The sequence below is a fragment of the Phalacrocorax aristotelis genome, chromosome 6 (assembly GCF_949628215.1).
Source record: "Phalacrocorax aristotelis chromosome 6, bGulAri2.1, whole genome shotgun sequence".
NCBI lineage: Eukaryota > Metazoa > Chordata > Aves > Suliformes > Phalacrocoracidae > Phalacrocorax > Phalacrocorax aristotelis.
Genome location: NC_134281.1, coordinates 54,367,584 through 54,439,672, shown reverse-complemented (window position 1 = coordinate 54,439,672; position 72,089 = coordinate 54,367,584). Strand labels below are relative to the sequence as shown.

Below are 72,089 nucleotides of genomic sequence, written 5' to 3'. Positions count from 1 at the left end.
TTATGCAATTAATTTTTCTTAAGGTGTTGAAAGCTTGTATGTCATTTCCCAGCAGACCTAACTATGATGACACACAAAGCTTGGTGCTTTGTCTCAAGATTCATGTCATGAAATGAGGGGCTATTATGGTTAATTGTGTAGGGGAATAGGCAGGGATCGGCGACCGGAAGATCACGGGATGTGACGGAAAGATAGACTCCTCCCCATAGGAGTGGCAGGAACAGGAAGCGCAAGAGCTATATAAGCGTGTGGACGCAGCTAAATAAACGGACATTTTGTACCCATCATATTGATGTCTGTGCATCACTGTCCCCAGGGTGGGTAGAGCCCTGTGTCCCGGAGATATGCGGCCCAAGATAAGTTCTCCCGTAGAAGCGTACAGTTACAAATTGTAATGTACTTTTGAAGTAAAGTAGCTCTTTTGTTTATGATGTAACATATTCTCCCTACTCAAATGCAAAAATTACTAAAATGATTTAAATTACCAATTTAGTTTGTACTCAACCAGCTACTATCACATACCAAAACAAGAATTGACGTGTGATTTTTTTTGTTATAGTGTCAAACAAATGAAAAAGATTTTGTTAATAGATAGACTGTATACACTGCGCATCTTTCTCTCACCCCCCTCCCACCCCAAATTCTTCATCTCAGCTAAGGGCATTGGTGTCTGTTGCTAGCTGTATATCTCCATGCCTCAGCACAGTGTTAGACAGCAAGACCCTAGCTGAGCACGACAGCGCACTCTGCCCAGTAAGATGAGACACGGGGAATATTAACCCTATTAGCTCAAATGGCGTGCTGTGCCATTGCAGGTGTGCAGTTTTAGTATTCACTAGCATGAATACTAGTGAAGAGAAATTGAACGCTACAGATGAGACAAACATCTTCGGCCCTTTTTCAGTGATGGTCTGTGCATCAGATCCTTAGATCCTTCCTGGTTTTTGCAGGTAGAAACCCAGAAGTTAATCAAAAGCCTTGATGCAGCAGGGCAAGTGTTACCAGGAGTTCTGAAACAGTCCTCTTCCTCCCAGTGGCCCGTGAAGGAAGGAGATGAATACAAAGAATAAATGCCATCCCAAATGCTGTTCTCTGTGTTGTTCCTTAGAGGTAACAGAAATCTATAAAAATTTGGAAATTTATTAAAAAGCAGTAAAAACTTATTTTTCTGCCTTCAAGGAAGTAAATATTTCTCTGAAACATGCAGGTGATTGATTTTCTGACTAAGAAATCCCCATTATGCAGAGGAATTCTGTAATCATTATGTTAGCAGTTTGCTCCTAAAGACTGTTATAGTAATTACATGGCTGCAGGTGACTCCTCACCTTTTATTTTCTATGAATGCCCAAAACCAATTTTGAAAAGGATCCCTTTCAGAGATACTTTAGTCCTTTGCTTGTCAATTTTAATTTGTAATGTTGTGTGTTAACATGCTCTTGTTAACTGCTTTTGTAGGACAGCAATCCAGACTCTAAAGGGGCAGTTTTGCAGAATTTATCACTCTTTTTGCTCTTCCTTGCTCTATTTTAGTCTGCATTAGAAAAAAACTGTCTTTTATTTACCAGTGCAGCTGAACATAGGCACTGGCAAATGTAGTTTCCACTATGAGCAATATAACATATCCACTCACTATCCTCTCTAGAACATCAGAACTCCCTGCAAATTTTACTTGCGTTGCTAAACTGAGCAAGGGTCTTCTATTACATAAAATACTTTATTAAGAACTAAAATACTTAGGCAATAAATAGGTTTTAGCAGCTTTTCTGGATAGACCTCAATGGCTATTGGTGCAGGTCCTGTTTTTTCATAATCATCCTCCTCTCAACTATGGTTAAAAAAAAAACAAAAAACAAGCAAAGAAATGAATGGCTGTTTCACCTACTATAATCTGCTCCAGCTCTCTGCTGCTTTTAGACACTGGCACATACAGGCACTCCAACTTCTGAACTGTGTACTGCCCAGGGTAAGGGACTGTATTTCTTTTTTTCTTCTGCTTCCCAATACTGCCCTGCAACTTCCCCTTCTTCCTCCCAGTGATCCAGCCAAATTAAATTCCTAATGTCAGTGAGCCCTCTTGAGCTGTGAAGAATTAGTTTTCTCCCATTCTTTCCATTCATCTCTGAAATATTATGTACTGGGATACAAGAAGTTCCATTATGCAGCATATACTGATGGGATTCTGCAATAAATCCATGCTAAGTGAGACCTGTTATACAATTCACTAATCTCCTATATTCACCTGTGCTACATCTTGCATCTCATCTCAGATCTATCAATAGAGAGAAGATGCATTTTTAATAATGTGTTATAGAGTTTACTTCTCCGTGTTGGTCCAGAAGGTGTGCAAATTATAGACTGCTTATATATAGTCTGCAGTTTAAACTGTCGTAGAAGTTCTGGACACAAGTTACAGAAAATCACAAAGGCAGAGAAGACAGTATTAATAAATTTGCTGCGAGGTGTGTAAGTGCAACAAGATCACAGGGCTGAGCAGTCTATCAAGACCACTGAATTCTGTCCCTTGCCTTTCACACCAGAGTTTTAATTTAAAATATATAGTCAAAAGATTTACTGCTAACTTCTTTTATGTTACCCTTATATTTTTTTATAGGATGCTGCATTAGACATTACAGTTTTCTCAATTCCATCCTTCCAAAACCAACAAGGCACAAAGTATCTGCAGTCATTGATTTGCCTGGTGTGTTTTGTGAAAGTTTGTGTCTGCAAAGAAATGACAAGAAAATGAAAGAAACTGGTGAAAAGACAAAAGAAAAGCAACAGCCCCGCCCCCCCCCCCCCCAAAAAAAAAAACAAACAAACAAACCAAACACAAATCCAACTCCCACCATCAACCCAGTTTTCTTTTAGTTTGGCCTTAAATAAATAAACAAAAGAGCTTGAGAGCATTGTTGCTCTAAAAACTGAGGGAGAAAGAAGCATTGCATGAATTTCTTCAGGGAAGGGGAGCAGAGAAGAAATTTCTTCTCCTGACAGAGTCCTGAACTTCAACCTAATGCTTAGATCGAGAAGGGGCAGTAATTTGAAATGCTTATCTTTAGTCAATATCACCCTGAACGATTAAAGCAATTTACCTCATATATTTAGACAACATCAGCCACTGCTGAAATACAGACTTTTTGGACGGTGTGTTTCACGCAGTGCTGCATTTTGTGGACCAGGTGCATTAAGCTTCTGGGACGTTCCTCCCAGTTTTCCTCTGACCACTTTGTTGAAAGGAGTCTGAGCTATGAGTTTTGAGTGCCAGATCCTGATTTCAAACCTTCCTGTGTTCAGAAGTATTGAGAACTGTGGATTTTAGTTTGGCCCATTTCTTATCATAATTAAATATATTAAACGATATTGGCCCTGCTGCTGGTCCCTAGGGTATCCCACTATTAATCTTTCCTATACTGAGAATGGGCTATTTATTCCTACTCCTTGCTTCCTGCCTATTAACCAGCTTTTAATCACTGACGAGAATTTACCTCTTACCCTGTGGTTACTAAATTTCCTTAATAGTCTCTTGTGAGGAACTTTATCAAAAGCCTTTCAAAAGTCATAAGTATATCGTATTCATTGCTGCTGCTTTATCCACTGTTTGGTTTACCATTTCAAATAATCATAGTGGGTTTGAGAAGCATAATTCATCCTAGTCAAAGACAGGATTTCTTTTTTTATCATATTATTCTATATAATACAGACTTCTTTAAAATTATTGCTTTCATTTTTTTATGGTGCTGCAGTTTGTTCGTAAAGTAATAGGAAATGTGCTATACCGTCTTCAGTGATATGACTTTATTTTTCCAGTGCTCAAGAAAGCTTTTCTGCCCACATTTCTTTTCAAGTGCCCACTCTCCCATAATTAATCCCAAAATAAAATTTGTTTCTCTTTCTGTTTATACACTGGCTTCAGCAAGGGGATTGAACACAGAGTTTGTATGTTGCAACAGAAGCTCTGTTTCGAGAAATTACTGTTCATCTCAGCTATTAATTCTCAAAATTACTTAAGATCAGGATTTCAAGTAATTTAGGCAGAGCGCTGTGCGTCCCAATTTTATGTGTGTCAAATCAGCTATCTGTCCATGCCAATGGCCAAATAACCAACAGGAAGGAAGATGGATGCCGCTTAAAAAAGAGGGTCATTGGATTATCTTTTCAGTACTGAAAAGCCCAGCATAACATGGGAAATTTAGCAATCAGTCTCGAAAATCTTCATTCTTCTCATTGAGTAAAACCCAACTCTTCTTAGTCTCATGTTCAGCATGTGAAAGCCTATCCAATCTTGGCATGTGCCCCAGAGTCCTTGAGTAAACTGATCTTTGTAGAAAACACTACTCTGTGTGTATTTGAGATACAGCGCGGCCCTGATACTGAGCAGTGGCTGTATTTAAAAATATAGATTGTACCTCTTCTCATAATGCTTTTATGGCATTGGGCAATAATTACAAAATTAATTAATTAAACAAACCCCTAACTACTGTTACATATTACCCTAAAATACCAAAGAGCAAAACTGCCATATAACACTTCTCTTGTATTTTCTGGTAGGTGATTTGTACCTGGAAGGATAATTAGCATGGCATTGGAAATACACCAAACACGATTAGATGGTGGTACCACCTTTAACAAAAGCGTTTCCAGAGAGCCTGTCACAACAGGGCATCGATCCCTGATTATGGTACTTAGGTACTGCCATAGTATGAATAAATGATGATAGAATAAAACTTTCCGCTGCTGACTGCAGTACTTCGTACGCTCTTTCAGCTTTCTTGGCAGCCCCTCTCCCCCCACCCTCCCCTTACCACTTCCCCGGTGCTTTTCTCTTCCTTCAGTCAATACCAATGGTTCAAGTGACAACTAAAATTTCTGTCTCTCAGTACTTTTCTAGACTACAGGTTGGAACAAGTGAACCATTAGCCACTTCATGAAATCCCCCTTTGTGCGACCAGGCTGAGAGCAGTTGCACCTTTATGCATATTTTATGCACATTTATGGGCTGCATTTCACAGTGCTGTATTTAGTTCCATTACAGTTTTCCATCATATTGCTTTTTTATTATGACATTAATTATGTATTGTTTTTACTTTATCTTAGAGCATTTTTTTATATTATTTTCTTAGTTGTGTTTTATAATGCGTATAAAGTTAATTTGTAACAGTAAGGCTAATGTTATCCTGGCACTTTATATCAGCCAAGTTGTTGTTTTCTGAGCGCCTTTGTTTGGGTGCATCTTAAATTCCCTTTTAAAAAAATCAACATTAAAAAGTCTGAGACGCTAAATAATTCATAACCAAAGGGAATTTTTATAAAAATACAAGAGCTTTTTTAGAAGGACGAGCTGCCGCTGTCACCGTTCCAGGTCATATGAAGCAGCCGTGTTGAAAGCGGGCTACAGTCAACCCGAGAGATGTGGTGAAACAGTAGATAATGGAAGTGACTTAATGAAAATAGCAGATAGACTTAGACTCATCATGATATAAAGGCTTTTCTCACCACAGATAGTTTTCATTCCCCACACGTGATGATGTGCAGTGAGCCTCCGAGCTGGCAACAACTACATGAATGAGTCAGTTCTCACTTGTGGGTTTTCCCAGAGTTAATTCAGGGCAGTGAGAGGAGAATCCTGTTGCCTTTGGGTATAAGTCCATAACAGAAAAAACTGGTTTTTTCAGAAGTGCTGATAGAATGATTACGTATGCCAAATAATAGTTAATACAGGTAAAAGTGAAACATTATCATCATGAGTTGTTGGGATACGTTGTGATTTCTTGTGAAAATAATCAATTTGTTGAGCTTGTGTAGGAGATGAACTTATACCCAGTATTTTCTTTATACTACCTTAATAAAAAAAGAAAAAAACTGATTTTTGTGAGGTATAAATACCACACTGATGGGGCTCTGATGAGGCTTCTTTGCCTACCATCACCCCAGATTTTGGAATTTCAATTGTGGATATCAATCTGCAGGTATCACCAAATAATGACTGTAGTGTCATGGAGGTAATTTCAGCGATGCTGTCTGTGTTCTACTTAAGCTAGCGAGGTCCAGCAGAAGCCAGAAGAAAGCTGGAAGTGTAGCACCCTTTGCAGCCAGAACTAATCATACCAGGAGACACTTACAGTGAATCATTTCTAGGCCATGTTAGAAATATGGGCTACAAAGTGTACTGGTGAGAGTATCGCAACCGTCTGGATGATTTTATTCAGAAATACAAAGTGATTTAACTGTGAGGCCAATGGCGCTTTTGAGGACACAGTGGATATGGATGGCAAATTTGGTCTTGAGTTCTGAGCTCAGATCTGCCACGCTCAGGAGTGCAGATGCAGCCGGTGAAGATGAAGACTAACCCTGCAACAGAGTTCATCTGCAACTGTAAGGTTGCCTCTGCTCAAGGAGTACAGCTCAGCCCCGGGAGTGGGAAGTTACTGCAGAGGCAGCAGTACCTAGTCTGGTGCCACATAGTTTGAAAAACAGTGAGGGCAGCCCAAGTTTTACAAACCCAGAGTATATCTCCCTGTAACTGAGGTTCAATGAAATAGCATATGCAGTCCTGCTTTCTATTTCACATGGAGACCGGATTCATTGTTTATTAAATTTCCTGTCTGGTCACATACCAATTGTTTTTACTGTTTGGTGGGAGAATTTACTCAAATCAGTCTTTATTTAGATTTATAAGATACTAAAAAATTGGCCAAATCTGTATTAAGGATGGGTAAGAAATTCTGTAATATTGATAAACCAGAAGAAAAAAATGTTGATTCACAAAAGTGTTGATTACGTCTTTCCGCCTTATATGTAGAACTTCCAGATCTTTGAACTTGTTACTTTACAAATTATTTTAAAAAATGTAATGACTAGGTTAACAAAGCTGAGTGAGGTTTTATACTTAATTGGTAAACACCTGCAGATCTCAGAAATTGTGGCTGCTGAGAGCTTTTGAAAATCAGACCATGTTACGTTTCGTATTGAGCTTTTCCAGATATTTTCTTCTGTTTTCGGAGGACAGAATAAATCTTGTGAGTCAGAATAGTTTGAGAACAGTAATTTTGAAGTGATTTGTCCATTTGAAACAAAGATTGAAAAAGGGAGATAGAGGGAAAAGGTTGTTTTGTCCTTTGTTGCTGTTTTTCTGTTTTTTAAGAGCACAAGGATTCTTTTGCCTCTTTCATACTGCTTTTCTAGCTGCAGGCACAGCTGGAGTTCTAGCTTCCTTTCCTACCTGAACACTGGCTCCTCTTTTCTATCTAATTTAGAGTGGGAAGGAAAGGAAAAATATCTAAATGTAAACAGAGAAGACAAATATTTAAAGATAATAGGTAAAGCGATACTTTCTCCCTCATTAGATTTGCCATTTGCATCCTTTACTTAATTATAAGGGTCATGTTGCACATCTATTCTGTTGTTCCTGCTTCAGTGATATTATCCATTCCTGGCATTTCTATGGCAAAAAAAAAAGTCATAAATGTTTCCGACAGAAAAATTCTGGCAATTTGTTCGCAGTTACACTTCCTTCTGTTGTACATAGATGCTGAGCTACTTGAACCCAAATTAAGGCCCATGCAGAGGCTGCACGAGTTCTTTCTCCTTCCACACTCTCTTGTCCTGCTTCCTTGTTTGTGTTTGCCCAGTCAGGGCCGCGGTGCGGGTGCAGGGGTGATGAAGGCAAAGGGAGGGGTGTGTAGTCATGGCTGGGAGCCCAGCTGTGCTTGATACGACGTCAACATGTGGAGTGCTGGGATCAGCTCATCGCTGACTCCCTTTGCTCACTGTCCCTGTGTGGTGGCGAGAGGTTGTGCCTCTCCTCTGGGGAGAAGGGGGCTGAGAGGAGGCAAAGCCAGGTTAGTGCCCTGGTGGAAGGGGGTCTTGGCTGGCTTGGAGGGAGCCTCTGAGGAAGCCCAGGGGCAGGCGAGAGCTGGAGCGTGGGCACCCTTCCCCGGCTGCCTCGCCTGGGTGACTTGGTGATGCTGCAGTCGGTGAAAGACTGAGGTTTCTTCCTCTCTGTGTCCTGCTTTTGCCTTTGGTTTGGTACTTTTGTGTGCAGGGCTTGGCAGCTCTGGTGTACAAATCAGACGCGTTAGCAGCTCTCGGTGAACAGCACAACACCACCCTGTATGCCCTTACAGAGCGGCAACAGCTCCGATCAGTACTCATATCCACGCTGGAGGCGGAGCAGCAATCGTGAGTTGTTCCATGGAGTTACTGAAAGTAATGGATGTAGGTACTAAAACAATAACGTATGAAGCTGAAAGCAGTACATTAAGCAAAAATCACTTTTTAAAGAAGGATCATATAAAACAGCGTTAAGTTCATTTATAATTAGGCAATTATTGAGAATTCATGTACTTTTAAAATAATTACATTCAAAATAGTAGTTTGTAATACATTATTTTAATTACACTTGTGAATTTAGATATATCATTCGAATGAAAATAAATATAGAACTTAACAATTGTGAAATAAACCTAGGTTATATATTTGTGCCCTGTGAATATAATAGAAAACAAGGAAAAATAATTTCATATTAAAATCTGGGTAACTGCGGGGTATTTACTAAAACTAATATTATCTTAGTTAACTTTCAAATATAAAAAATGGCTGCGTAAATAACTCTGTATGAAATCTGAAGTATAATTTATAATGAATTTGTACTAATGATATCTAATGTGCCTAGTTAAAATGAAAGCTTTATTGAGAATAAATGTTACTCATTTACTTCAAAGGGAGTTACCAAACATATTTGATTTGAAGGTAATTTAAAAAATAGAAAAATATTGGCTAATAAATGCATGATTTACAAATTTCCCTTATGAAAATGAGGCGCATAGGGTATAAAATTTTATGTAATTGTGTAATACTAAAAAAAATCTCCACTTGAGAATATTTTTGTTGCAAAACAACTAAAAAAGAAAGTTCTGGAAAGCTCGCTCTATGAAGAATTCTTAAATAATAAGAACTGCTACTTAAATCAACAGATGAATAATTTTAGTGAAACGTTAAGTTTGCTGTTACCCTGGTACTATGAGGTATACCCTTCTGGAAATGTTCAAGAATTAGTATTTTAAGTTGAGATTTGTATGGCCAAAACACACATGGGTCCTGATTCTGTACAATCTTGTCAAATAATTTAAGCAAAAGCAGGCTTGTGCCACATACGTATTTTATTCCTAATTTTTATATATAGAACATTGATATTAGCATTAGATCTGTTTGGGTTCATTAAGAGAAAAATGCAGCAGAAAGAACCACATCTTATAAAACACTCATTGTTTTTAATGAATGTATAATTAGTTCTACTGTAATAAAGTGAAAATCTATCCTGTAGATAGATTTTCCTCAGATTTTCCTTACAGGCGTGAAACTCCTAATTTAGTATGGCATCTTCTAAAATATTTTCCCCCCTATATCTTTTCACATTTTACAGAGCAACCATTCAATCATCCTTATGGCTTGCAATATAAGGATTTGTTCCATCGTTAAGGGACTTGTGGAGACCTTTGCTCATATTACTTGTTCCATGGGGAATGTTGGCTTTTTTTGTTTCATTTAAAGTGAAGCAATGCTTAGTGCATCGTTCCTCTTTAGCATTCACAAAATGAGAGGTCTTGCAGTCTCACACAGCCCCACATTGTCATGTCTTGGTTAATTTACTTTGAAGAATCTTTAGCCCCCCCAAAAAAATAAAGAAGAAATTTATTATTTCATACTTACCTAAACCAGTATATTATATATGTTTAATAGCAAACCTTCAGTACATTTACTTTTAAAAAAACAAATATTATAACCTGGCTTCCTGGGATATTCAAGGAATTGCAGAGTCACATCTGTGAAGTGTACTGATGTTTTCAGCTTTTGCAGACGGTGAAAGGACATTGTGGGGTTTCTCTGATTGTGGGCTTTTTTTGTAGGAAATTGTCAAGACTGATAAGAATCATAGCACATCAACTGCTTCTGCAGGGGCACCTAGAGAAACTCGTATAAACAACTTCACTGCGCTGAAATTAAAATTTGAAACATTTTTTATAATCTGTTCTGTAACTTATATCGTAGGACAGTTCCTTGATTTGATTGCATTTTGCATCATTGAAAACTGATTCCAGTGGGCTGGATCCATTCTCCAGTGAGCTAAAGCCATTAGTGATGCACAAAGAATGAGAAGGAGCTCTTCCAAAGGAGGAACTTTGCTGCTAAAAGAACAGATATATCACTATAAATACTAGCAAAGTTGAGGCAGCTCTAGTGCCTCATCCAGTTCACTAACACATATTAGGTATAACGTGATAAAAAATCTTTTACAAGGAAGTACTTTTGTTTATCAAAGTTATAGGCTTTGAGAAGAGAGGTGCCTCAGTTTCTGCCCCATGCATTGAGACCAGCAATACGGTGCAGCTGGCCTGGATCATACCAAGGAGGGATAATGTTTCCTGTTTTCCTGATGGCCACATTTCTACCTTCCTTTACATATTTTTGTACCTTGGCACATGGACCCTTGAGCTGCTTGGTCCCAGTGTAGTCGTACTTGCTCCTTCATAAAAGCTTTGGCAAAGGCTGAAGAAGGTTCTTCTTCCTATGGCAGTATTGCTGTGTCTCAGTCTGACCGACAAGAGCATTTCCTTTCTCTCAGTGACAGCCCTTGTCCCACACCTGCTGCTACCAATGATTTCGGTTGCAGCAGTTTAGTGGCACCTCGAGGTAGCCAAATGCTCAAATACCAGGTTGGTCAGTGACAGAGATGCCGTCTGCTTTGTTCATGCAGCACTCATGTGACACACCAATGAGCTCGGAGAAAGGGAAAGTAAGGGAACATATGAGCATTTTGTTGGATGAGTTCTGCTTGGGGGGTCAGGACCATTTGCCCAGACAAAACTCTCCAGTTCCTTCCTATACAAATGCTGATTCGAAAGGAGATCACTGTTCAGGGGAAAAACCTCTGATTTATCTACATATCAGCAAAACTGACTTTTCAGTAATGGTGCTCTAATGTTGTGGCTTTAACAGCAGTCCACTCCTAACCAAATTAAAAGGGGTGTTTTCTCACCTTCCACATCTTCTGAAAAGCGAAAACTTCCCTGCTGTTTGCGAGTCTGTTTTCCTCTCCTCTAGAAGAAAAAGCTATGAGACTGTGGGACAAGGGTTCATAAAAATCTTAGCATTTGCCAAAATCTTCTGAACACGCCTAGAAGGCAGACTTTGGGATTCTGTAGGGAAGTTTCACTGGGAAGTCCAGAATACTGGCACCCAGTGTTTTGATTCCATTCCTGTTGCCTCTGAAAAATAAAATTCAAAATGCCAGGAGAGTACTGAGAATATGGATACTGGTTCTGTAGGCTATGGGGCTGTCAGAGGCTGTCCTCTGTTTTTTTTTCTTCTTCAGATTTTGGATAGTTTTTTCCTCATTTTATTCTTCTTCACTTATTACTGTGCTCCAAGCTAAAGGGGAAGCACGATTAGTACCTGCGCTGTGTTGTATACTGTCAGCTTAGGATGGCTGCAGACCTTTTCATCTAATCAGCACTCATGTGTCAACTAATGCAAGCGTAACACTAAACATGTTCTGATCATCCCCCCGAGAAATGACATTTCATCTCAAGATGTACATTGTGAGAAATCCAAAATGTTTTTCTCATTGGACTGAACACTGGGTGAATATCAAGAAAACCAGCGAGATTCAAAAGGTCAGATTAGACACTTCTGAGGTGAACAGATGTGACTGTAGAAGGTTACAGCTAGGTACTTCATGTGCACTTTTTTTTATTTGCATTGGGAATTGCATTTCTGAAACAGTCTCATAGGTGCTGTTATGCAAATTCAAGTGTAAATCACCAGGAGACCAAAAACCAAGCAAGTCTAAACCCTCAGCAATACATTTACTGCACATTAGACAAGTCAAAGCGAAGCCCAAAGACATACCCTTTTGTGGAGTAAAGCCTTAATTAGATTACAAATCTAGAATGCTATGACCTGATAAGTAATCTTGAGATTTTTTCGAATGACATTTTTTTCAGTTAATAGCAAATTACCTGAGGAAAAACACTGTTAGATGGCATGTTCTACTGCATGAAATGTAGGACTTTAACGAATACATAGTGTTCTCATAGCCATTGATCGCAGGTGTCAGTGTACTGCCAAGCCATACGCAGGCCTCTATATATATTGGGATGAACAGAACTGTATTACGGTAAACAAAGTGCAAGGCAAAATAATGTATTTCTATTGTAGGATTAGAAAAGGATTAGTGTAATTTGATACAGATATTGTGTGATGAGGTGAGAATGTTGTCTAAGTGAAAAATCCTGAAAGAAGGATTACATCCTCATCCCAACTGTTCAGAATGTCTCAGATACGCTATATTTTCACTAACGCTGAAGCTATAAAAAGTTCTGGGTATCCATGTTGACAGTACTGATAACAAATGACACATAAACTTTGCAAGTGTCCTTTGGATTAATGGATGCCAATGCCTCAGTGTATTAATTCCTAACCTGTTACATTCTGCTGGAATTCACAAGTCAAAAAATTGTGGCACTTCTCACTGCTGTGCTCTGCAGTTAACAAGTACCTTGACTAGACAGAATCGATCAGAGATCCCAATAAGAAAAAAGTTTTTAGATTGTGTTAGTTTAATTTCATAGTTCCTGCATTGGAAAAAAACTCAGTATGATAGTTTGTAGAGATAAAATGCAGAGAACAAAAATTCATGTAAGTAGAAAACTAAATATAGCAAATGGTCCCATATTTATATCTCAGTAGTCAGAATACAAATAAACATCCTTGGTGAAAACACATCAGTGCTTCCAATTAAGGTAATATAATTGCATGCTTTGAAGTGGAACAATGGAAAATTCTGACAATCCATTGTATTAATCTGAGGCACAGACTTCAGAGACGTATAAAAATAACATTTAATCTGTATAAAGCATCTGCTACTATATACTTTTTGTAACATTTGTGTACTTTGTGTAAACACACACATTAGATCAATAAATAGATACCTAACTGATAAATATACATTATATGAAATCTGGTCCAATCTTTCAATGTTTTCCACAGCTCATAGCTTTAACAGAGTATAAAGTTTTTACACATTAAATTTAAGTACATTTTTAGTAGGCACAGGTGCTGTAATGAAAACATGTGAGGCTAAGGCCCTTTACCAAAGAAGGAATCATCGCCCTCCTGGCCATAAGTGGCAGAATTTTTACAAACTGAAAAGTCAGTCTTTATGTACATTTAGTCCTTGTAAATCCTTCCTGGACTCCCAGCAAGGGTGAAAATTGTCCTAGTGGGTGTTCTGACATTGACATTTTTTCACTGGGAGAATAATGTGACCAGCAGCTTGTTGCAGACATGTACAGGTATACGACATATTTGCTTATATATAGGCTTTTCTGCCTGATGTACACTGCAAAAGCCTTTTAAGATACTCGTGCAATATTGCAACTCTCTTTTGAGGTCCTAAAGTGTTGCAATCCCTAGTTTAGAAATAGTTTCTCAAAAAGAGAGACAGAAAGCATATTATATTTTTATATTACCAAAATGCATGGGGTCTAGCCATGGATCAGAACCTTGCATGTGCTAGATTTTGTAAATCTGTAGATTGTGGGAATACCCTAAAGTTATCCATGGACCCTGTGGCAGAGGGGAAAAAAAATAAAACAAACTAAAAACCAAAACCCAACCCACAAAACCCAAAACAAACAAACAAATCATTGTTAACCTTTTGCTACGATCCCTCTTAGCAACACCAGCTGGCTACGCCTTGGTAGTAAATGCAGCAGCGACCAGTTTGAGTCACATTTGAATGGGGGGGCCTTGTGTGTGAATCTATACAGGCTGATTCCATATATAGGCAGAGGTGGGAAATCTCACATTCTCACTTTGATCAATCTGGCCATACCCTAGAAAGGTGGTGAGGGAGCACAATGGCTCTGTGATATGGCAAAGCCTAGAAAGCCTGGAATAAGTTACTGATGGGAATATTAAGTCATGCATAAGGTGAATAAATAAGATGCACGCATCTTTGTTCAACTGATATTTCTCATTAGCAGTTGTAGTTATTGGTAAATAAATATTATCGGTGTTTCATCAGTTATATCAATGGTTGAACAACATAAATAAATTACTGGTGCCTTTTCTCATGGTATCACATAGTCTTCTTTTTTTTTTTCTTATTTGGAAATCTGTGGGGGAACATTCTTCAGTCAGAATCACCAGAATGGGTGTTCACATTTCAGTCTGGGACTTGTTTGCCTTGATTAAAAAATTTAGATATTATAAGTTAAACATCTTCAACTAAATCCAGCTGTTTTGTCATAAATATTTATTTATGGGCAGAGGTTTACATTAGTTGCTTTTAAAAGATATGAGCTACAGTTACCTCTGCAGGTGCATTCCTGCAAGAAAGTGTTCTGTACTGCTAGTACTGATTTTCTTGCTGTTTCTTTCCATGGGGAGGGAAGGTGGCTTCCTAACAAAAATGACCAATTGTTGCTTGCTCTGCCTCTTTAACAGCCTGACCATCGAAGCAGTTTGTCTAAAATACTACTTGGTCACCCGTGGGGAAATTGGGCCAGGGTGCAACTCCAGGCACGCAGATTTCACATCAGGAAGGCAGAGGGAGATAAAGTGGGTTCATCCCCAAAAGGGGTGATTTAAATCAATGAAACTGCTTCTAAAAGGGCATAACACTGGTTCTTTATGCTAGTGCAGAGCAAAGGGGAAAGGGCATGTAAAATACTACCTCTCCAATTTAGAAACGTTGTAGACTTTCTTAGCACTTAATGGCAGGTTAGAAAAAGGGCAGGGCAGAGAATCAGAGCAATGGGTTCACACTGACACCAGGTGCCTGTGATTGTCTGTTTGCTGCTCCCTGTACCTGGGATTTGAGAGCGTGGCCATCCACCAAAGCTCACTGCATAGCTGGCCTTCCCCTGAGGGTGCCGAGAAGAGAGGCACAGTGTGCTTGCTGTTCTGGCCGTGCCGACCCCACACTTTTCCTGTGGGGTTTTTTTTTCCACAGAGAGCATTGGTACTGTTGGCTTCCTGGCTAAGAGCCTGGAGCAAGTTTCAAAGCTGAGTCTAGAAAGTCTTTGGGTAGTTTCCACGCTCCTTCCCCAAAAGTTGCTCAGAGGCAAAGTATTTGAGTAAACCAAGGGTTTTGTGAATGGCTATAAATGAAACGAGAGTAAGTTAAGCTGGGATGTAAAGAGTGAGGGGTAGCAACATCAGTGACTGCGGTCGCTGGCTGGAGGACTGCAGAACCTGCTGTTGCACTTGCTGCTATCCCTGCCTCTGCTTTCGTGTAGCACAGTTGCAATGTACTGCCACAATTATAAGAGTTGTCCTGTTGTCCCTGCTTTTCATTCTGGCTTTATTAATGTAAGGGGATTCTTACTGAAGCTAGGGTGAGTTTTGTTGCTGATGTGTATGTGAGCTGTATTTTAAAGCATAAAATTTCTTGCAGCACCTGAACTGTCCTGGCCTAAAGCTACAAAGCAAAGACATTGCAATGAAACACTTGTAGGAGGAACTGCTCTGCATCTCCCTCTTTTTTGTACAAATGTCTGTTGTCAGCTAGATGGCTGGCATAAATTTGCTCTGTTTTTTTTTGCACATGGTCTAATGCCACTGTAGCTGAGGGAAGATGCAGTCGCAGTTTGCCTGTAATTTGAGCAATATGTTCTCCCAGCCTGATGGAATCACAGAATAATTCAGGTTGGAAAGGACCTCATGAGGTCTCTAGTCCATCTGCCAGCTCAAAGCAGGGCCAGCTGGAGGTCAGACAAGACTGCTCAGGGCTTTGTTCAGGTGGTCCTTGGAAACCTCCAAGGAAGAAGACTGCACAACCTCCCGGGTCCCTGCTCCACTGCTCGGATGGCCTCGTGGTGCCCCCAGTAAGCAACACACCTACCTGCACAGTGAGTGGCAGATAGGTGCCTCTTTCCCTGCAGCAGGAGGTCTCCAACAGCTGTCGCCTGCCGCGTCCTGTTGGTGATGCTGCCCCGAACAGAGGTTTCTTCCCCTAGTCTGCTGTCAGGGAACTGACCCTATTTTGCAATTGCAGATCTGCAGGTGGAGAAGGGGCCTGTTGCCAGAAGTTGCAAGCCTTCAGCCTTCCCTGTCTTGGGAGCGAAAACTGTTGCTTTTCTGTTCTTGTGGCTTCTTTGTATTTTTAAGGAACTTTTCGTCTTTGTGAAAAGGACACAATTGAATAACCTAGTAATGAATTCCTAGGGTAATAGTATCTATACTTTCCCCCATTGGTACTGTACGTCAATCCTGATGTTCAAAAATTGTACCTTGTGGGTTAAGGCAGTAGTTCAGAGTCTTTGGCCCTAGGATAGCACCATCATGACAGATGCTTATCGTATAGCGTGTGTGTGTCAGACTTTCAGAATGTGTTTAAACACAGGCTCCTACATGACATAGAGAATGCCTGGGGGTGATAGTGATTGTTCACTACTCAGTATTACAATATGGGGATGGTTTTTCAGTAGCTGCTAGCTGGAGGAAAAGAGAATACAGAATTTTAAAGAGAAAGTGCTTATAAAGAATTTATTCCTTACAATATTTTGTCAGTGCAACACCGCCATACCAAAATATTCTGAACTTAAGAAAATGAGAAACAGGGATCTTTTCTTCTTCTTTTCTCCTCTGTTCACTTCTCAGATGCTTAGTAACAGCCTTGAGAATTAGAAACTAAGTACTGGAGCCTAAGTGTAGTTACGCTTTAAGTCTGGAGTGTTACCCCTTAAAGTTAATAGAATTACTTCACATACACTTCATTTTAAGTGAAATGATAGTCTTGTTTCTATCAGAAGCAATTATATGGTAATAAGCCTGTAGTTCAGAAATTAGAATGGGCTTGTGAATATGTAGCAAAATATTGGGAATATGGTAAAGTAGATCATTAGTGACAAAGTAATAATTTTCTGTGCAAAAGTCTACTAAGAAACATCTTTTATGATCAGGCAAAAGGAATAAATGTGAGCATGAAGGTGTCTTCTTCAGCAGCTATCTCCTATGAACACAAGGCAATGATGTGAACACAGGAAAGAAATTATTTCAAAGTACCTTTGCAGTAGCACTTGATAAAAGCTTGCAACTACAAGTATTAATTTGCAGTTTATGGAGACTATTTAAAATGTGTGACGAAAGAAGTGTTTGGAATAATAGCCAGCGCCAGCCATGTTACTGTATAAAAGACTATATGCTGCATTGCTGTTGAATTTAGGTCATCAGGCATCTTAGCGTTGTTATAGAAGCAAAAATACTCTGTGTTCAAAGGTCTGTATTTACACATTTCTCTTACTTTTTGAACCATGTTTGTTTTTATACATTTCACACAGTTTTTGAGCCAAGAAACTTAATAGATTTTTATAATCTTTGTTAAATAACAGACTTCAATTAACTTTAGTTGAATTTACCTGAAAACTTCATTGAATTCTGCTGGCTAAGCTGCTGTCCTTCAGACGAAAGGACACCTCTATTTTTGACTGTCGGTTGATCCATTAGTGAGAGTGAACAAAGTCCTGGTTCTCAGCTCAGCCGCATGTCAAGCTTTTTTCTCTTTTTTTTTCCTTTCACAAATCAGACATCTTACTAGGAAAATGATCTGTTAAAAATACTTTGGGAAATCAATGCATAATGAAAATGGCCTGTGTTTGAAGGGGAGTATGGAAGAAAGCATTGTTTGTTAGAGAGGAGTTACTAGATATTAATTAAAAACAAAATGATGGAGCTTCCAAAAATAAATATTTAAGTACTTAAGTACTTGACATTTTGTTTCTTGTCTCCTCCTGAGGTATTTTTGTACCACTTCCTTTCCTTCTTGAATAATATAATCTTTGTTTCCTTTACAAAATGCTTCCATTGTTTGCCACTGTACTTGATTTTCGGAATGGAAACATGACCTAAGACGAGTATTGTTGTCTGTCAAGATAAAACACAATGCATTCCTGTGCTATCTTTCCCTTGTTCTCTCCCAATTTCTAGGCAGTTATTTGTTGTCCTTTTCAGCCCTGTAAATAGTGAGGCACTGGAAGAAGAACAAAAAAGAATTTTTTTTAGCTGCAGGGAATAAATACCTTGAATATGGTCACAAGTGGGATCAAAGGTGGCAAGACTTTCACCATCCACAATTAAAAAGAAAGAAAGGAAAACAGAAATACACCAAATGAACAGGCTGGACCAGAAAATAGGAAAAATTCCAACTATTTCTCTCTCTGGTATTAAGGTCAAGCAGATAACTCGTGTTTTAATACTCCATTTTCTCTTAGTCAGAACTTGCTCTACCTACTACAATTAGGCACCGGTTAAATTAATCCTTCATTTTATTAACTCATCCTTACCATAAACTGCTAAGCTTGGCTCCCAGTGAACTTTTCTGTGAACCCTGCCAAAGTTCAGGGCCTGAAGTCAGAGATATCTCTTATTCCTTTCCACGGATGATTCCTACACGTTGCAGAGTGTACTTAGGGGAAGTCTGTCAGCAGTAATCTCATATTACCTCCTCTAGATTTTTTTTCATTTCCTCACTGTCTTTACTTTTCTTTGTGGTCAGTCCACATGTGTCTGTAGCGGTATTTGTCAGGACCTGCTAAGTGGGTGGCAGGGCCAGTTGCATCCTGATAAACGTGCAGGGACCACACAGAGGTCAGCCAGAGGCGCGTTTTGCAGTGCAAGCAGCACAGGGCCAGCTTGCTGTGCAGACAGAGGATTAACTATGTGAAAATATAATTCAGACAAGACCCTTGACAAATTTTATGAAAATGATCTGCAATGAGGAATTTGAGGAGACACTCGGTGCTGCAGTCAGCACTAAATCCCTTGTATTTTACAACCCAATAATCAACCTGCTGCTGTGATTATCAGAGTGGAAGAGGATGAGTGGTGAGAGTAAGTGGCTGTTGGTATGGTGCCCAGACCTACCAGGGCCCTGAAGCAGCTCCGGCAGGAAGCTATCCCCATTTGACATCCTTGCAGTCTAAGCAGACAATGAAGATTTGGGGAAGAAGAGATGCATGTAGAAGGTCTTAATTCAGTTTCTTTTGTCCTGTGTTTGTTCTGATCAGAATCCTTTCTTTGCTCTTTTCTCTACTGTTCTAAAGCCAATGAAAGATAATAACGCCAGGAGACATAGTAGAACATTGTCACCTGAGAAGAATGTCATCTAACAGTCTGCAGCTTTACCAGCATTGATTTATTCTCCCAGACACAATTGTCACCGACTACTAGGGCTGCCAACAGCTTCAGTAAAATCTCTTTAAGAAAATGTCTTGGTTTTTGCTTTTCTTTTCACATCCTTTCTTTTCTTTAGAAAAAGTCCCATTTCTCTCCAGCAGGAAACAAAGTTTTCTGGCAGATTAAAAGGTCTGCATCTGTAAAGCCAGCAACGATAACAAACATGGGTGGAAATAGCACTGAACTGGCTTTTTCAATTTTAGTTAATGAATTTTTTTCCAGTTTCTTTTCAGGTTGTGGGAGCTCTTTGGCGTTTTTAATAAACCAGATACTCCTGGGGAGGCATGAAATCCTATGGGTGGGAATTCATCCATTAAGAAGTGCCTACATAATTACTACACCAAGACCAGGCATGAAATCTGAGACCTGCCTAGACTTCCTTATGCTTTTGGCTGTATCCTGCCTGAATTGCTGTGGTCTCACGAGCCCTTATCTACTCCAGACCTGCAGAGACGAGAGCAAGCAGTGCCCTGGAGAGCTGGCCATTACATAGCAATGGCATGAACAGTTTCCAAGCCAAACAGGATATTAAATAACACAGATATTAGGTAAGTTCAGTCAGTTCACCTGGACTGCAAAAAGAGAGATGTTTGGAAATGTTCCTTGTCCTATAACTGTGTGACACCCTCCAAAGAGGTACAGCTGAGGCTAACCTGCTTTTAAGCTCTTAAGTGACTGTCTCCCTAGGATGAGACAGAAGTCAGCAACCCAAGTTACTAAGCCAAGAACCTACTCTATCCTCAACCCTGTCTTCATTTCTTATTTGTCTTCTAGTGAGCCCATCTCAGCTGGACTGGAAAAGCCAGTTTGGAGGGGTCGCTCTTGTTGACACATGTTGCTTTCGTCTTTGTCTGTTGAGCTTTTTGCTCCATGATATCACCGATCACAAATTATTGAATAAGAGCACCCAGAAAATGACAATTCATATGGGTAAAGGTAAAGATGATTACTGTAGGCAACTTTCAAGGTTATAAAGGTTAGATGTGTTCCTTCATTGGCACAGAAGTAGGGGAGTGGAGGGAAGGGAAGAAATAAATATGTTCAAAGGACAGGCTACTCTGCACACAACGTGGGGTTCCAGCATTTCCTTTCCAGGTATCTTATGCAGCCTTTCAGCAGCAGGAGAGTGGTTTGTTTGTAATGAAATTCGGCTTCTCAGATTCTAGGAAAAGTTGAACCCTTGCTTATCAGTGACTTTGAAAAGATTTAGGGATCACTGATCAATTGCCATGCTTTCTTATATGTGACAGGGAGGATATCTGATTAATGACCTATGACACAAGCTTCACCTGGCCGAAGGAAGCTGCATACCAGCTGAACGCTAAGGTGACAAATTAGCAAAACATTTTGTACAGCTTTTATTGAAAAAGCATATGTGGTCTGGAGGTCAGCTTAGCAAGTGCAAATACATGGTTATTTTTAATTACACACAAACTTTTCTTATCCTGTGGAATAGAACAGAGGATTGAGAGGGAGTTTTGCCATCAAGTTTGGAGTGTGGACACACTTGTTCTTGTTTCTTTTATAGGTCTGGAGATTTTCCCAATGTTAATCTTTTTAGACATCAACTCTTCAGCTTTTTTTTTTTTATGTCTTTTTTTTTTTTTTTTTAAATGAATGTGCTACAACAAACTCCTTGTTTATAAGCCTGAATCCAGTCTTTTGTTTAGTGAGGATAGATTAGACACACATCTGAATGACCTATTATGCATTGTAAGGGCTGTGTTTAATTGGAAAAAAAAATTAACAGCTGCTTAATTTATGGATATGCACAACAGGACAAACAATTTCAACATGGCAAGCAGAACACTCATCATTCATAGAGCTGGCATCATTTCCTCATGCATCGCAGCTGCAGTAAGAATCTCTTTCTTTTGGAGTTAATTTAGTGCTTTTGCAAGGTGACGGATGGTAACCCTGGAGACTGCAGCCCTGTGCTCGGTGCAGGGACAGCCGCAGCGCAGCAGCACAGCGCGGCAGCAGCAGGCCCACCTCTGCTCCAGCGCCAGCGCCGGCTCGCTCACTGCCCCACGGGGGAAACCCATCAAAGGAGCGACAACGAGGGTGCCAGTTTCCCATGGCCTCTCTTCTCAGGTTTTTCAGCAGTGGTGTCAGTTTGGAGATAGATACCTGTCTGCCAGGAACTGGGCTCTTCTCAGAAAGATGATAGTGAACACTCAGTAGATAGTAATGAAGCTTTTGCCACTACACTGGCACCTCCTGTTTTGTGCGGAATTTGCTCGTTAGGGGAATAATGTCCCTTTTAACCCATAGATTTGATATGTGCAGGAGTAAAAACAACTAAATGACTGGAAACATGACTACATGGTCAGGTAGTCCATGCTGTTAGTTCTATACAGGCATTGTGGTGCACTCATTAATCTTTTGCAAGTGCCTTTCAGTAAGTTAGTAGGAAATATCTGTTTAATTTTTCTTATTTCCTTATTGCATTTTCTTTTTTATTCTCAAAATATTCTCTCTAGGGGCAAGAAAGCATGTGTAGTGGAGGCTATGAGTTTGGCAGTATTATTGCTGGTGTCCATTGTTCTCTTTCTTTTTTTCTTTTCCTTCCTTTCCTCTTTTTTTTTTAAAAAATAGCAATATGATTTGGTAAAGATTGTAAGATCACAGAAATGCATATTGAATTAATTTCTGTCTTCCATCGTTGGGGATGTTCTGTCTTCTAGGTAGACAAGTTGTAACTTTCTTTCCGAGCATTGTTACTGAAAGGGTGAAGCTCTGTTTTAAGGTTCTGCATCCCAGAATTTTATTTAGTCTTCTAAAAATCTTGGGCACAGGCTATTGTTTATCTTAAAAGTAGTAACTGAGATTTTCCCTTGAGTCAATAAGAAGTCACTGTAAGAGAGGATAGATTTGCTAAGGGCATCTCATGTATTACAGCATTTTGTACTAATTGGAGTTTCCTAAGGTGTGATGGCTTCATGCCCAGGCACTACATGGCTGTAATCCAGCTGAGAGGTGACACATGTAAATAACCAAAAGCTGGGCTTCATCTGCCAAGATGGGATGGAGCCTTGCAGCAATCAGTGATAATAGAAACTGTGACTTATGGACAGCACTATGTAACTTAGGTGCATCAAGGAATCCAAATACCCTCAAGCTATGTATTGAACTGGCTAATTTGGGGCCAACAATTTCAATCAAAGAAGAGTAAGTATTCCTTCAAATTCTTCCTAATGCCTTCTTCTGCCCATCAGCACTTTGTCTTTTTTAGATTCAAATGCAGCCAGGTGTTTCTATAAATGAGCTGATCTAATCTAAGCACTTTGTATACTGGAGATGTGGTAAAACATAGGAAAAGCTGAATATCATAATTGTTTTATTGGCATGTAAGTCTAGATAATCTGACAAATTCACCTCGGTGATTGCTAGTAATATATAAAAGGACTGGAGAGAATTGATTCTTGTGGGATGTCATAAATCAATGAAGTAAAACTTCTCATTATTATTGTTTGAGAAGGACTGGAGTCCATGTACACTTGTCTCCTCTTTCAAAAAATACGAAGACATCTTCTGAGAAACGGTTGAGTGCATTTGTACAATAAGGATGGATATCTTCCACCTAGTTACAATTAAAGATCTATCACTATTTCTAAGCAGTTTCAGTTTCATAATCCAGTTTTACTCTAGGTTGTTTCAGGTCTAGAATATTAGCAATCTTTTAGTTCATTTATAGGTAAATTTTGTCTATACAATTTTTGAGCCTTTCAAAGTATATATGGATTACAGCTAGACTCTAGTTGAATTGAATGGGATATACACGGTGGTCTTATCAGTGAGGTCTGGGAAATTGTGGCATATCTGAAGAGGGAAGGGAACAGTCCCAGTTTATATTGCTGACTGGCATGAACTCTCATACCAAGAACCAAAGCGGTTTCTGTCCTCTTTAACCATCCACCCACAGCTCTGCCACTCCCCAGTGTGCAATATGGTTCCTCAGTCTTTTTGGCCAGTCAGCCCCACTACTGTTGCACTGCTCTAATTCTTCATAGTTAGACTATGATGATAGCCCTTGTTATAGCGATGCATTGGTTACTTCAGTCAGGAATGTCCTAAGGTTGGATTTTTTCTGTTTTTCTTAAGCTACCAAAATACAGGCTGAATTCAGAAGTGTTATGATGCAGGATGTGACGAATGTGATAAAACGCCAGGACTGAAGGTACACTGTTGTTCAGCAGCTCTGGGCAGAGCAGCCCATGGGATTTAGGAAGGCTTTCCAGTGGAAAGCAAGGTGGTAAGTGTGACTCAAGTCCTTGTCATTACTGAGTTGTCTGTTTCAAAACGAACCTTTACACTAATCAATAATGTCCAAATAACAGCATCTGCTATTGCAGATTTTCAAGGGTATCTTGTAAGTTTAGAAAATGAGAATCAACCATGGATCTAATTATATAAGCGTTCTCTTGGTACATCTCATCTGGATAGAAGTAGGCAGTACTGGGTATTTTTTAAAAGCCTGGTCTCAGAAGATTTCTAGTTTCATTGGGGAGGTCCATTAAGTATTTAAAAGTTAAGGAAGTTACTGAACCTCTGAGCCCTCTGAGACTAGCTCTTCACCAGCTGCAGAGAGCATTAAATATCTGTATCATATGCTGCATTTTATGAGAAAATTGCTAAAACTTTTTTTGCAGTCTGAGGGCACATAACCTCTGGGCAGGATAATGTAGCCTGTGAATTAGGCTGCCGAGGCAGAATACCCTTTCTTTTCCAGCCTTTAATTTTCAGGCAAAGCCTATGTATCCACTACTCCAGATCAGCGTATGTATTATTGTTACAAAATCCAATGTGCAAGTCCTAGACTTCATCAAGGTGAACTGTAAAACTTCCTCTGATTGCAGTGGCAGATCCTCCATGTATTTAGATGGAGGCAGCAGGCTAAAACTCATAAGAAGATTTAATCAAATTTTCTGTATTGTTAATTATACCCTAAATTATTAAATTGATGGAATCTTCTAAATGCAATTTATTTTTCACCACCTTTTGCTGCTAGTCAGCTTCCTGTTCAAACTGGACAAACAGAAAGGACTGATCGTTTTATTTTCTGAACTACATAGCATTGTACTCTTTAGGTTCACATGTAATGCAAAGGAGTCTTAAAAACCAAGCAAACACTGTTTTAACTGGTATCATTACCTGTCATCCTATGGTTTTTGCACATTGATTAGCATGAAAATCATAAAAAGCTAGATCAACCTCAGCACATTCTTTTCTGTGTTACGTAGTGGACAGCACTACCTATTAACATGCAAGTATTCTGCTTGCCCTACCCTTAGGAGTGAATTTTTTATTGATAAGAAGGAATAGTGCCACGAATTATGCTCTCTAACTTCAGTAGAAAGGAAAAATGATTAAAAAAAAAATCTCACCCAGATACAGACCCGATTATGATCTTTGGACATAATCCATTGAGAGTTTTCCATTACTATTTTTTAAAGTTTAGAAAAATGAAGTTTAAAATATGTTCTGAAAAAATTGAATATAGAGCACATGCTTATGCAGTACTGCATTGTAGGAAAAAATGAAGCGAATGGAAGTCTTCAGCATAATAATATCTGATAAACGAGAAAAACTGCATATATCAAGCAAACTGCAGTTTACAGGAGGCAGACTTCTTTTATGCATGTGCATAAGGAACTAAGAACAGACTCATGCTTGAACATAAATGAGAACTTAATTGACAACTCCCACAATTATCTGTGTAACAATGCAGTCACGTAATTAGTATTAAAATAAATGTACAAGCCAAAGATTATTATAGAAAAATGCAGTTTTACTGCAACAAAGACTAGTGACAGGAAGATACTAAACTACAGAAAATGTGCTTAGAGTCTGTTCTTTAATCATTCTCAAAAGATATTCGTTTTACTCACGGTGAAATCCAAGTGGTTTGTTTCAGCAGTGTTAGCATGGGAAAAGCAGTAGCTGAAGGGCGCTTCTTGAAAATGGTCACTAATATGATAATAATTGCGTAAGCAACCAAATATCTTATCCTAGTAAGAAGAGTAGGTGAACACAGTGTGTGCTACAAAGATACCACTTTTCTCAGCTTTGGCTGTAGCTGCATCTCAGATAGCAGCCTGCCAATACAACCAAAATAATTGGCAGCAAAACTTGCATGTTCGCATAAGGTTCTCCTCTTTCCCAGTGCTTAATTCATTTCTACCCCTGTGACATACACTAATGCTATTGGAAATAACTATATATCCACCTGCCAGTCTCATTGAGAAGCAACTTCTGCCAGTCTAATTGAGAAGGAACTTCTTGGCTTAATTATAGGAAGGAAAGAACCTGGTTATTTTAAGATCAGTCTAGAAATTGTCATCTTGCTGCTAATTTCTTCTCTCCACATAATTGGTATTATAATGCTTCTATTTTGTGTGGCCTTGCAATGGTCCTGAAGATATCATCCGTCATTAAGGTAAAAGTTAGTAGGATACAGTTTTAGAAGAGATAAAATTGAATCCCTTATCTATAAAGATATGTGCTACATAGTTCTGAGATAAGTATTTTGAAATATTCACTATCTAAATGCACACCTTATATCACTTTATCACTGATGCCCCTTATATCTAGATCACTTATGCCTGCAACATGTAAAGTCACCTCCTATGGTGACTGCTTCACTCAAGCCAAGTGAAACATTCCAGGGAATGTCTATCACTATAAAGTCCAGGTGCAAAAAAGTTTGGCATTTCATAAAGATGCCATTGTTTTCTGTTCTTAGTGCTTGTTCTTTTGCTTATTGTGTTCCCACTTATTTATTCCCTGACCTTTCCTTTTATTTTTGTTGCATACCAGTATGTTGTTAGGTTACTAAAGTTTGAATCAAGAGCTTTTAGCACATCATCATGGGAGACGTGAGATGCCAGGGGGGAGGAGGGTAAGACCTCCTTCTGTTGCTGAACAATGCAGTTCAAATTCCATATTAAATATTCAGATTTTACCCACAAAATTCTATTTTTTAAACACTGAACCAAAAATACTATATCTTTTAAAGGACAAAAATGTTCTTCCTAGTCCCAGCAAAGCTGATCACCCCCTTCTTTCTTTTTCAAATGCAGTGGAGGAGTACCTGCAATAGAATTGAAATTAATTGAAGCTAACAGAAATTGCGTGGGAAAAACACATTTTAAATTTTGAAGGACGTGTTGAAGACAAACATTCTCAGAATAAAAATGTAAGAATGGTTTCAGTGTTCCACTGGAAACATTCCTCTGTTTCATCTAAATTCTTTTGTAAACCAAAAGACTTTTTGCTGATGTTCTGCCAAATGCATATTTTGCCTTTTCCGAGGGATCTGGAGCAGACAACTGATCTGGTTGCTGTCTTGAAGTCCCATGCACACTGGGGATATGTTGTTGGCTCTAGTCAGCCGCTTGAAGGATATTCTGTGTTGCCCCTTATCTTGAGTAACTCTGGCAATCACATGCATGGAGGAGGATAATCAGCCACTGAGTCTGCTAGACTTAGACAGACTTGGAAAACCATCACAGAGTTTGGTATTTAGGGGAAGGCTTTTTACTCATCAAAGGAAAATGGAAGTTCCTTATTCCAGCCAGGAGATCTGGTAAAGATATTTGTCCTATAAGATGCAGGATTTTTCACCCGGTGGTATCTCTTTAACAGTTTTTGTTCAAACAAAAAGCTTTCCTTGAAGTACAGCCGTTATTTTTAACCTCTAAAGCCAGAAGTCTTCCTGCTAAAACAACAAACACACTGTACAATTTTGTAAAGCCTTTCCTAATTCTAAAGCTATTTAATTTGTTTTAATATTTCCTTTTTCTTTCATTTTGCTTCTGCAATTGGTCTTTATGCTAAAGAAGAAGAAACCTTGAGAAAATAGAAGGCAACTGCTGTTTTCTGTAAGTGGTTATAATTTATTAGATTTCTTTATCCCTCGCTCACCCCTCCCTCCCTTATTACAACAGCTTCTATCTTATGCCACAAGCAAATATAATTTCTGTTGTTGCTTCTTCACAAAATCCAATTTGTTATGATGTATTATGCATGCCAGTATAATTGCAGAGGAGGAGTTAAACTGAATGACAGTTTAAAGAGGTGCATTCCTTTGGCTGTGTCACTCACAAAGAGCAGCAAAAAGAAAAGTGGGACAAATTGATGCCCTGATGAAAGTATTAATCTGCTAAGATTTCAGATGAAACAATGGGACTGCCCTAATCACGCCACATCCTCTAGAGAACAAAATGATGGCAGGGATTTCTGATACAGAGAAGATTACTATAGCCTCAGCAGCAATATCAGTTATAATATCTACCGTATTCTTTGTGTATACATTACTAGCAATTAAAAAAGTGCTTGTCAGTACCAATCTTAGCATAAACCATTTTTTCCAAGAAATGTGAGAGCTTTATGAGATACTGTATAATGACTAAGTCTTTTGCCATTTATTCTCTTAGAAAGAATAGAATAAAATATGTAATAATAATAAATAAGAGCAAAATAGCAAGGTAGGTAAGTATTCCAAGTGAAATCTCTTTAAAGAGAATGTGTAAGATTTTCACTGCAAATGAGGATAGAGGTTATAAATACAACAAATTACACCTTTGTCATTCTGATGCTGGGGAACATGATGTATCCATTAAAATAATGGTAAAGTGTTTTATACATTTTATTTTCTTCAACAAATTGCAGTGGTAAAAAACCAGCTTTTAAAGTCAAGCTTTTTTTTTTTTTTTTTGTACTCTTTTACACCACTGAACTACAATTCCTTCGTAACATTTTAGAGATAATTGTTCTGAATATGTTTGTGTCATTTGTTTCAGCACCATTTCCTGAGTCTGCTGCAGACAGCCAGATCAGATGGTAGCAGATGTGTGGGGCAGGAAGATTTAAGCGGTAACCTTTGATGCACTGGAGACTTCGTGCTTGAAACTTTCAAAGTTACTGCCAGCTGCCTACTGTGGACCCTGCAATCCAGGACGATTCTTCTCCCCCACAGCCTCGCATTATCCTGCCCCAGGTCTTCAAAAACATTTAGAGAGAGCCTCATGGTCCTAGAGCAGAGGAATGAATTTATTGTTGGTCTAAACTGGTTGCACTGGTCTCTACAGTACAAAGTTCCGCATGCAACAGGAAAGTAAGATGGGCATTTCATAGTCTTTAATCTTGTAGGAACCAGATTAGATAAATCAGCTCTTCAAAGACACACAAAAGTTTTGGTGGTTGAGTGGGAATGGGCAGCAGAGTCAAACTGGCCAGCTGTAGTATCGTATCAGCTCTCTTCTTCAGGGGCATTGCATTTCAGAATAAAAAGTCCTGTATGTTTCTACTGAACATAATGGACTAAGCACTGGAAACTTGCCTGCTACTCCTGAAGCCTCTGCTCACTAAATATCTAAATATTTGTATGTGCAAACTACCAATTTGCTCCTTCTGCATGTTAAGCTATCATTTGTGGAAACCTGGGCTTCCCATAACAGTGAAAATCACCCCCCTATGTATATACCTCAGTATATAAATTCTACAATCCTTATGAAGGACAATGGGAAATCTGAGAAGAGCAAATATGCCAGGTCCTCCTTCCTTGGTAAACTGGATAGATGTAATAGTACCAGATGAGAAACCAGTCTGACACTGGAGGTACAACATTATGAGATCTCCCCAGGAATCTTGAAATGGAGGAAACACTAACTTGTTTGGGGTTTTTTTAAATTAATTTTAATGGAAATATCAGCGTACTGCCATCACCTACTATTCCAAGCAACAATGAATTTTTCTCCTTAGATCTGGGTTCAGACAGAATCAAGTCCCTGCATACTTATGGACTGAACAGGATCCTATGATAATAGTTTTGTCCCAAGGAAGATCAATTCAAAGAAAAAGACCTCACGCATAAAAGCCTTTTCTGAGTGCTAGTTAGCAAGTCCATTATAAATAGAATCTGTTTATTATTTCCTCAGAGTTGTCTTATCAAATCCTCATAGAAATGAGATCTATCTGAAAGCTTCTTTAGAAATTGCACACAGACATACAAATTGAAGCAAAGTGTTGCTATTCATGAAAATAATCTTTTTACAGGATATTTTTGTACAAAAAGAAATATTATGTTTGATAATTTCTTTTCAAAGAGACACTTTAGGCTTCTGTAATAAATAGTACTGTTATCAACCAACACGCACAAAAGTCAAGTGACTACAAATTCTTATAGAAGTGTCATGTACTTCAGTAACAAATATTTCTTACAGTCACAGAGCTGTATGGTCCAGAATAGGATGGAAGTACTCAGAAAACAAAACAAAACAAAACAAAGCCCTTCCAAGTTTTAAGCCTTTTTTGTGCCAGCTGCCCCAGCTGGTGGAAAAGTAATATACCAGCACAAGAATTGCATATGTTTTCAAAGCTGATGACCTAAATTTTCACAACAGTTGTCTTTCCCACTGCCTTCAGTGGGTATGTGGGTGCCCAGTGCTTGGAACGGCAAAGCCACCAGCTCAGGTGAGAGCAGTCTAGCCCAGGCAGCCTCACAAAAGTCATTGCTCCCAAACAAAAGGTGAAAGAATCAGTATGCTGATGCATTTCAGAAGTATTCAGCTGCCGAAAGGACTGCATGAGACTGCTCAAGACAGCCCTGCCATCTGTGTGTTCAGCAGCCTCAGGATCATGAATCCACAGAATGGAGATTGCTAAGGCGCAGTATTTCACAGCTGAGCAAAGCATAGTTCTCTCTGTAAAGTTCTGGTACTAAATGTAAAGCTGGGGGTGGGGGCGGGGGGGAAAGGTTGGCTTAACTGTTCCTTTCCATTTCATAGCAGATGAGACACTCGTGCTCATAATAATCAGCACTGGCTTCTGACATGGAAATCCTGGTACGTGCATTCACTGAGTAAAGAATCTAGCATACATAGGATACATCAAGTAATTTATTTTAGAAATCAATAGTGAAATTAATAGAAATCAGTAGTGGTCATTTAGTCCCCATTTAACCACAGTATTATCTCTGGGTATTTTTATTTTTCTGTTCTTCTGTTAGAATGTCTGGACAGTGTAGTTATTCCAGATTTCTCTATAAAGGTCACTCATTTGCCCTCACTTGGTGGAACACTTTTGGTCAAATAGTTTGTTATACATAGACACAGGTATATGTGAAAGAATTTTGGAAAACTGTTAAGCAAGATCTATAACGTTTGGCTCAGGCCAGCTTTTTTACAGTGAAGAATAACCTTGTTCTTAAAGCCCAGTTCAGAAAAGAAAGCACTGCCATTTCATGATGACTTCTGTAACTGGAGTCAAAACACCTTCAGTGCAACAGGGGTGGAAAGTGGGTCTAATCCTCCCAACCCACACTGATTTAGACTCTTCATGCTGCTCTGAATGTTTCCTGGTAATCGGTTGTCCAAAGCAACCATACAGGCTAGATGGGATCATGAGTTTATCAATATAATGAACTTCAGTGTTCTTTAGGAAGATTCCCTTTGTGGAAAGTGGAAGGAAAGAAAAAAAGATACAGCAGCCTTGCAATAGGTTAGCCGTAGAATAATCGCTACGATTGAGTCAAGTCACTTCAAAAGTGATTTCTGCTACCTTTAAGTACGGCATAACGAGAAGAGGCTCCACACATTGTTATAGGAAAGTGAATCATTCAGGTAAGGGTTATTGCTCTACATGTCATAGCTCAAAGAAGAGCTTCTTTTAAAGGTATTGTATTCCAACCGGTATTTAGAGTACGTCATCTGAAAACAGCTGCTGGCATTGTTTTTTCATCCGCTATTTGAACGGATAGGTCAGTTTGAACAAGCTTCTTTCCCTGACTTTTAAATATAAGCTAAAAGTACAGTACCAGTGCTCTTTTTGTAATCACACTGTATCGTGATATATCTGTAAGTGAGCACGATTATCAATAGAGTCTTGAGATATATTAATCACAGGTTAAAAAGATTAGTATCAAGAATTACAGAATTTAGTCTGGAGTATGTAATACAGAAAACTCTTTCCTCTTTTAGAACCAGCTGGTAGAATTCTTTACAGTTTTAAGTACCAGAACTTCCCAAACGAGTTCAGTTTTTATCTTCTTGTACTATAGACTATAAATGTCTACAGAACATAGTTATTAGAGATTTTTAAAAAAAAAGACCTCTTCCGTCATTGAGTCAGTCCCCTTTCAAACAAACTATGTTGTTTTCTGTAGAACTTTCACTAATGCCTTATCCTGGGAGACTTCTCCATTAGGGCACTGCCTTTTTCAGAAGAAAAAAACAGATAAAATATGAGGATAAATCAAATATACTTAGCCTCTGCACTTTCCTCCTAAGCCTGCGCAATATTCAGTTGCATAAGGGAATGACTCCGTGTATGTGGCAACTTCTTCAGAAATGCCCCTCCTTGCTGTACATTATATATTTCACTGGCACAGTTTAAAGCTGCACCTGCTATGACATTAATGTAGTTTCACAGAACAGCCCTGGCAGCAATGTGTTAAAGACTTTCAGAAGTCAAATGTGGGTTTCAGTGAATCACAGCTTCTTACCTAGACTTTGACCTGGAATTACCCCACACAAAGTCAAGAGCAGACAAGGACAGAGAGATCCCATTGCTTTCACGTGCAGGTGTTCTGTGCAACTGGTGCAGCTTGGAGTAGTTTTGAGCGTGCCGTGAATATGATGCAGGGCTTTAGGTCACCTTCTTGCCTGTGTAATCCCGAGCAAAGAGGGAGCGCCGAGGCTGGGCAGCCCTGGAAGGCAGGCGGCCTCAGTGATTCACACAGAGTTTGCTCATGCTCGTGCTCTTGGCCCGGTGTTAGTGCTCTGAGCAGTAAGCAGCCTAAGTACATAAGAACTTCTCTGAGGCAATGGTTCAGTAAGAAGATTAAACACGAATCCAACACGAAGCTCTGCCACGCGTCCTGCGGAATCGGGGCCTGATTCAAGACTAAAGATATTTTCTTCTGTTTTCTGTGCCTTTCATCTGAGTTTATTTCTTTGTTCTGAAATTTATTAAAAGAAAAAGTGCATATCAAAAGGGAAACGGGTTTCACGATGTTAGCTTTGAAGCTCGTAGTCTCCCACAGAAACCCAACTGAAACTTCCGACATGGTATGCCCCACAGAGAACAGGTGAAAACGTGACTTGGAATAGCGTGACAATGGCTCTCAGTTCCAAATGCATCAATTAAAAAGAAAATCCTTCTGCCCACAATTTCTGCCTGTGCCCAATTAGAATGAAAATGTAACTGAAAACTCGATGGATTAAAGAGGACTTGTTTTTCCCTCTCTCCGGTAGCCTAAATTCAATATAATACAACTTTGTTGTTTTGTTTGTACAGATCTAGTTGCTTGCTTGGTCAGGCATTTCAGTCCCAGCCTTCTTCAGCTACTAAAGCTGCTACTGCCGCTTGCATTCTTTGCATATTGCATATACAATGAATCTGTATTATCTATTGTTTGTTCTAAACTTCTGACTTTATTTTGCCAGGGCTATCTGTTTTTAAATTAGTAATTTTCACTCCCTCATGCAATTCTTCTAAATTACTTTTTGGAGTACTGGCTATTAATATTTTAGGTAGCTTTGATGTTTTACTTTATAGTCTTCAATTTTATTTTACATTTCACAGGTTCCTAGTTGCAAATAATCCTACAGGCAATTTTCTCACATTGCAACTATTCCTTGAAAGATATGCTAATGTAGCAAGGCACTTGCAATACTGGGGGTTAAGTTAATCACCCAAAATGAGCCGTATTACTGTCAGTGGTATATAAAGACATCCCATAGTGAATTACTAGGCAGACTAGCATTAAAGCTCCTTTATAAAATACCAGAACCTGAATGTGTGCAGAAATAAGCATTAATTTCAGAATCTATTGAGCTAAGGAATCTGGGTTTTGTTATTTCTGGACTTGAAGGTACCAAACAAATACAATGTTTGTGTTTCCTTTAAAAAATCTGCAATATTGTTTGAAAAACCTTTGTGAATTTAAAAAAAAAATTTAAAAATAGTAATTACTGCCTTTATGTTAATATATTTGCACAGAAAAAGGAGTTGCCTGCTCTCTGTTCAAACTAAGCGGTATGAAATTCAGGGCACCCAAATAACAAATTGATAGATTAGATTACATCATTTAAAATGAAAATTGGAACAATTCTCACAGCCTTAGACTTATTTGCAAGTAGGCAGAAGATATGTGCAATAGACATATATTTATTTATTATTTTTATGATATAGTTCACAATTTGTGTTTAAACAGTTCTTTGAATAGAGACAGCATTTTAGGCTTCTACACTGTAAATGTCTGCCAGGTATTTCTACAAGTTCTCTAGAATTCCAGATTAAGTAAACTTCAGCCAGGATCCATTGGGATGTGAATGACGAACATTTTATCCAGTAAAATTGAACATTGTGCTGGAAATGTACCCCCTGTACCTGGAACTAACCAGATGCTATCAAAAGAGGTGTTCCTCTGCGCTAGCTGAGCACAGAGACAGCTATGCAAGCTGAAGAACATAGTTAGGATCCCCTGCCAGGTCTGATTTTGTTGGTTGCATCATGTGCAATGTCACAGCACTGTTCTGTATGGACAGTAGATTAAGGAGTTTTGGATAGCCTTAATCTGTTCTGTCAGAAGGGTACTCTCTCAGCAGACTGACTACTTAGAGGAAGGCAGAGGTGCTGCTCAGGACTGCATTTTAGAACAGCAGTACAGCAGTACTTATAATCACCTAGATTTCTGTTGCTTATATGGAAAAAATTGAAATAAGATTTAGTTACGTTGTAGTGATAGGCGTTTTTATGAGAACAAATATACTTCAAAGCAGAAAAGACAGGAATTGTGCGGGAAAGGTTTACGTGGAACACAGTATTTATTTGCCATGCATATTTGATATGCGTTCATTAAATACGCAATAGAAATGTCAACATAAAGTGCTGTTTAGATCCTCCTATAAAAACAAACTGCATTGGTATTAAAATTGGAATGCACTAATCTTTGGTTAAATACAAGCCTTATTTGCTATCCGGCAAAGAAATGTTTGGCTGAGTGTTGTTAAATAACCATATATTTAACCTAATTTAATTTGCCCTTCATTTATAGTCTGATAGAGTGATACTGTGTCAGTGTAACAGGCACTTTCACATACCATCATCTGCCATTATATGGGGCTTTTTTCCACTCTCACCCATTGACATTCAATCACTAACAATTAATGCCAGCCCATGCCTAATTCGAAAGTATTTTTGCAGTCTCACTGAACCATGGCCAATCCTTCTTACAAAGAGGAAAAAGCATCCATCTCTTCAAGGAACATTTCTGTATACCATACAGTCATCTGACATAACCACAACAGATTAATCTAGTCACTATTCAGTAAAGTAACATTTGAGATAGATGGCCGCATTTGTGAGATGGAATTTACAGCTAAATGCTAAACGTTCCTAAGTTAGGGTATTTTGGGTTGCGTTAGGGTTTTTTTGCTGGTACATCCATGCTGACTTAAAAAGTTATTCCTTTCACCAGATTGGAGTCAGACTTTTAAATAATGTTTATAACGATGGCTTACATATACTGAAAAATCCTACAACAGTCACTGGAAAGGTACTCTTAATCAGGGTTTCCAATTAGGAGTATAAAATAGACCATACGGGATTGTCATCCAAACCTTACCTGGACCAGCATTTTACAGGGAGCTTTAAGTTGGGGTTTATGCCCTGCAGCATAAAAATATCTCTTCCTTATAGCCTTTGCAATTATTCCGTTCTCTTTAAAGCAACCGCAAATGTTCCTACTGCCTATGTATCTAGTACTTTGGGACGAGTCTTACTGCACTATACTATTAACTTAATAATATTTTTAGGAGTTCCATAGGTGTACAATTTATCTAAGAACTGTCTTTCTAAAAGTCTTTCGGTAGGTTTACCCAGCAATCATTCAAGTGCCTGCAGTGTAATGCAGAGAAACCTGAGCTAGATTTAAATTCAAACACCGGTAACAATCTAACCAAGGCAGTACTGAGCCCAGCACAGCCAATTTACTTTGCTGAGAAGCTGGGTAAATTAGCTCATGCTGAGCTCTGCACTGCTGTGGCTGACTGCTGGCAGTACCCGGGCTCACTAGTTTAAAGCTAGTGTGGGTATCTCTCTGGTGTACTGCAGTCATTGCTGATGTACTCTTGCAGTACAGTGTTTGCATACACTTAAATCGTTGCTTTTCTGTTTCAGTGGGTGGCTTTTTGTTGGGTACGTTCCATGTAAGAATCTCCTAGTTTTCTTGCTCTGCCATTATTGTCATAATTTTTTATCATATCTCTTTTTCTATCTCGTCTTCAAAAAACAACAGCCGTTCAATTTTTAGTTTTTTTTGCCTTTGGCCTCTTCCCAGTCCTGCCATGTGCTTCGGGTTGGAGTGACCAGAGTAAGGAGTATGCTACCTCCTTGCCTGTGCTTCATACTGATGCCTGTATCTGTCACATGTGAATGTCTTCTGCCTAAAAAAATTGTAAGTATGGTGCCCCCAGAGACTCCAGGGAGGTTCCGTTAACATAATGTCACTGCGATCTCTTCCTCTCCCCAGCGTGCCTGGGCCCAGTGTCCCGAGGAACGTACACAGTAGGTTTATTACAACCCAGTACCCTGAACGAGGTACATACCACATATGTTCCAGAACTACAAAGGAGATATAGTGTGTGTTAGATATGCTGGCAAAAATTAAATTGATGAGGGTAATCAGAAATAAATTTTGAAAAAATGAAAAATATCAAGAATAACTGCTGTTCAATCATTTTTATATGTTGGTTGCCCTTTTTTGTCTCTTCTTCCTGTTCACATTTCTTTGTCCTTTTCTACTCCATCCACTGTGAGTCTGACTCTTTAAAAATATGCTTTGGTTGATACAGCATCCTCTCAGCTCATTAAAGCCACAGAAGGGTTATGCATTGCTTGTGATAGAATAATTCAACGTACCTTGGTATATGAGAAATACACAGGAAAAGTAAAACAAAATTTGTCTCATTCAACAGGTTTATTACAGTTACTTATTTTTTTAAATAGCCGGTGAAATAGATACTACCGTGAAGGGAGCCAGGCAGGTAGACAGACATGCAAGTAGGTTTCTGTACTTTATTGTTTTGGAGGATTGCTCAAAAATTATCAACTTTGGCAAAAATACTAAACTTCATGAGAGGAGAAGGCTGCAGACAAAAAGCTGTACTGTATTTAGGGATTTCATTACATCCTTCATTAAAGATCAGAATGAAAAAACCAGGATTTTAATAATGAGGTATAATTCAAAATAATTAGACAATTAGAATAAATGCCTCATTAAAATAATGAGGTTTGTGTGCTATATAACAATGCTTGATTTTTCCTCATTGCAAAATAGGGAAGTTTTGGTCCATATGTTGAACTCCCAGAAATGCTGTTCTGCCAAGGGTGGCTTTTGTCCCAGCCCTGAGGAAGGACTTGCCCGGACTGTGCGGCGCTGGCAAGCACTGCGAGCCCTCGGCACTCAGAGGGACCCAGCGTGCCCTTCAGAGCAGATTGGCAGGGACCTTACCCCTGAGATGTCCTGAATGGGGTGTTTTTTTGGAAATAATGATGTGAATTTTGTCACTTTAAAAATTATCTTTTGGGGAAATAGCTGACAATAAAATGGGTGTTAGAATGACAGAAACATCCTGCCCTCCAGGCTTTTTCATGAAAAAAAGTATTTCATTGCCGTTTGAAACCACCAGAGACATATATTTGTTTGCATTCTCATATCGCAAACACCTAATCAAAACGGCATGAAGAGGCAGGGAAAGCCATTACCAAGCTGAGCCCAAATATGCCAAGTTTCAGCCTGGGAGAAATTTGTAGCCTGAAGTTATAAGCCACTGAAAATAGGTGTTTATAATGGAAGTGCCATCTTAACCTTATCTGTAGTGGCACTACTGCTTTGCTATAATATCTCCTCTCCTAGCATCTGTGAAATTGTAATCTGTCCTATGGCTGGTGACTGAGGAGATGATGAAACCCAGGGATATGCTCTGAACTACCTTAATTTATCTGTACTAGGTTTTTACTGACACATAAGTGAGCAGGGGGCAAGGGGCTGATGTCAGACAGCTGAGTGCCTCAGACATGCTGGGAGAAAGGGAAACAGGGCACCAGATACTGTCTGCATCAGTCACCAGATTACCTTTTTATACCTCTATATTTTTTCTTTCTCTGCAGCAAACATGGAACAAAAATGTTCATGATGTTTGAAGGTTTCATCTATAACACTTGTTTTTCAGCCTAGCGGACCTAAAAGCAAGCCAGTGTAGGACATCATAGTCCTGCTAATGAAGATGTTATCTCTGGAAACTTTCTGCATTACTCAGCATTAATGCCATCCATCTGCCTAACAGTGGTATGTGCTACACCAATGCTTTGTAATTAGAATAGCTCTTCCGTTACCACCTCTGTCATGTAGGCATGATGGGAGAGACCTGTCATGTTATCTCAAAAAAAAAATCATGGTAAATATTTTTGTTGTATAACCACTTAGTTATTTTTATCTCCTAAATAATTTGTTGCCTTACCTGACTTCATTGTAAATTAGCCAATTATATCTTTATTCACACAAATTATCTTTAATGGTCCAACAAATTAGATTATTTTTGAGACTGTTATGTTTCTACCCATTGGCTTACAGTGACGTTCAGGGATATAGGATTTGAGTCCTTAGAAGTTATCTTACAAAATTAACCATCTTCCCTTTTGAAAAACACTTAGATATTGGAGGTACAAGTGATTTGAGCGTTGAAAGAAGTCAGGATTTTGACCTTTGGCAGAGAAAGCTTTGCTTATATCTCAAATAGTATCTCATGCCTTTACCTGGGGTGAGGACCAAACAAGGTAGAACTTCAGGCCTGCTATCAGTCTGGAGGGCTGTTCAGACAAATCTGGCGAAGCTTTGGATTTGATTCTCTACAGGAGGAAGGAATTGGCAGAAATTTCTGTTATACAAAATCACTAAGTTTGAACTACTCCACTTAGCATATCTTTCTGTAGCCAGTTTTCATTTATTTCATATGCATAACACGGAACCCCTAGAATGAAGGGCCAGAGGGGCACTCTTTTGGGTACTACACAATGCAGCATGAACCTAGCCCTCTGGCCTCATTCTTTCAGAAACTACCCTTGCTAACACTCTGCTTTTTCCTTGCATTACCTTCTGATTCTCTTACAGCTGTGTGAGTGCTGTTATTGCAGCTCACGCAGGTACACAACAGCCATCAATGTTTTCTCAGCACTTCTTCACATTATTCAGACTTCTGCTAAGTCTGAGAACTATTCGACTATAAGGGACTAAATTTGCCTGAGGGCGTATAGTTTGTTAGCGACCCTGGGGACAGACTGTGTAGGCAGAGTTGGAGGGGTAATTTGTGTGTGTGGACGCACGTGTGCTCAAGACTTGGAAGATGGAGCTCTTAGCCTATGTGAAAAGAGCGGTCATATTTCCCTTGCATAGATGACATTTATAATATTATTTTCAAATACACTATTCCCATATATTTTTTTCTGAAATAAGAGTATAGACGGTTATGAAGAGCAGTATAAAATTGTAGGCATTATGGAAACAGGCGAAATCCTAAAACAGAGAGGGACATAGGTATAAAATGTTTTCTCCTCTAGGCCAAATCTAATTGTCAAGAACATTCAACACCAAGGTTACAATTCATTACTTTCACAAGGGTGTGTACAGACCCTTTCCCATATTGTATCTTGTAACAGTGTTTGCCTATCAGAAGACTGTTTCAAACTGTTTTGATTTTTTTCTTAGTAGTGAAATAGATGTTTTTTTAAATTGGCATTACAATTTCAGATGTTTTCCTGCAAAAAATGTGATTTCCATTTAAATAATGTTTAGATAAACAGGTTTCTTATCTGAAATGTCTGTTTTTTCTAGTACTTCTTAGGACACTTCAGAGCATTTCCAATCCAAAATTGCCATAACCCTTCTCCTATCCTATTTTCTCCATATCCTGATACTCTTGTTCTGTCCGTTATCCAGATGTCCTTCATTGCCATGATAATTCTCTGAGCAGCTGCAACAGTGCTGGGAAATGCCACCTGAAATTGGAAGACAAGATCAAGTTTTGAGAAGAGATAATTCTTTATTTTATTAGTTTACAATAAGCTGTACCCTCTCTGGCAACAAACAAATGTTCTCAAGAGACTTTTATCAGCTGTTTGGCTGGCATGTGTTTGCATGCCTAATCTTGAAATTAGGGTCATGCTTCCTAATAGGTAAGTACAGAACAGCAAGCAAACAGAAACATGCCTCCAGGGAGCATTTTTAAACTTACTTGGTGCCTTTAGGTACATTGGACTTTTAAAATATAATAAAACAAAGAATTTTATCTATACAAGTGCCATCTATAAGATAGAAATGGAGACTTTAATGGTGCTAATTATGTGCAAACAGGCAAAATATCGTGCTAAATTAACAAGTAGTTGCCTTCATCAAGGGTGGAGTAATGGCACACGTGTTTGTGTGGTACATAAGAGTATGTTTCACTGGGCCTAAATACCTTCCTTGTTTGCTTTCAGGGATCTTGATAGAGACTGCAGCAACATACAGCTGTCCTGGGTAAGTCCTCTGATAGCAGCCCCCCTCGCTCTTCCACGTTAGAGTCTCTTTGCAGAATTTTTTGTTTGAAAGAATTGCTATTGCTTGTCAGTCTGTCTCATGTATCATAGTCTTGAGCTATTAGTTAAGAAGATGCCAGAGCTAGAGGGGTCTTCTACAGCAAAAATGTAACCAAGTTCACCTCAGTTGATTTCCATCTGAAACAAAGAAATAAACCCACCAGTGATTCAAGCCTTCAAAGTTAAACTTTTTGCTCTATCTGGATAAACACAAAAATGCCTGAGATATTGACTCTTGGTTTCTGATTAAATTCTGTAGTATTTGGTAAAATAAATCTATCCTTTTAAAGTTAAAATATATATGTATACAAAATTATATGTAAATCGAACGGTTTTGCCTTAGTGAAGCTAGGCTAAAAACATTCTCTAGAAGCATAAACCACAGAAACAAACTGAAAAAAGCATTCATTGAAATTCATGCCTCTGGAATTTATACATTTATATAACAAGGGTGTTGCGCTCCTTCAAACTGGTGAGCTAAAGTATTTACTTTGCAAAGATGATCCACTGCCTCCCCCCACTACTTACAACCCTTAATTTCAGGTAAAAACCATCTGCTTCTCTCTAGCGGTTACTTTTTAATTACCTTGAGTGCCCTAATTCTGTTGTTAAAAAAGTTTGAGCTTTCCAAGTCCAGTTGTATACTGAAAAATTACTAGTTTTTTTGAGTTAGTCAGAGCGAGAAGTCAGAGCTCAGGTATTGATCCTAGAAAAAAATTATTGAGGATTGTGGGGCATTTTGGTCTCACAAGAAAGAATGACTTTTAAGGCCTCCAAAGATGCAAAATTCTTTCAGTGCCATGCATTAGTGATAATCATTGTGTGTTGCTATGGTTCAGCAGAAGTCAGCACTGAACTTCACAAAACTCTTTCAACCTTTCCTCTCTAACTGTATAAATGTGAAAGTAACAATAAATCTTGTTGACAATTACTTCCACATCTATTGGCAGTCAGTCAGCTGCAATGTGAACAGCACTGCGCACAATATGTGCAGCACAGCCAACACCCATTAACTATCTCCCTAGTTTCTCCTGTGACTTAGAGAACGTGTTATTTTTCCCCAGTGAGCAGCCCTTTCAAACGTTGAATTAGTAATATTAGCACCAAATACTACTAATCTGTCAACCGGGCTGTGTTTTTCCACAGCGTTCACAATGGGGTCTGATAACTGCTTTGTAGTGCAGCAGAGCAAAGATGAAAATTCAAAAACTTTTATAAATCATTTGTATAAGACATAAGAGAGTGGTGTAAAATTCATTTTTTTACCATTCGAATTATCAGTATGTATCTAAAAGAAAAGCAGAATTTCAGCCCTATTCAGCAATAAACTTAAATGCATGCTAATACAGAATTTCTCTGAAGAAACAGAGCTAGAAACATTTTTAACAATATGAAATATTCATTCAAAGGGGGCATTGTCAGGACCTCTGTATTTTCAGATTTTAGTGGCTAGCTTAAATAATATTTATGAAGAAGACAAGAAGCCTCTCTGCTATAAATAACAAATTTCTATTGTACATCATGCATTCATTGCTTGCATACAGTTTTCATCAACATCACTATGAAATCTGAGCAAATGGTTGTATAGCATATGAAACTGAAAAGCGCAAATGGATCAGGGTTGATAGTCTTATTTTTCTAATCAGTTTTCTTATACAATTCTTACAGGCAAGTGCACATACGCACTTATATGTGAAAACATACACATATAGATAGATAGACCTGTATCTAATTTTCATAAATGCACAGCTATCTATCATCAGTAAAAACATGACACTCAATAGACAACAGAGATTTGCTGTGGACATCTAAAAAATTAATTCAGCTTCTTTCTTTTCATGAAATTGTTTATTTTCAATTCACGCTTAGCCAAATACAGCATATGAAGGATATGTAAGTAGGGGTTGTTACAGCTAAAACTGTCCATAGTTTTCCCCATTGCAAGATCCACAACCGGTCAGCATTAAGCTGACTGGTTTAGTACAAGGGGGGAAAGGGAACCGCCTTCATGGCTAGGGAAGGTATATAGGAAGTCTTTGCCAGAGTAGTCTAAAAGTTGGAAGGAAGCTTGTGAATTATGTGTGATTGTCCAAGGAGTTTTGTCCATGTCTGTATAGCATTATTTTTTTTAAAAGAGACATAATCTAACTGAAGACTGGCTGGCATTGTAGGGATACTGACTGCAGAGAGAGCATGTGTTACTGGCTATCTTTGTTATCTTGCACTCCCCGAAAGGTTCCTCACTTCCAGGACTGGAGAGCCGGCTGCCACACACGGGGAAGGGCCACAGCATCGGGGACCGGGTGCCGTCTTCTGTGACTGCCAGTCATTTCTCAGCCGGACTAATGAATCAGTTCCAATTCCGAAAGGAGTCACAGAAGTCCACAGAGCTTTTTTTGCCTGCAACTCAAATGTCCTTCCTAGGTTTTCAGCTGAATCATTTGTGGCTTTTGATACAATTTTAGGATGACTTTCTGTGTTGCTTTTCTGAAAGTTATATTATAGGAAAACTTACAATGTAGGAAAAACTGTATTTCATTCCTGGTGTATCAACACTGAATGAAAAAAAGAAAAAATACACTGGGAGTGAGAGCTGGGGGGTAGGTTCTCTCTTGGGAGTTATCACGGATTTACTTGTCTCTAGGCCAGTCACTGGCAAACAGTTTCAGTGCTATAGAAACTGGATATCTAGATGCATTTTAGACAACTGGCCTGATTAACAACCACAGTTCTCCCCAAAACAGTGACTCAGGCAGTTTCTTACAGATCTAATAATTTGGAGAGAAGAACATTGCCCAGGGATTCTGGAAATAAAATAAATTTTATTACTCTCTAAAATGTGCTCCAAGGTGCTTATCATCTAGTTCCCAGTTTTGTCATTAACCTTCCTGGACCCATTGTGTATGTTGTGGAACTAACGCAATTTTGACTTACAGTTTTTTAGCATGGCTAGCCAATATTTTTAAAATGCTGCAAAGTCCTTCTGTGGAAATTTCCACATAACAGCAATGTACTGCCCCTTGCAGAATACACTAGATACTACCTCTTTCTTTTATTTTACGTGAATTTGGATAAAAAGAGTTAATGGAATTATCCAGCACTAGAGGAGCTGAAGCGATGATATTGGTTGTAAAAACTGCCCCTGTGCAAGAACGTTATTTTTTTATTGAAGTGAGTCTTCTGTTTTATGCTCAGCAATTGCCCCGTGTGTTAATTCCCTCATAAGGATCACAAAAAAAGGAGGAAAAAAAGGAAAATATAAAAGTATATGCTGTAAATGTTATGTTCACATATTTCTTCCCCACAAAGAAAAGGAAACTGCTAGAAATGTTGAATTGTTTTAAACCTTTCAACAATTGGAGATTATTGAAATACTAAATTACTGGCACACAAGAGAACTGGATGATTGTTGTTCCACATTTACAACACAAACCAAATGATGGCTCGGAAAAAAACAGCAGCAGCAAATATTTTGAGTCTTAATTATCAGGCTGAAAAGGCTGATGAACAAAAGGGGGGGAGGGAAATGTGTGGAGTAGTGAACGGAAGGACAAACACGTTAAAAATATTTTAAAGCCTTTGTCAGGCTCAAAAAGAGAAACAGACTTAATTATTATTTTCTCTTCATTCCATTTTGGGAGCTTTATCTGAAACTATAACTTACGAAGAGCAATTATAAACAAATGGCACCCAGCATGAATGCTTCTCTGAGGTTTGATCGTCTCATCCTTGGCTCTTACATCAGCACAATGATGTGTTGCCCATTGGAAACCAGCATGACTAGGAGTGTAGAAGAGAAGGCATGCAGTGATTTAAACCTATAGCTTCATTTATCTGCTCCATATGGAATTGCAACCTGGACAATAGTATCAATCCATTAAAATGAAGGGCTTATTCCAAAGGAACCTGGTTAGATTAGTTAAAGTATTCTGCAGTTCATGGAGAACAGCAGAGAATATGGAAATAATTTCCTAGAATAATCCAGAGAATTACTTTATGCTTCTGATATAGATCGCTGGGGAAATAATTTAAAAGCATTTTTAAATATCTTCCATTTTCTATTATGAGCCTTTGGATTTCCACAGTTTGAGAGAAGTGAGACATTGTGGCTTAGGAAACTAATTACAAAACATAAAAATGCTCAAGTCTAATGGAACAAATCAGACAGAAAAAAGATTTCCATACAGAAAGATCAATGTTGGAATGGAAGCTACAGCTTTTACGTAAGTGTCTTCCTCTCAACATCTTTGTTATACATTCTCTTTGTTCCTGTTAGCTTACTAATTAGCTGTGATTTTTTTTTTAATGCCCCTTACACTGGGTTAATTTTGTCTAACTCAACAGCAGGGGTTTGTGTAATAATAATTCACATAGCAATGTCAATGATTAAAATCCTTTCATTAACATGGTACCTTAAAGATAATGAATGCAAAGCTTTTAGCTAACCCAATCTCTAGGCTCAGAAAGGCAGTTTTTGCAGAAAATAATAAAAAAAATCCTTGTACAGATTAGCTTTTGCCAGCAGAACAAATGAGATCTTTGTTTGGGTGTATTACAAACACAAAGTCATACAAATCAAAGAGCATTTATTATGAATACAATGATGTAGCATGCTTCTTTTGACAAAACAATTCTAATAATGTACTTGAAGAATGCAAAACAGGCATTCAGAAGTGCTAATTTTCTGGTGGTTTTTGTAGACAGCACTGTCAAGGCACAGATAATCAACAGAGGGGTCAGAGTGCCTTGAGCTGAATGTTGTCAGAGATGTGGCGGAAGGTGCTTTGGGCTGGATACGTCATTTCTCTTCAGCCTCTTCAAGAATTTAAAACAGGTTTATCTGTCAGGGTACAAGAAGTATGGCTCAGTAATTAGGGACACAAGATGAAATACCATTTTGGAAAGTTTTAATAAGTGCTAGAACAACTGTTCTACTGAACTTGCTGTCTTTTCTAAAAAAAATACCTTTCCACCTACATTCTAATGGGTCTTACATTTCATTTATACTAAGTGCAAAAGATGTTTGCTGGCTGAATTCGTCCACATACAAATAGTGTAACTAATAAAGAAAGGCGCTCTAGCTGAAGCGGCAGGGTAACAACATTGAGAAGACTAGTAACTCTCATTCAAATCAGTCAAAGCTTTCTCCCCTTAACATACTGTGGTTTCTCTCCTCTAAGTCAAATGTTGGTATTGAAAACTAACGTACAGGGTATCTGTATTTTCTACCATCCTGTTGTACTATATAGCTGGATTTTTCTTAATGTCAAATAACATGTGTATGATAGCCAACTAATTTACGAGAATAAATTCTGGCTTTAACAGTTTTATTTTAAAAGTAGGAAAAATCGTTTTTGACACCATTTTTCCTAGTTAAGATTGTACGATATTTCGTACATTTTCAAACTACTTTTTCCTAGTACAATGGAAACTTCTAAATCTCAAGCTAAGCGATCGTGCTGCAAAGACTCAAGAAAACCTGTGCCTTAGTTATGTAGATGCTGTCACTGAAGTCAGCTGTGTGCTGGCTAAGCCTTTATTGTATTAAGGCCCTTAGCAATTGATCAATGTGAACAGAATTCCTCAACAAACGAGCTCAGCTAACATTTTCAGTGGGGTGATAGATAAACGATTTCAGATTGTCTCTCTGCTGTGTCATTCACTCAAGTAAGTGATTCAAGAAGGAGGTCATTGAACGTGTAGTTAGTGGGAACACTTACTGCAACTGTATCTTCTCTGTAATTTTCCTGTGGATAATTTCATATATTTTTGTCTTTAGTGCATTGCTGTTCCCATTGCTCTCATAAGCACAAATAATTCCTTCCATTTTTTAAAGGAAAGAAAGCAGAAGACAGCCCCCTAGAAAGCTGAGTCACTAAGCTGGCTACTAAAATTAATACAAATATGACTAAGTAAAAGTTTTATCTGATAAAAGCATTAATAAGAAAGCTGAAATAAATGCTTTTGTGTAAGAAACTCTCAGGACAAAGCTTCAGGGTTTGATTTGTCCAGCAAGATGCAGAATCTGTGGAAATTCTTAATCTCATATAGGTAAACTGAAATGGACTGTATTTTGTTATTTTCCCTCATAGTTTGGCTTAAAGGCAATAAAAGTGTGGTAAATTTGGCAAAGCTCTGAGCAGCGTTTCACACACAGTGTAACTTGCCTTACAGCTGTCCTCTCCAAAAAACCTGCACTGATCCATATGGATTCTTATTTCCCAGAGTGCCTCGCAGCCTGAAAAAGTGAGAAGAAAACCCTCATTCTCCAAATAAAACCATGCTGCAAAATATGGAGTGGCCACAGTTTCTTTGAGCTCCACCAAGTGAGGTCTGTCGCTAACTGGACGATTTCAGCACCCTGCTACTTCCAGGCCCATGAAAAAATAGCATGGTGCTGGGACTTGCATAGTGATATGGCTTTGTACTGGGATCAGAGAAAGGTTTTAGAAAGTACAAAAAAAATTTATAGGCCCTTGGGGACTGGAGAGGGAGTGTGGTGCCTAGGGCATTCACAGTTTTAATGCAGTTATACCCAGGTAGTTCTGATAAATTGAAAAATATCCCTTTTTACCCACTTAGAATATAGACAGCTCAAAGGTGACACGAGACCAGCTTTCCCTGCTGCCACACTTTTGTGTTCACTCTTGGTACTTCTCCGTGTTCCAGACCAGAACAGAGTTTATCCCATTACACAGCCCAGGCAAAAATGTTGTACGATTCTTTGGATTTTATCGTCAAAACTCCGTAAGTTCTTCCTAAAGAAGTAGCATATTGAGTTCATTATTATAATTATCTATTCTCTTATAGAAAATGCTTCCTAGACTCCTAATAACATGATTAAATACTATAAAAGGAATTCATTGGCCCTGATAGACTCAAATCAGTATTTCTGTTTTGGCAGAGACAATGAAAAAGCTAACCCAAGACCCTCAGAAATTCTCCTGGGAGTGTACTTTTGAAATGCCAATTTGTATCTATTTAGTATCAAAGTAATATTTTCTGACTGAATATTGAAGTAATATTTTTCAGTTTGTTTGTTTTTATGTTTAGTATTTTCGAGTAGTCATGGAAAAAGAAGTGCCTGACAGATTCCTTGCTCCTTTTCCAGGGATGTCCTCTCAGCTTTGTATTTCACTAATTTCCACTCCCTTTTCTCCATTCTGACATGCAATGGTCCCCTCACCCTTCCAAATAGTAATAAACTATTTCTTATCAATAAAACTATTCCTAAAAGGAACGGGCTCAAATGGATCAACACCCTGGCCTCCATCCCTATGTCCTGGATGAGCTGTGCTCAAAAAAGACATAGGTAGTTACCTACCAGGAGATACCTGCTTCAGTATCTCTTTTATATCATGATATGCCAATCATAGCTTATAGAAGTGAAAAACGCATATCTTATAAGAGTTATCATTCTCTTCTCAGCCTGCAGATGTGTGAGAGCATATCTTCAGTAAAGTATACTAACAAAAGAATCAGACCTATTGTTCCTTTATATATTTTGCCATATTCTGATAGACATTTCAACTTCTATGGCAGGTGGAATAGCATACATGATAAAAGAGAGAAGAAATCAAGTGAAATTAAATACATACCATTGCATAGTAGATGAAGGAGATATTTTTCCCCTAGAAAATATTTTGAAGCAGCTTATTCCTGCATGAATGGGGACCATCCTTGAGCTAGTAGAACATTGGAACAACTTGATTTGTTTTTCAATTGGATATCTCACTGGTCTGATTGCAAAAGGAAAAATAATGAAATAGGTAAATAGAAATAGCGGCAGAGATTGAAATAACTTTTAGTAATTTTTTTTCAGAAGTGTCTGGTTGGGGTGTTAGGGCTTCTAGGTGTATTGGGCTCTTGTGGCTATGTCTCATTGTGGAGCTTATAAGAGGCCCTATTGCAACTAGCATAGCACAACCAGTGTCCTTATTGTCTTGGCTGAGATTTAATTTTGGTACATCATTTGCAACCAAGACAACCTTGGCATTGCAGTTTGTCACACTTTTTAATGAGCTCTATCTCACTGAAGTGCACTCTCCCCAGCCTACAGCCATAGTCTACTAGTCTGGAACAAAACTCTTGCACATAGTGAGAGAAGTAAAATCATACCAGACAAAATTAATGGCTAGTCCTTTCTACTGGTTTTGTAAAGACGATGACCTCAGCAAAGCTGAGTCAGTGTTCATGCTGCTACTTCTGCCTGGAGCCATGCAAGATTTCATACTTCTATAAATTTGGTCTAAGGGAAACATAGTTATGCAGCCAAAAGCCAATAGATGTGTAGGTCAGGATTTGGTCTCATAGGTCTGAAGAATAACAGTAGATTCTTAGCCTGTATGTGATATAAATAGGTGTTCTGCCAGCTACAGTTTCCGTCTTGTCCTTGTGGTAGATCTTGCCCTCAGTGAATCTTGTTGACCTCTTTCACCTATGGTATGGCAGTTGCGGCTCAGCTTGTGATCTTGATGTACCATAAGTCCAAGCAGAGATTATTGCCCCGTTCCAACAGGCTTTGGAACAGCTAAGGGCAAATGCTGAGAAGGGAAGGAAGAGAGATTTATAATATAGAGAATGGCACAGTTAGAGTAAAAGTTCTCTTGATTCCCTAATCAAAAGGTTGTGAGGCTTTCTGTTTTGTGGAACAGAAACACAGGACAGACTATAGTTCCTTAGAGGAACCATTCTGACATGTAACTCTTTCTGAAGAATAACTCTGAAAACGCTCTTTGCTGTCTCCAGTAGGGACAATAGTTGCATATAACACAAAGGTCAGATTCCAAGATAGAAACCCACCACTCTCGAAGTAAGAAAACTCTGAAAAATTTTTGGAAGGATTATTTAATTTCTGTGGTTTTACCTTTAAGAGAAAATATCAAATGTATGGAATTCCTCTCAAAATAGAGTTTCTGTTGCAAATGCTAACCGTCACTTCAATGATTACTTGAAAATGGCATTGTCTTACTAGTTTTGACAGGAGTTCACATTTTGTGTTTGTGACCTATCTGTGCTGTAGGTGTTGTTTCATTGTCAGTTGTTCAGAAAACCTCCATGCGGTGAAGGAAGTGGGAGCAGAGATGACTGGCAAAAGTTAATAAACAGTCAATACAGCCTAGCGCTGCAACCTGTGCTCCTTTCCTTACTATTCCTGAAATAATGAGATACTTAAGGTGTATCTGAGTACTACAGTACAGTTTAAATCATAGAAATGTGCTCCTCTGATCATCAGGTGATGATTTTATGTCTTCATCTTGGACTGGAAACTAAACAAGAATCCATAATTAATTGATCATTGCAGAATTAGATGGCATTAAACTGTATTTATTTTAACAAGCTGTACTACTTGCCGAAATGAAGGATCAGTGCTCGGAAGGACCTCCTGAAAAGAGCAGGGAATAAGCTCTGTACAACCAATACATTTTCTGTTAATGTAAGTTATTGATGTAATTGCCTGTGGATAAAGAATGAAAGAAATATAGCTGAGCCAAATATGTTTTTAAAACCGTATAATAATGGTAGTTTCTGCATATCCTTATATCAGAATAGTGGAAAAAAAGGGAAGTTGAAAACATGCTAGAGGAAAGAAGTTAAATTCTAAATAAAAAGAGAGTATAAGTACACTGATTAGAATTTCTGAGGTTCAGACACTTACTTCAATGTGAAAATCACTATTGGCTGTTACAAATACTAGAAATACACACACTAATACTTAACAGTCTTGTTAACAGAAGCTTGATGAGTAAGGATTTTAGTCTGCACTGTCTTGAATTCACTGCCACATCTATTATCCACCTCCACATGCCCCCACTCCCTCCCCACCACTCCCCTCCCCCCCCCTCCATTTCATGTCTGTCTTGATTTCACAGGAGTAGAACATCTTTTGGGGTTCATTTATGCTGCTTTTAATTTGGCTAGATGGGTCACCACTGAATGATATGGAAGATGTGTTTCTGCCTTTTTCAGCAATTCCAGGTTTTTGTGGTCCCATATCTTGATGAACCCTAAGTTAACCTAGGTGTCTCCCACAAAACATAGCAGAAAACTAATCCACCATAACTCAGAAACCACTTTAAGAAAAGGAACAAGTTCCAAGGCAGTAAGTTACGCTACTTGAACTCAGAATGACATAGATTACTCATACTGACACTCATGAGTACCAAATGGGCACATACATTTGTGCAAGTGAGATGGAATAAGGCATAGGAAAGATATAAATAGGATATGATCTGCTTTTAGCATACATCCTGCTAGTAACTGCTTTATTGGTTCTACTCCTCTCAGTAATTTCCAACATCAGTAGGTCAAATTCAGTATCAATGTTTCAATTATACACTGGTAAATGATCCTGTGATAAATCTTAGGGACTCCCCTGGAAAAAAGTTAAAAATTATAATAACTAAGAACTCTTTCTAAATGTACTTAGATACATTTCTGAATTTGATGTTATCTGTGTTCATGTCAATACAGATCACAGTAGACTATTTTATTGCAGAATCCGTTACTCTGAAGCAATGTTATCTCATATTCACTGGGTGGTATCAGGTGTCTCTACTCTGCTTTGCTGCCGTTCAATGGTGGTGATGGTGTGATGATGGACATCAACACAGTGACAGAAAAAAGGGACACGTAAGTCATCCTGAGCATAGTAAATGCTTGAGAATTTGACAATAACAATTTGAGAGTCAACAGGGAAGCTTGGCACGGTGAAGTGCGGTGAATCAGGATGATCAAATGATTTTATTAGTTTGCTTTTATTAGTCAGATCTATTTCCTTTTTTTTTTAATATGGCCAGGGAAAAAAGAAGTAATTGTAATCAGTTTATCAAATACAACCCTGGCAGAGAGTATGCCACTGGTAACTTGATTTTGTTGTAACTGAACACACTATGTTTTGACTAATCTTCAGCACCCAAGATCATCCCTCTTAAAATGTCTTGTTTTGGTGTTTTATTTAAAATAATCTCAAAACATGGCCTCATTGTTTCTGGTAGACATGGGACAGATGAAGCTTAAAAAACTGAAAAACACCTCAGTTTATCTTCAGACCACAGACTGAGAGTCTACCGTGGGCAGTCACAGTACAAGCTTTGCCAGTGTCCGTGCCCTCTCCCCTTGCCGTGTGAACTTCACCTAAAATAATCATGTACTCAGTGGGAGATAAGGGATTCTGTAACTGTGATAGCTAATGCCCAAGGCTCCCCTAAGCAATGATGAACAATTATTATAAACTATTTCAAATTATAGACAGTAGGCACTGTGATGGAGACTTTTGTAGACTGGACTGAGACAATTACCAAATGAAGGAAAATATTATTATTTTAGGAAATGTAACATTTTAATACATTGTGAAAAATGATGAGGGAATAATAAATGGAGGGCATAAAAAGAGCTAATAATAAAAAGGAGCTTGGTGAGAAATCCCGCTGTCATATTTGCATTTACCCTGAAACTAATGCCGTGCACATTTTTGAATGCAAATAATTCACAAGAGGAAGCAAAATGAGGATGTTAATAATCATTTTTCCCTTAATGAGAAGCTGTACTTTGAATGAAAGGAGCTTTAAGGTGGCCTAAACTAGGCCTAACAAAGGAGCTTTTTTTTTCTTTTTTATAATATAAAGGAATGAGTTAGAATAATATTCTGTCACTTAAAATCCCCAGCATTAACATTGTTATCACAAATCTTATTTCAAATTAAAAAAGACGTGTTAGGAAAATTATTCATTCCATGTGGGATTTTCTTTTTCACTCTGGCTATTAAGTTAAAATGCTTTTTCTTTTGGGAACAGCTTAAGTTTTTAGGTTTCTTTTTTTTTTTAAAACCTCATTCACAAAATAGATTGTTGTATCGGCTCCTTATCTCAGGACTTCCTCACCAAGGCGCTAGGTTGCCTTCCTCATTCTTTTATCTTGAAGGCTTGTTAGTCCCAGATGGCTTAAATGGAAACTGGCTTCCTGAATTGACTGGAGTGTCCATCTTCTTACTGCTGATTAGACACACTCATGTATTTAATATGAAATACTTTAACGAATTAAAACTAGGTTAATTCAGGTTTGAAAACACCATTTCCGAACATTAAGAATATGGAAATTACATTGGATTAGACTGGAGACACCTTGGCAGGGTTGGCCAGCACCTTTTAACCACTCAAGGCAAATCCTAAGTGGATCTAATTCTATTAAATTTTACACACCTTCTATTAAAAGGAGGTGAACCAGACTGATTTGTCCCCATATGGCCTGAATCCTATCAGTCTCCCCAACAGAGTACAGTATAAGTTTCTGTGAGTCAGCCACACACTGAAGAGCTAATCAAACATCCTCCACTGTTATCCCATGTATGCTGGAAGACAGTGGTCATGTTTTCTGCAAGAAATTCCAGCAAACAGGGTTTGATTTCTTTTCATGTATTTGTTTTCACTAGGTATTTTGAAAACAGCCTGTGGGTTACGTGTGCTCTGCACTGCATGTGGTGTGTGGCTGATCACTGATGTGTCATGTGATGCACTTGCTCTTTGATTGCACCTGTTTTAAACAGAAATACATAAAATAAATATGATGAAACAAACAATAAATAGGAGTAGTGTAAGGACCCCGATCACAAAATGAGATGTGAGAAGAGCCCTGTCCCCTGCAGGCAGCCACATGAGCTCCCTGCCCCAGAAGCCCTGCCCCTTTTCTAGTCACGTGGTATAAGCCCCTCCCCGCTACATGCTTGGGGCAGCCATTTTCTTGCAGCCACCATTTTGTGGCAGGGACCCTTATGTGCTGTTATCAAACATACACATATTCAACTATAAAAGTCCTTACACAGTTCTGTGAACTAAAACAATTCTTCTCAATGTTTAGATGGACTCTAAGAGGGCAAATACAATTTAATTGAACTGTGGCTCACAAAATCAGAATAACTTGCCACTAATAATTTTTTTCTGTGGTGACCATTGAGCTGTAGTGTACATTCGCAGGGCATAATTAATATTGCCTGTCATTAAGATGCACCATCTTTCTTATTTTGCCCTTAATTACTTTTATTTTATACTCCTCGTTACTCATCAGCTGATAATGGCATGGTAGGATAGATGCATTTTTAAAAGCAAATGGTGACTTAGAAATTATTGTTAGGATTTTATAGAATTAGTTGCTTTATGAACTGAGCTAGGTAATTGCCTTGGCCCCTGCAAGACTGAAACTAAGCAGGAACAAGGTTTAGTAAATAAGATTAATTTTGTTCTGTGTGCCAACCTTACACACTTAAGTAATTTTCTATTCCATGTTTATTGGTTTTTAAGACATTATGATACCTCCAATGTTGGCTTGGTTAATTCTCCCAAATAATGAATGATAATTTTATTATAATAATGACTAAAGATTTTAACATATTTTTTAAAAAAGAAACATTTCTTTGATTCTTTCCCCTGAGTTTTTTTCAGGCTTCTCATTAATGTTGCAGCATTACCTTCAGGTTGATCAACCAAAAATTGTGGTGCAATGCTGCCATTTTTCTCATGTTGTGTAGCATTAACTCCACAAGTAATCAAATTCAAATGCACTCAGTTGGATTACTCAATTAAATCTTAGCCAGCATTGAGGATGGCTGAATATCAATCTCAAGAACAGCTTCCCCATCATCTAAGCAAGCAGTTACTTAGGATCTGATCCTGTAACAGCTAATCTGTCTTGAACTACATGTGTGAGATTTATCCATGAGATTGTTTGTGTGCATAAATATGTTCATAAATCTTTGCTTGATGAAGGTCTTATGCAGTGTAACTAATGAAAAGAAATTATTTGTCCTCTCTTAGGTCATGGGTATTTATTTCTTGTAACAAGTATGTGTGATTTTTATGGGCTAGTTTCTGATTATGTGTTAGACTTAGAAAAATATTATTTCATGTGGCTATGAAACTGTTCTCAGTAACTCTTTTCAGTTTTATTTTCTTAATGACGGTATAAGAGTTCTTATATTTGTGGAATGGCTTCCCCAGCATTTGACAAATTTTAGCTCCAGTTTAATGGGTTTCAGGTTTAATAATTTAATTAAATTTTCTAATGTGTGTTCACAGTTCTGCTTGTATATATACACTGAGGTATTCATACAAAACTATAAATACAAACGTACACAACAAAGGATAGTCTTTAATTATATAGAGAGAGCAATGCAGAAACTATTCTGCCTGAAAAGAATATCACATGCAATTACTGGATTTCATTTTGAGGCGAAAATATATGTAAACATTATTGGCCTTTTCTGAACATAATTGTAGCAGATACACTTTAATGATTACAAGAATAGAATTTAATACGTATATTTACATATTTTCAAATGGATATATGTGGTGTTAATGTAATTGAAATATTGATGTTATAAAATGTACCACAGCACTCTATACTGGCTAATGTTATTTAAAGCAAAGTTTTTTAAAGAGACTAAAATAACCCTTGGATTCATACTACACAAAAATTAAATTAGTTTAAACCTCAACAAATTGCAATCAGAAGAACTACGAAGTCTTTGGCAAGCACTGCGTGCGTATGTCTTCAATATTTTGTTATCGGTGACTATTCACTGTCTTATGGCATTGGTGTTTACTCCTACACTGATATATTGGCTTGTCTGTTTCTATGCATGCATGTTTGCACTTATTTTCAAAAATATTTTCAGTGATAATTTCAATGGAAATGTGCCTAGGAATCTATCATACATGGTACTTGTGTTTGGATTCTACTTTATGCCCTTTTCCACAACTTGTGACCTTTTATCCAGGCTATTTTTCTCTCTCTCACCCCCTGAGCTTTGTCCCCATAAGACTTTTGAAGTTTTATACCTTCAGATCTTCAGCAAAGAATAACAGGGGAGACAAAAACAATTGGATAAAATGTCACGGATATAATCTAGTTCCACAGAAGAACCCTGATTTGTGTTTACTTAGTCTTTAGTTTTCAAGTATATATGACTGTTTACATCTCTTCCTTTACCTTCAGTAAAAGCTGAAGTGATCTATATCACATTTGCTAATTGCAAATGTTGTTGCAGGTTTTGCCATCTGATAACTTATGGAAGCTTTATATTCTGAGCCAAAAGCAAATGTATGCAACAACCGCAGGTGCGTATGGTATTGCTAAAATCTAGTATTTACAATCACCCTCTGTTGTTCCTCTGACATTGGCTGAAGACCAGCTGTCCTGTATTCTCTAAAAATATTATGCATTTACTTATTATATGTAAATAAATATTAGTATTTATTTACATAATTGTAGAACCATGGCAGTGTTTTTCCCTGGAAATCCCTGTTTGCAAGTGCTGGGGATAATGGAGCAATTAGTGAATCATTCTTTCAGCCGTGTTGTCTTTTTTATATATATACATGAATATACAAAAATAAAATCTGGTTTCTGCTCAAACAATGTAGAGCTATATTTTAAGTAATGTTAGACCTAAAATTCTCTCAGGCTACAAATACCAAGAATATATTAAAAAAAGTAAACTTAATCACCAAGTATTCCTAAGGCAGTCTCCTGGCTCACAATAATTGTTGTTATGGCTGTAAAAGCCAACAAAAACTGTCCTGACATCCCTAAGATTAAAGTTTTGTGAAGGAATGAAAACTTTCAATGTATTAAAAAGGCTAATATGTTTTATTGTGCTACATAAAGTTATAATGTTTTAGCATATGCTTTACAATGCATTTTCATTCTTGGAATAGGATTTCCCACCTAGACAACCCCTTATCAGCTTGTGTTAGGATTTTTGTTTTCGCCTTGACAGCTGTCATTAGTAGAGAAGTCCATGGGCTCATCAGCAAGGTAACAAAAGAAGAGACCATATAGCTACAGTTTTACTTGAGAACAGGAAATGGAATTACATGCGTTAACTGTACCAGGAATGTTTTTCTTCTAGCGCTGGAGACTGAATTTAGATGGGTACTGATGTAGCTTCTAGATCTTGATTTCTCCCTGTGAGACATCATGCTGAATACTTTGCACTGGATCCCTACTGGGAGTGGTAGAAATCATACCTTTCATGCTACTTATGGAAGCTGCAAGATAATGACTCAGGAAGAGTCACTGATATGGATTGGGGAGCTTTGGTGATTTTCCTATTGTTCATTGCACAGCAGGCATTAGGGCAAATGTTTATCAGGAAAAAACCTGAGGGTTAAACAGAACTAAAGAGAAATTCGAGCATGTTTAAACAGTTTTCTCCCAGGCGTTGTTCCAGTTTTTGACTTGCATACCTCTATCAAAATTAAACGGTGTTTTAAACCTAGCAGTCTTTTGTATCCCTTATTTAATACTTACCTCCTGACTTGAGAATTATTAATAACATTAAATATTAGGCTTACAGTGTTAGCTGACTAGCAAATGGAAAAGATGTCTAAGAAGTCTTATTATTACCCTTACTGGAATCGTTTCAGATGGTTAAAAGGTACAAAAGACATGCTAATATTAGAATCCTGCTAGTGGAGCTACGCAATGAAGAATAAGAATATTCAATGTAATACCAATTAAAATGAGATGTAAAAAGGGATCTAATACTAATTGGTTTTATCTCTAAATTACTAAATAGTTATAGTCTAGAGAAGCAAGAATCCTGTTATTCGTAATTTATTCTGTAACAGATAACTGCAGTGGTTTAGAGACAGAGGAATTCAGTTTTAGGGTTGGTAAATCCTTGCTGGCATTTTGGATTAGCTAACAGTTACTAAACGCAGAAACGCAAGTGACATGACCTAATGGAATTAAAGGTGTTTAACTTAAATAATGGGATGACTATCTGTTTTTTCTTGTTATACCTCTCTATAAAGAGTGTTTTGGAACAGATAAATTAATGAATATCAGAGATGTCAAATTAGAAATAAATTCAATGTCTTTGTTCATTAAAGTTTATATTCTTTCCAGACTGCACAATAGACAGTATAATATGCATTTGGAGTGATTTGTTACTACTTTAAGTTCTGGTATCATTCTCAAAATCCTATTTGTTGATTATAAAAACTGATTAAATCTAATCTCTTGGCAGATCTTTTGCCAATAGTATCTCACCAATGATGCTGAAACTAAATTGCAGAAACAATGGTTGTATTTTCAGGGTACTGTAATGCATCTTTCTTTTTATCTTTAGCAGTTTACTAGTTTAGGAGGAATAAGTTGAAAGTATGTAAATGAGGAATTAGCATCTCATTTCAGAGAGAGGTATATTTAACACTTGTAGATTTCCTTGATCTCTCTTTCTTTCCTGGCACAATGAAGGACCTTTTTCAGTGATTCAGGAAGTCATTTCTTCATGAATGTGACATGGTGTATTGGTAACATCTCATTTTAGGAACATGCAATCTGCTAGTGTATGTGCCACAGTGCTGTAGTTCTTCAGACCCAGACTGTCTGGCCTTTATTGACAGATTTCTCTGAATCTTATAATTTAATTAAATTTATGAGGTAGAGTTTTATTTGATCATGAGTTATACATCTGTTTCAAATTAATCTAAACCACACCTAATGTCTTTGCCCAAGTCTCTATATGTAAATGAACATCAATCACCAAGTTGTCTCCTAAATTTTTCTAAAGCTGTTTCTTAACTTTCTGAGTCGGTAAAGGAAACTGGAAAAACAGTTCCCAAGTTGCTTAAATAATATAAATATTTTATATTCAAAGAGATTCAGGTACCAGTAACCAGTTATTTCATGGTAATTATATTCTCTGCTCATGGAAAGAATATCAGACTATTGCTATAATAATACATAATGTCAGAGAAGATTGGAGACTATTTTCAAGAGGCAGCTAATCCATTAACAGTACGAATTCCCGGTCTGCCAGGACAGCTCTGTAGTGTGAGCTGTGAGCTCTCGGTGCTCTAGTACAGGCATTAACCACAACGACCACTACATTTTTCCCTAGATACTTAAAAAATATGCTGGTCAGTTTGTTCTTACAATGAAATGACAAATAGTTCCATAAGCTCCAGGATGAATTAACTGTAGATTTCTATGGATTTGTGTCTTCCAGTTATTTGATGCTCGTGTTTACAAAAATAAAAAGTGAGGTGAAGTGTTGCTCACTGATGAGCTTTTATAAGGCTTTCTTCCATCTGGTGTAATTTGTGACCATGCTGTAGCTTTTATAGATGCTTCTTCAAATTTGGTTAAGAAATTTTTAAAACTTTTGGTGGACCCATGCAGAAGCAGACAGCATTTATTTGCGTAAGAAAGAGATACCTGGGTGGAAAAAAAGGGTTTACTGACTGTTCTTGCCCAAATAACTGGCATTCTATCCTCATTTTCCCCCTTTCCCTTCATAGCAGGAAGGAGGTCTTTTGTCTTTTTGGGTGAGAAAAAATTTTAAAGAAGCCTTCTCTTCAACTGTGCACTAATTGCAGTTTATTGCTCTGTATCTTTTATAGTTCTGGGTTTCTCCAGAGCAGAGAAAACATGGAGAAACACAGTTTATAAACGTATATTTTCAGCCTTACCATGGGGGGGGCCATACATTCCAGCTGGCAACACATTAGCTTCTGATTTGAAAGCCATGAGCTTGGTTCTGGCTCAGTTCTTAATTAACTGCATGTCCTGAGGTTAGTTGTCTCAAATTTCATTCATATCCTCTAATACAATGGAAAGACATTTCTGATATCACTAAATTTGGGGCTAGATCCCGTACAGTTCTGTTTCTGAACTCTACCTGAATTTAAAGTAGGACCTTTTTTAATGAGAATGATATTTATATAAAATAGGATTATCAGTTTTTAGTCTTCACATGAATCTCCTAAGTGTTAAAGGTATATAATAAATAAAGAGACTGGAAAGGTGCCATTTGTTTTGTGTATTGGAATTCCAGCTGATTTGGGGTTTAGTACAATAGATATATTTGATGCCCGTGTACCTGCATGTGTCCTCACTGAAGAAGCCAAGGTTTGGCTTGTGGAAGTTCATTGACAGGAATTCAGTAGTAGTCTTGGATATGTCCTTCTGTACCTGGCTGGCCTAAAATAATTCCATTAGTCTTTCACACATGTAAGCAATTAATTCACAGCTCTACAAAATTCTGATAATGTTTTAAAGGAATGCATATTTTTGCCTAATATTTTTAAAGAGTCCCAAATGAAAACATTTAGAAAATATTAATCCAGAAGTGTGCCAAGACAAAGCAACCTTGCATTTTCTACTGTGCGGGGAGCTGACTGTGTGAATTAGAACTTGACAGAGTGCTCTAAGTTGCACAGCTCATATTTTCCCAATTTAAAATTGAGCTGAAATTGCTTTTTGTACTTTCTGAGAATTTTATAGTGGAGTCATTTTTGCTTAAATTACTCAAAAAGAAATTTTTTTTCTTTAAAAATTCAATCTTCTGGAATTAATCTTGGAAGTTTTCCAATAATGTTTTTAATGGCTATAATTGGTTCAAGATCAAATCACTTCTTATTTTGTACCTTGGAGGTTGTTATGAACTTCTGCGTTTCCATTAAATGATCCTATATTTTCTTCAGTAAATGCTATTAACTATTCCAGTAATTAATAGAACCAAAGAATGGTTCCTACTGTGAGTCTTGACCACATGTTTTTAAGTCCATGTATCATAGGTAAGGATATGCTTGTAAAGTCTGACATTTAATTAAGTGCTTCTTTTTTTTATTATTTTTCGTTCTCCTTTTTGCACATATTAATTATTATATCTAAGAAGTCTAGTTCAATTGTTTGATATGTGTTGATGTTTTCATAATATAACAAGGTTTTGTTTCCTGTGTGCTAGAGTTATTGTGTAACTGTGATCACAAAATGCCCAGAGCTTTGTAACTTACGAGAAAAATATGCTCATGGCCCAGGTTTACAATACTCACTGTTTTCTTTTTAGGGTAAATGTCAGTAATTTGAATATGTGGATTGATTTCCTTTTTAATTGCTACATTTGATACAATGGGACAAAGTTCAAAGCTTAGCGAAGGAAACACTTTTAAAAGCAAGAAAGAGGTGTGCCCTACTTTTTACGGTATGTGATTTTTAACAATGAGTTTGCCCAGTTCACTTCAGCAGGATTCAGTGAAGCTCATATATGAATATGGTGATTTGAAAGAAATATCCACATTCTTCTATAAACAAATCTGCATTTGAAACCTCTTTCCTATAAAGAAAGTTCATGCACTGAGTGTAGTTGAAATTCGAATCTCCTGGTAGGTCTTTTCTTCCCCCACCCCCCCACTTCTCTAGGCTAGACCTGATACCTCCCTGCCAGCTGTTAGTGAACCTGTTTGGAATGAATGACATCAAACGGTATAAAGATCTTATCCTGACAGCTGCCTCTGAAAGGGTCTACAGAAAGGAAGTCTCTTAAGAAGTAAGAATCTTTAACCCAAATTACATGAACAAAAATGTCATGTTAAGCAGTGATTACACTGTATTTAAAAATGAATTCTCACTTCATTGAACTAGCTACTATTCAAAATCGTTGGATGTTTTGCTGAATACTTTGTCAGATGGAACCTTCTTTGGGCTGAATTTTGTTGGCCTTTAGCAGTCTATACTATGGACTACATAGGAAAGTAGAGCAACAGGTCCTAATTCATCCTGTGGGAGGTAAATTAATATGAACTGAGTAAATGGCTTCAGACTTTTCTTATACTTTGATCCATATTAACTCTTTAATACGTTGTAGGCTCACAACTATGTGTATAATATGTTTTCTCATCTGTATGTGCACAGTTCTGACCTTATTTCCTAAAGCTGAAGGGAAGGTACACAGCTGATCTGAAATGCCTATAAACCTCAGGTTTAAAGTTTGAAGCTCTATCTAGCCTTCATGGAGTTTGTTCTGTTTCTTTCACAATGTTTTGCCTATGAAACCAAAGGGTTTTCTTTTGTCTTCATCCACTGTAGCAGTTAGCTGCTCTTGCCACTCAGAATGAAGCCATATCCTTTTACCTTTGCTTTATGTGTGTTACTTAGTGATCCACTGGGAATTAAAGTCATCATATAACATGTACTATTAGTATTTTAGATAAAATGTCTGGTTAAATTCTTCCTGATCCAAATGTACGTGAGGTGTATTTCAAAGTGACTAGGAGAATATATTTGAATTTTTTCAAAGACCTAGTAGGTCTTAGATGGTAGGAGCTTCTCCACTGGATAGGACATTTATTTACATAATCTGGAGTATGGAAGATTCTGATGAGCTAAAATTTTGGTTCTTCAGTTCACTTGATTTTATGTTTAAAAACTTCTTTTAGCCCAGATTAAGCAGTCAATTACACTGCTAGGATTCCCTGGTTATTCTAATAATCTACTCTAAGGTTTTTCAAGCTTTCCAAGGAATATGTTCTCCAGAAAATACTTTTTAAAGTGGTCCTTGTGAACTCTTTGCAGACTTCAAGATTTTAAGGATTATGAACTCCATTGGAATTGTTTTGCTTGAAGACGAAGGAACAGTTAGTTCACAATACCCAAAAGATCCCAGAGCTTCATAGGTATCCCAAAAGATTCTCCAAGAAAAGAATTCTCTGAGTGGAAATCTCCATGTTCTTTGACAGTATGTCCTGTATATATGCAGTGCTGCTGCCGATTCCCTTATGAGTATCGTGTCCTTCAGGCTTCAGATAAGTGCCATAGATTAGACAGGAGATATGTTAGTGCTAACAAGGATTATTGTCTTGCTAACTTCAATAGAGTTTTAGATGATAGTTTGCTAATGAGTAGACTTATCTTTTTTTGTTGATATTATTATGCAGGCCTGCTTTGATTCAAAACTCTTCTGGAAGACATTGTGTATACTAGTGCCTTTATACATTATATCTTGCTCTCTTGTATGTATATAGGCAGCAAAAACACTGTAAAAGCTCAATGCCTCCCTTTCTGGGAGGTAGTAATTGGGATTACAGTCCTGCAGAGGCAGATGTCCATTCCTAATACCTTCATCTACTATGCCTCAAATATAGAATGGATAAGGACATGAAGTCTTTGATTAGAAATATATTTATTTTTCTTTTTTTCTATTAATGAAGTTTTTTATTGCTCGCCCGGCAAACAATTATGACCCTGTGAGTACTGAGAAAGTATGTAATTGTCTAGGCAACTGATGAGTGTTATTCTTATCTGAAAAAATAAGTGAAAGATAAGTGAATAATAAGTGAAAAATCAGTGAAAGAATATAAAAAGACTTGTCATCAAAAACAGTCACGAGGTATTTTTTTCATATTGAAAATATGGCCTAGTCCAAGTCACAAAAGCTAAATTCCAATGCAATGAGCAATGTCTAGATTGGTAATTTTTCATAATGGAGGAGCAAATTGTTAAAAACAAAGGAAGGAATGACCTGTAATGAATCAATCATGTAAATATTAAAAAACTTGGAACGTTTATTATAAGGTAATAAAGATTAGTTATTCAGCTACATAAAACTAATATGGCATTCATCTTTGGATATGTGAAGCTACACAATGATGCTTCCTTAATATTTAAAATCACTATGGACAATATTCAGCTCTTGATATCATCTCTTAAAACCACGTACCTAGAGAGCCCTTGTTAACACAGTCCAGTGGATTTTCGTGCCACTAAGACTGCTTAATTTTTAATTTCACTTACTATGATACACTTATTACACAATGATACAACTTACTACATACACCTCTTCATACAATAGCTATGAGAGAAAGTTTTTTAATTGAATCATAGAACCATAGAATGCCCTGAGCTGGAAGGGACCTGCAAGGATCATCGAGTCCAGCTCCTGTCCCTGCACAGGACAGCCCCAAATTCACACCGTGTCTCTGAGGGCGTTGGCCAAGTGCTTCCTGAATATCGCCTGGTGCCGTGATGCCTCCCTGGGGAGCCCGTTCCAGGGCTCCACCACCCTCTGGGGGAAGAAACTTTTCCTAATACCCAGCCTAACCCTCCCCTGGCCCATCTCCCTGCCATTCCCTCGGGTCCTGGCGTTGGTCACCAGAGAGAAAAGATCAGTGCCTTCCCCTCCTCCTCCCCTTGGGAGGGAGCTGCAGAGCACCATGAGGGCTGCCCTCAACCTCCTCTGCTCCAGGCTGAACAAACCAAGTGACTTTAGCTGCTCCTTGCACAGTTTCGCCTCTAAACCCTTCACCAACTTTGTGACCCTTCTCTGGACACTCTCCAGTAACTTTATATCCTTAATGTACTTAATTGAAGAAGATTATTGCAAGTTTAAAGGTGAAACATGAGTAAATGTGATAATAAATTTTGTGTCATTTTAAGACAACAAAAAAACCCCTCCTATTTTGTATAAAGGCACAGTTTTTCTGGAAGGTCTCCAGAAGGTCTCTACCTCTCACCTACCCATACAAGGGAACATGGCACACTCTCCCACATCATATGAACTGATTGCGATTGCCTGTATGGCTCTTTTTTTTCCCATCCATTTCAATCAAAAATCTGTTCCAGAGAATGAGCCAACCGTCGTGTTTCTATGAGATCTGCAGCAGCTATATCTGACACCCATTGCCGTGCTTCTGTAGTTGAGCTCTGTGGTGCTTCTGACAAATCTGTTTCCCTCAGATTGGCTTTAGCCGCTCTGTTCGGTGAGCCTGCCGACTCTTTTCTTTTTAAACAGTAGGGTTGTGGGGCGGAAGAGAATAAAGAAGAAACAAGTAGATTGATGTGAGTGATTTGAGGATGGAGAAAAAAATCTGCACAGCAGAGCATTTTTAAGCTTATATTATTGCAAATTTATGTTCCCTCTTTGTCAAGAGGAAAGCATCAAGTTTTAATAACAACACATGACAGGCTTAAGGAAAGGGGAGACAGGATTTTCTTGCCTTCTCCTCAGCAGGTGTAAGCAGCTATTTGTCCAGACTGGCCAGTGAGTGCCTGAGCAAAGGCTGTGTTGGAATTGGATCAAAGTACCTGTGGCCGACAATAAATGAAGTAGACCATGGAATCAACTGAAGATTTGAACACAACTCAGCCTATTAAAATAAATGATACCTGTCAAGACAGTCATCAAAATTTCCTAATGACAAGAAAAAACTGCATACGGTGTTGTCTTAAAAAAACTCAACAAACATTGAATATGTTCTTTTTGGACAAAGACATAGAGAAGGTGATTTTGAATTAATTCCAGCTGCACAGAGAAGGTAAATGAGAATCAGCTCCAGCTGTGCCTGATTTCCATAAGTATCTGGGATTGCAGTTTAGGCTACAGGCCTAGATATAGCACAATTTACTTGATGCTTCTTATTGCCTTTGACAACAAAAAAAAAAAAAAGAAAAAAACCGAACTAAAAACCAACCCCTTCATTTATGCTGATATCACTTCAACAATATGCTATTGGCATGCTTACACAGTGTGACAGAGCTAAGCTAATCACATGCAAAATGCTAAGATAGATGCTGAACAAATGTGTTTGCCTCCCAAAATGTAATGACTGTATGATGTTTTAAGTGGGTCTGATTGTTGCTATTAAGGTTGCTTTACATATTCCACTGGAGTACTGCGTTCTGTTGTCACATCCATGCCAAACTATAACCCTTTCATCGATTAAGACTAACACAGTCATAGGATACTTAGTCCAACCAAGTCCAACTTATCTAAGTAATATTATATCATTTCCATCATAAGGGTGTGTATATGTATAGTTCAGCACGGTCATAATCATTCCATCAGTGTCCTTATGTATTTGCAATGTTAACTGTCATGATTGTCTTCTTAGTATATTGTCATTTACATATCCCCTCCTACTCATTAATGGTATTTATGTAGTCAATTAATGCATTTCTTCTAAATAAAAGGCTATTTTATGACTAAAGCTGGGAGGAGAGAAAAAAAAAAACCACCACCTATGAGTGGAACAAAATGAGATCTTTTGTGAGTAAAGGGTCTTGGAATGCCAAAGGATCCCAAATGCCTATTTTCTGGAGAAAAAAGTGATTTATAATATATGCTGAATGAGTTCAGGGTTTGAAAATGAGCAAGGGGATGAGGTTGATTGTTCCAGGAATGCTTTGATTAAGAAATCTGGCATTGTGCTGTACATAAGGTCCCTATTTGTCATATAACTGGCATAGTCCCACAATGCCAGAGTGTTTTGATGAAATAGTGGCAGCTGAGGAGTAACAGACAGATAGTTGTCATCTAGATCAACTGTTCCACCAGAGTTTTAGTTGCATTTAACCAGACGTGGAAAAGATTTTTTTTTCGTTAGTGGAATTAGGTGAATAGTATAATGTAATAATAACACTTTATTTTTGTTAAAAAAAAACCAAAAGCTGCTTCTGTAATTTCTTTCTAATAAAAGAAAATTACAGTCACACCAACCATCAAGCTGAAATCATTTGTTGCATGAGGAGGGCTAAATCTAGGTTCTAACAGGTAAGTTAAATATAAACCATAACCATTCAAAAGTGGTGTTGCTCAGGAACTAAGTTTTAGGTGTCTAATCTCTGGACATCTAATTTCTTCTACATTACCTGACTAGAACGTGGTGGAATTATGATCTAAGAAAAGTTATCTAAACACCTGTGTGGTAAGCAGAGGCATGTGAAGCTATGGAGTATGACACGTTTCAAGTAACCTGCTTTAAATTCCTCCTCTGTCTAGAGCCAAGTTGCCTGGTTTAGGGTTGTAAGGTTGAACTCTGCCTTCCTGGGATCTGCCGTCCCAAAGCTCCCCAGGTTATACACCTAGAACTGCTCTTTGAAGACCAGAACAATGTTAGCAGTTTTCTTTTCAAGTGCACCTGTGGAGAAGAAACCTCATGGTTAAGTGTGGGGTTTTTTTCCCTGTGAGATATATATGTAAACCCTCTCAGGATGAAGAAGGAATTTAACACATTTCCTATTTATAGTGAGTGCTCTCCCTCCTAGGCTATTACGCCATCCTTCTCTTGCATTCAATGTGAAAGCATATTTAGCGGTATTTTCATTGAGAATAAATTCCGTTTGTACAGTATGTATATTTTCCACCACCACCCCCCTGTCCCGGATTGCAACCTTCAGGATTTAAGGAATCCTCTGCATAATTTTTGGATTCCTATCAGGCTTAAGACAAAGTAAATGAACTGCTAAAACTGGAAGAGTTTTGAACATGCTCTGAAACAGACTCTTAGATCCTAGAGGAATTAGACTAAGTCAAACAAAGAAATGCCTCTGTGGTTAGATAGTAGTGAGGCTGGAGCTTTTTCAGTCACAATTTTAGACTTTTCCTCAAATGCAGTTGAATTCAGGGGAGAAGGGAGTTTGTTGTTTGTTGGTTTTTTTTTTATCTCTAACACTTAGTGTTTTTCACAACAACAGCAAAAAAATTGAGAGACATAATGTGCAGCTTGGTAGAGACACAGAACTCTTTACTGTGAAGACATTGGTGTTAGAAAAGACGGATCAAGAACCTGAAACATATCATATTTATCCAGAAAGGAAATAAAAACCAGCTTGCATTTTTTCTCTTGGAGACTATCTCCCCCTCCCCTCCAACCCTGAAAAATAACCGATTTTAGCTGTTTCTGTTCTCCTATTTATCTCAAATGTATTAGAGCGAGAAAGGCAGAATACATCTTCTTTTGTCAAGGAAATTACAGACAACAGTTTCAGTCTTGGAGTAATCTCTTGAAATTGTCCATGGCCAAATTCAACAATGCAACCCAGCCCAGCCAAGTACTTCAGTATGCACATAATTTTATTCACTTACTTAAATCCCTCTGACTTCAAGAGGATTTAAGCAGTGCTTAAGTGCTTTGCTGCAACAGTGCCTTAAATTGGTAGATGGCAAATTTCAGACAGAGAAAGGAAGGCCACGGTTTTTTGCAGTCTTTGCTGGTAGGTGCCTAAAAATTGGTTTGATTTTTTTTCAGATCATCCTGTAATTCCCACTGCCTCCAATTTTCTTTTATTCTTTTGGTGCTTTTTTTCAGAGCTATTTTGTTCTCTGCTTTTTAGGATCCTCAGTTATACACCACTCCCAGCCTCATTCCAAACCTGAAATAAGAGATGGTCTGGTCTGGTTTGGGCAAACAGTGTTTCCACAATTGCACACGACAGAGATAATTTCAAGGCAAATCAGACATATGCTGAATCAAAATGGATGGATCTTGCAAGAAGACACTTCCAAGGGTTAACAAGGTAAATAGGGACAATTCCTACTGGGTTGTTTGGTTTTTTTTTTTTGTTTTGCTTTTTTTTCAAAAGCAGTTAGGTGCTAACCCTGGTGAAAATAAGTTATGACTTTGAAAATGTCACCTTTTACATTTTTTGTGAGTGTATTTAGTTTACAGAGTACCTTCTTAATGTGATGCCTGATCTTTAATATGATCAATTGTCATTCCACTTTACTGGCAAAAAGATTGCAAAGTGTTCGGGTGATTAATGTAACTGTCAGGTGAAATATCCATAAATTTAGCTGACCTACCTCCCACACAAAGAGATAATATATATCAGGGTTTATGTGCTTCACTCACGTTGCAAAACACAGCCTCTGACTTGAGTAAATAAAGGCATGCTAAATTATAAATAGGAAGAGAAGGGAAAAGAGAAGAAAGCACACTGGGTTGTTTTACATTTTTTTTCAGATTAGTCTTTAGAAACAGAGCCTTTTACCATATGTCTACACCAAACAGAGTCGTCACCCTAATTTGACATTTTGGACTGCACAGAAGTTATTAATTAAAAAGTTAATAATTAAAAACAGTTTCTGTGAAAAGAAAATCCATGCACCAAGGGAGAGGGAGAGGTGATTTTGCAGTGTCCTGTGAGCAAACCTAAGCTTTGTGCTGTTGCTCTTTTCCCCATTGAACAGAACGAACTTTCAGCACAAAACCTGGATCTGTGGCTCAGATAAGAAATGGAGCATGTGTAGCAGGCAGTTGATGTGGGTTCACTGCTGGCCAAACTCTGCCTGTTGGAACCTGTCCTCAGCAGTATCTTCTGGGAGAACAGCACTTCCCTTCAAAAGAAGCATTCTTGTGCGCTTTAAACAAGTGGAGGACTCACTACCTGGATCAAGAAAATAGTGCATTTCATGTGGGCTTTTCTTTCCCAAATATTTTTTCAAGTAAGTTAGGAGCATAAACAGAGAAAAACTCTTCTGCTACAGTGTCACATGGCGTACCTGCACTTAGTCTTGCCTTAAACACTGTGACTTGAGCCTATGCTACACACCAGCCTACATATTCTCAATCCTCTTTCAGAAGATCTAACATGTAAATATGATAGATAAGGTGGTAATTGTTATTCTGAACAAGTGAGCAGCAGAACTGAGTAACTCTGTGCGTTTCATACAATTTTAATTATTTTAGGTAGCCTGCTACACAGATGTGCAAAATCTTTAAAGATTTTATCCAGAGAACACTTTGGAAACATTTTTTTCTTTTTGGTGCTTCTTTGGCTGTTATTAGTAGTGTGGAACTGTTCTAAGCACTTGTTTGAGTGCTGTGCTAGAGCTTTTTGTTTCCAGTATAAATTGATGGAGATCAACACTTTTTTGACACTCCTAGTACCAAGTGCTTATAAAGTGTTTATATCTATAATTGTGTCAAATTATGTTAATTAAGCGCTGAAAGACACTAGTAAGTTGAAGTGCTCAAAAAGTGCATTACTCTGAGTGTCACCCAGGGGCTCTTCACATCAGACACTTAGGGGACAATTTTTTTTGCTTCCAAGCACCTTTAGAGTACTATGTCTTAAAGTGTCTTTCTAGCATTAATTAAATTAAAAAAGCAAGTGCCAGTTAAGTGCACGTTTCACTCTAATCTTTTGAAATGCAAATGTATTTTAGACTAAAATGCCCTTCCCTTTTTACAATGCACCATTTTCCTCCTCAGTTGTCCCCCACACCTTTTCCTAGTAAGTATTCAACTGATAAAAACAACCATGGGGAAGGATGGGAATTAACTCCATTATGAATGACTAGGCAGAAAATAGAACTATTCAAAGGATCAGATACCGATATTAGGGTATCTAATAGCCTTATGAAAAAAAGTTATATTAGCCTAAGAGAAATGCTGTATAGACCCAGGCCATTCTGAGTTTGTTCTCCTTATGCCTGCCCCTACCCCTCGGGGTTACTCATGAAATTATGCTGCAGGTTTCTAGAGTAGCTGCAGAAGACAAGAGTTACAGTTCTCTTCCAGTGAACTTAAATAATTTTTTGGTCATTAGCCATATATTAGAGTTGTGTACATGAGCTCCCAAAGACTAAATGGTTTGGCCAAGATGATCTAGTAAAATGGAAGCTTATGCCCCACATTAGATGATTGATTTCCAGTTCTGTTGTAAGATGGAAGAGCTTCATATGGCACTATAGATATTTAGTATGAGGACAGAAGAAAAAAAATACAGTTTCTGAAGAACAGTTTGAAGATAGAGACAGCAGCACAAGGACACCAAAATTTAATACATGTTTCCCTGAAGACTAAAAAGAAAAAAAAAAGAAAAAAATAAGAAAAAAAGAAAACATTCTGAAGGCTGATCAAAAATAAACAGGCACTTTTAGGAATGTTATTACTGAATATCCTACTTCAAGGGCTATTCTGTTTCATGACAGAATATTCTTCTCTTAGGTGTGAGGATAACAATCCTTACATTACCTAATTCTGACTACACTCTATTAAAATTATTTTTTCACTTTTCTGAGAAACTGTATTTAATCCCTATGTCAATGTGCTGAGAAAGATAGTAAAGATATATCTGAACTTTAAACATCTTTAATCTTTCTCTTTAGCTTTCATTCTTGTTGCACAGCCTCAGCAATCAGATTTCAACACTCCATTCCTCAGAAAAACTTACAGATTTAGAAACTGTAGTGAGATAAGAGTCTCCTTTGACCCAAAGGCACATTCTGCCACGTCTTTGGAAGGTCTTTTAAATAGCAATGTCTATTGAAATTTTCTAAATAGATAAAATTTTATTTAGTAATGTCTAGAAAGTATCAGATGGGTGACAAGAGTGCACAGGAGTCTAGAGGCGCGTTGTGTACTCTAGGTAAAGAGCCATCCCAGTCAGTCCTCACTGGAAGCACTATCTGAAAGGTCCTTTTTAGCCTAGAATTTGTAAACTGAATTGTTCTGAACTTCATTCGCTGGGGAAAGATATCCATTTCACAGGTGTCACTCTCAGTGTAGCAGGAATGAAGAAGCCAAGAACAGGGTAAACATTGAGCTTGTTTTGCCAGTTCAAGGTAAAATATATTGTCAGGGCATCTGAAGCCTTTCTCAACAGCTGCTTACACTGCGTATGTATTGGAGCAGCTTTCACTGCTGTATAAAGCAGAGGGCTTTATGCTCTACAGATCCCAAACCAGCTCTTACCTGCAGGTTGATCCAGTTATCGGTGAAGTCAATTACCAGGAGACTGCTTTAGAGTGAGCTGAATAAAGTCTCCAGAGTATCAATTATATGCAGAAAACAAAATTTGAATCATGTTTAGTTTGAACTGTTATTGTCTGCTGCTTGGAAGGAAAGGAATCAGTGCTCCGACTGTCTTCTGTAAGGTTACCTATTATACACTGTATCCCTCTTTTCTGTCCTTCTAGCTACTTGATTGCCTATTTATTTGCAATAGTCTTTGGAGGTAATGAACAGATTAAATTTAGATAGAGGGCTCAGATTTGCTGTTGGCACAGCTCTGCTGAAATAAGTGGAATTAGCCAGGAGAGTCAAAATACCTTGTGTTCAGCAACAATAAGCTATCCAGCCTGTTGACTTCTAAAATCCCTCCAGTAGATGTTAGTGTGTGGTTGTAAAGTGTAATTTTAAAGGGCAATACATACGGGTCTGAAAACCAAAAGGCATTGAAATATAGAATGTATTACATTACCTAGATGAACTAATTGTCAGGATGAGTAAAACTAACCATTTGGAGGAAGGACCAGTGAAAGGATTAATTTTGCTTTTGGGCAATGTTTCATTTGGTTAGGTACCTTTTTTTTTTTTTAATCTTGGGTAAAAGAAAGCTGCACTGGTTTGGATCCAGGTCTTTTAATATGAGGTACATTACCATCCACCGAATGTTGTGAGCAGTTAGACAAATGGTATTGGTTACTGTTATATAAATTACTTTGTAATCAAAACATCAGCCAACAGATAGCTTCCAGCATTGTTATTGTTGTACATGCTGCCAGTGTTCACTAATTCCAGGGTACCACAGGTCTTGAAAATCTCAAATCATCTGGCAGACCTTAGGACATCTGCTGCTCGTTTGTCTAGGAAAAGAAAGACTGATGGGCATACAAAATTAAGGTCCAGATTTAAAGCCACAGCCACGTATAGAGCAGGACAGAAAGGGGCACTAACACAATGAAGTTAAAAAGAGAAGCTTATAAAACACAGGAAAAAAGAAAATCCTGGGACAGAAAGAATGAACAGTTAACGGAAAATACATGCCATGGTATCCTGGCAGGCATATCACTTTTTACTGCTGGCCATGAGGGTCTCTGGGGTATGGCTGTCCAAAGATGTGGTGTACCTGAAATGCCACTAAGCTTTTAGGCCTTCAACTCATGAAAGCAGAAATGGTGAGTCTCTACTTTTTACTTTCCAATGTCCCATTTGCATGAGGGAATGAAAATGTAACCTTCAATAAAAATGTCTTGTTTGATGAATAGCTTATGCTACAGAAATTTTTAATAAAATATTCATACATGACATACTTGGCAACTATTTTCCATTGCTCTAAACTTGTATATATCTTCCTTATGCAGTCACTTACTACATAACTCCAGTGATGTGTTTTTTCCCTCTACACCTACAGTAAGTTAGTTTTCATAAGGATGAGAAAATGCCTCCTGAGACAACACATTGCTGAGAAGAATTAGAAGACCAAAGGTAATAGATCTTTTAATTTAAGGTAGAGCCACTTGCCATTTCTGTTCTTTTAAAAAGCAGTCAATTCTAATTATAGAGATTTATCTTGGATTAAGGAAGAAAAATACTAAAGTAAGCACTGCTTCTTCTACTCTAACTCTAGGGTTAAGGCTTTTCTAAATGGGAATTATGCATAGTGAGGACAGTAAAGTGACTGCCGTCAGATTCTGAATTAACTGTTCATATGATGGAAATGTTGTTGTCCTGAAAATATTTTCCATTTAACTTTACATTTAAAAAGTGGGAAAAAAAATAGGTGTTACTGGCAATTGCCAATGTTGGGGGGGAAGAAGTGGGACAGAGGATTTCTGAAAGTAGGAAAGCATTTCTGATAGTTCTTGTAAAGTAATATTCGAATTCATCCACAGCGTATCAGAATTCCAATGGAAGAAAACACTC

At 37.9% G+C, this 72,089-nt stretch overlaps 1 long non-coding RNA gene across 1 annotated transcript; it reads left to right on the top strand.

Annotated features, from left to right (window-relative positions):
* Window positions 1-26,958: 26,958 nt before the first annotated feature.
* On the top strand, window positions 26,959-71,411 carry LOC142059299 (uncharacterized). Its single transcript, XR_012661277.1, has 4 exons — window positions 26,959-27,122; window positions 54,920-54,989; window positions 66,772-66,954; window positions 67,628-71,411. It is a non-coding gene; the product is annotated as an uncharacterized LOC142059299 (long non-coding RNA).
* The last annotated feature ends 678 nt before the right edge of the window (window positions 71,412-72,089 follow it).